This window comes from Mirounga angustirostris, unplaced genomic scaffold (genome assembly GCF_029215605.1).
Source record: "Mirounga angustirostris isolate CCGP_5_RB_7025 unplaced genomic scaffold, mMirAng1.0.hap1 SCAF_1, whole genome shotgun sequence".
NCBI lineage: Eukaryota > Metazoa > Chordata > Mammalia > Carnivora > Phocidae > Mirounga > Mirounga angustirostris.
The window spans coordinates 111,334,314-111,406,402 of NW_026991709.1; the positions used below are offsets into that span (position 1 = coordinate 111,334,314).

The 72,089-nt window shown below is 44.1% G+C and overlaps 1 long non-coding RNA gene across 1 annotated transcript; it reads left to right on the top strand.

Moving 5' to 3' along the window:
• Positions 1 to 43,421: 43,421 nt before the first annotated feature.
• On the top strand, positions 43,422 to 48,842 carry LOC123834636 (uncharacterized). The gene is made up of 4 exons (XR_006788477.3): positions 43,422 to 43,504; positions 47,129 to 47,216; positions 47,307 to 47,363; positions 48,360 to 48,842. It is a non-coding gene; the product is annotated as an uncharacterized LOC123834636 (long non-coding RNA).
• The last annotated feature ends 23,247 nt before the right edge of the window (positions 48,843 to 72,089 follow it).

Below are 72,089 nucleotides of genomic sequence, written 5' to 3' on the forward strand. Positions count from 1 at the left end.
CCCCGATTTCCAACGTGTCCTGTGTAGGGACTAAGATATAATTTTATGAGCCTCTTGGGAATCTCTGGAATTCAGATGGAATCTCATCCGTGTGTGATGGATGAACAAAGCAGAATGGACTCCATCTGCTCTCTGGGGTGGATGGGACTGAACCCAATTACAACTAATTTCTGCATTAATTGAACAAGCATGAATTCAAAATAATGTGTTCCTTCGCCTCACAATACATTAGCTTCTCGGGATCCCAAATGCATTATCAAGATGACCTAATTCCTTCTTGCTCTGCAGGCTGGTTGTTTTGGTTAATAAATGCCCAATTTTATCTGACTGCTTCATTCTATGAGCTAGAGCTTGTTGCTCCTAAAAGAGGGGGCTGGGGATAGGAGGGCGGGGGTTGCTCGCACTCTAGACCAGCTGGCTGCTCTTGTTCCAAGACTCTCTTTGCATCCTGTTCTGCCATCTTCCGTGCTATTCACAGATAGGACCGAGAGGCATTCATGAAGACCGAAATTCACACAGAAGCCCCATGTTTGACTTTCAGAGGATCCGCGACGTCACTTTTTTTTTTTTTCCTTTTTTTGGTCTGCATGAAGGACGGCATCTTGGAATTTTCCAAACTGGGAAACCAACTCTGCAGACAACCTGCTCATTGTCAAATCACCCGCTCAGGCCAAGGAGGCCACAGCACCTGGGCCTCCTGACTCCCAGCATCCCTCTCCAACAAGCCTCGCACACTTCTAAAAAGGTGACATTTGGGGTGCCTGGGTGGCTCAGTTGGTTAAGCGACTGCCTTCGGCTCAGGTCATGATCCTGGAGTCCCGGGATCGAGTCCCGCATCGGGCTCCCTGCTTGGCGGGGAGTCTGCTTCTCCCTCTGACCCTCCCCCCTCTCATGCTCTCTGTCTCTCATTCTCTCTCTGCAAATAAATAAAATCTTAAAAAAAAAAAAAAAATTTAAAAAGGTGACATTTTAGCAGTCTGTTTTTAAAACTGCCAAAGGAACATTTATCACGAGGTGCAAACAATAGAGGCACTGGAGAGGGATGTTTTTCACCAGGCTTTCAAGAACCTGAAACATGCCTCCCAGACCTCCCGACACCTCCTGTTAGCCCGCACGGCCCCTCTGGTATCGGCAGAGAACATTCCAGCAGAACAGGGGCCCCAGAAGGCAGACACGTTCTGAGGGAAACTTGGGCTGGCAGGTCCAGGGTGGCTGATGTCAGAATCCTCCACAACTGTGTCCGAAGGATTATTAAAAGAATATGCCGAGGGGAGATTTTTCTGATGACAGCAGGAGACAAGAGTTCAGGAGGTCAAGGAATTGTTGAGGCAAAATACCCCTGACTGAGTCTAGGTGCCCCCAGCATTATATTAAATTTTGACAGGCTGCCCAAGACTGAAAAACAAATAGACACTTCCTTCAACAAGACGGTGATAAATCAATTGTTCTCCAGGAGCAGTGGCCCCTGAAACACAGACCTAGGAGCACTATGCTGTTTTCTCTGGTGATTTATCCAGCTTGCTCCCGGCCAGCTCTTTGGGGGAAATACCAGAATCAGAAGTTAATGTCCTGAGTAGAAGCTACCATGAGAACATTACTCATTAACTGAGAAAACCTGAAAATAATCAGAGAGATCTGGCTGCAGCATTGATGCCAGACAAATATGGAGCCTGCTGTCTCATTCCTGTGGAGGTCACGAGCCAGGCCATCCATGACACCATGGGAAATAAACCAGTGGATCAACTGGTCTTGGGTTAACGTGTTGAAGCTCAGAACGGTGCAGAGTTACAAGGTATTCTGAGCACCACAGGATGTCCCCCAATACTGGCCTCGGTCAAAAGTTTATGGCCAATGTAGGGACCTGATCCACCTTAGATCCAAGCATCTGTGGGCTACCACGGCCCTAGATACCATGCAGACTCTCTCTATCCTTCTCCCATTCCCTCCCTTCTTCCCTCTCTCTTTTATCTCTCCTCCTCTCCTCTTTCTCCGTCTCTCTGTTCTTGCTCTCTCTCTTTCTCTCAACCAGCAAATGGAAATGGAGACTTAAGGGGGCAGAGATGGGAGTCAGACAAATTCTGGGAAAGGAGAGACAAACACCTTGGCCGCCATCAATGAAAAGCTGCTCGGAGTCGGGGCGCCTGGGTGGCTCAGTGGGTTAAGCAGCCGACTCTTGATTTCGGCTCAGATCATGATCTCAGAGTCCTGGGATCCAGCCCTGCTCAATGGAGAGTCTGCTCCAGGATTTTCCCTCTTCCTCTACCCCACCCCCTGTGTGCCCTCTCCCTCTCTCTCTCTCTCTCTCTCTCTCTCGCTCTCGCTCTCGCTCTCGCTCTCGCTCATTCTCTCAAATAAATAAATAAATCTTAAAAAAAAAAAAGCTGCTTGGAGGCACCACTTTCTGGCTGGGGCAGGCAGCAGGCAAGGGACCCAGCTAAGTCTCACACTGACATATTTATTTATGTGACTGCTCCTTCCTAGGCTGTGAGCATCTTGAAGGCAAGACCTATGTCTTCAAGTCTTTTAAAACAGTACGTATTTTTCTCGGATTATGAAAAAAATACATGCTAATTATAGAAAAAAAATGGAAAATATAAAAAAGATCTTTTTAAATTAGCTTTTAGGACAGTATTTGGAACAAAACAGACACTCAATAAAATTGTGTCGGAGAGAGGAAGAAAGGGAAGGAGAAGTCAAGGATAGGCTAACTGTGACATCATTCTCCTCATTAAAATGCACATAATTCAGCAGTGGCCGCGTGGAGGCCATGAGTCATGAGGCTCAAAGCTGCAGAGCTGTTCCGGGTGGGGCTCTGGTTCAGCATCTGCGTGTAGCTCTGGCCGCCAGCCCTGTTTTGGGTCTCCTGTGTTAGAGTTTATCAGGCCATCTACAGTGAATTCGCCCCATAGGGAGAAACCGGGATTATTTAGCCTGGAGAAGAGAAGCCTTGGGAACAAGTTAGCAATTGCTATGGTGCTATTAATTCCATTACAAAAGGTAATTTATGGGGCGCCTGGGTGGCTCAGTTGGTTAAGCGACTGCCTTCGGCTCAGGTCATGATCCTGGAGTCCCAGGATCGAGTCCCGCATCGGGCTCCCGGCTCAGCAGGGAATCGGCTTCTTCCTCTGACCCTTTTCCCTCTCGTGCTCTCTCTCTCTCATTCTCTCTCTCTCAAATAAATAAATAAAAATCTAAACAAAAAAAAAAAAAAAAAAAAAACGAAAGGTAATTTATGTTTAATAGGAACAAATTGGGGCATATACATGAATCCTCGGAAGTTAGCACAGCTCCCCAAGCATGTTTCCTAGACATACATTTTTGTCATTTGTTGTTTTCCATCAGTGGGGGCATGCTCAATCCAGGCAGGGTCATGAGTTATCAGTGGTGAGGAAACCCATGTAGTGAGCCTAACCTTGAAAAAGACAGGATGGAAGAGCATATAAAATGCCAAAATGCATGGCATGCAGTGTAGGCAAGCATTGTTTCATGCAACCTTCATGTCACTGAGAAAAATACGTCCGTGCGTCCTGGGTCAGGATGTCAAATGAACTGTTTACTGTGGGTTGTGGTGAAAACGTTTGAAAAACACTGTAGAATATTTTTTTCTGTTTGTTCCACTGACCAATTTAACAGAAAAATCGTTATATGCTGTTGCATATTAATGGTACTCTCATTGTAATTAGTCTAATATGCCATCAAGTAAATGTACTGTAATTTACCTAACACTTCGCCTACATTTAGTCACTTCATTATTAGAAATAATATGGAAATAGAACATATTTCTGCATAGTATTTTTTTCTTTTAAGATTAGATTCCCCGAAGTGAAATGATTAAAGGATCTATGCATGGCAGAGATGAACTTTAATCACTACAGAACTCAGAAACGCAGTTTATAAATTTCTTTACTTTCTAGAACTGAACTTAAATAGCCCCCATACCCTTGTGTCTCCTCATAAGTAGAAAACAGAATCCTACTATTTCAAAGTAAGTTAGTCCCTCTAGTTTAAAATTTCACTTGTTCTTAGTAACTGCTCCATCAATTTAGGATTCTTATTCCTCCTGTGGTTTCCACTGAGCCAGGTGAAGCCCCCGAGGAGATGCCGTTCTGGTCCACAGTTATCTGCTGGCCTTGCTGACCTCCGCTGAGGTGTAACTGGTCCCCCCAGCTCTCTGGCATCACTCTGTCCCTGCTGCACCTACTTCCTGTGGCCTGGGGCACTTGGTCCACATACTCTGCCTTCTCCTAGTCTGACCACGAAGTCTCTCCAGTCTTCCCTCCCTATTGGCACGGCTGCCCCCGATCCCGGGATCTCAGGACGGCTCAGCTCTTTCCCCTGGACCAGCCAGGGTGTGCAGGATGCTGTGAAGCTACCCACAGGTTCATCTGCTTCAACACCTCCCCAGACATTACCCACTCCAACACTCAAGGGCCATTGTCCTAGTTATGGACTCTCGGAGGAAGCCAGGCAATGGTGTATCTTCTGCTCTGGGATCCTTCTAAACTTATCGAGGATTTCCATGATCCCATCTTGTCCAGCCACAGAGCTGTGCAGGTTGGATCTCCCTTTAAGAAAGAAACTTGCTATTCAGATGCAAGAATGGCTTTAGCTCCTAGGACCCAGCTCTCTGCCCTGTCGGGCTCTTTCTCACACTTCCGAGGCAGGGCCCTGCCAATAACTGAGCACACAGTGGGATACTTGGGCCTTGCCCTTTCTGCCCAACATGGGATGCCTCCAAGGGGCAATCTCTGCACCAGAGCCCTGCTTGTGCTGGCAGAGACTTTGTCAGATTTGCGTTGTAGGGGCGCCTGGGTGGCTCCGCCAGTTAAGCGACCGGCTCTTGATTTGGGCTCAGGTCATGATCTCAGGGTGGTGAGATCGACCCCTGGATCGGGCTCCACGCTTAGTGTGGAGTCTGCTTGTCCCTCTCCCTCCCTCTGCTTGCTCTCTGTCTCTCCCTCTCTCAAATAAATAAATAAATAAATAAATAAATAAATAAATAAATAAATAAGATTTGCACTCTAGTCTGAGTCCCCCTGCCCCATCTTCCCCCTTTTATCTTTCACAGGCTGCCTCTCCCCAAGGTCTCACCCACTATATGCTCCTAACTCCTTCCCAGAATGTTGGGCCCTAGGAGCCATAAGCACCTAAGCCCTAGTCCCTTCCCTCCAATTCTCCCTTTCTGACCAATGGTCAAACTTAGACTTCCCTTGGATGGGAAGGGTATAAGTTCTAGGGTGTAAGTTCCCTGCTTCTGTGACTCCGGAGCCCTCACCGTATGGAGCGTCACTGCCTGCTGAGCACGAGCCGGCTGCTTTCTCTGTCCTCTGACATGGAATCCTCAGAATCACTGTCTCTATCTTACAGACGCAGAAAGTTAGATTCAAAGTCACTCAGGTACTATGTAGATCATTCCTGAAGAGCAAGTGCAAAAAGAAGTACCGAGGCCCCACCTAGCCGGAAGAGGTTATGGTCTCCTTTCTCTTTTTTATTTGCCTGCATTGACTTAACCTTTAGCTGTCCCTCAGTATGTAACTTACATGACTCTTGACTTTTCTATTAATAAAAAGCTAATTTCTAAAACTTGATAGAGGCAGGAGAGCTCTTGTCTGGTTATTTCTTCAGGACAGCTCAGAAGTTGCTGATTATAAAAGGCCTTAGGGAATTGCTAATCATCATCGTAACTTTGATAAAAAAATCTAGGAGGTATGGCTTAACAATGATGCAAAGGAGTTTAATCTGTGTTTGAGTGGACGAATGAATTGGTATGTAGGATGTAGGCAATGTAACAGCAAGGGAGAAACCCCTGAAGGTGTTCATTGCTCCCGTATCTATGACCTCTACAGCTCTAGGGTGAGAGCACCAGCGATGGGCGGAGATATGCTAGTATTAAGTGAAACCCAAGGATTCAGGGAAACTGTTTCTTTGGTGCAGGTGACCTATCAGTTGCAGAGAAGCTGAAGGGAAACTGAGCAGACAGTCTTCGCTGAGAGTGTGCAGCCGGCATTCCACGGGGGGAAGCGAGTCTCTGTGAATCCAGCCTCGGCAACCATCAGCAGCATGAAGCCAGGCTCAGGATTTACTGTGCACCAATCAAAGGGCATCTGATTAAAATGCATATTCCAATTCATTGTTTTGGGTGGGGCCTGGGACTCTGCATTTTTAACAAGCTCCTAGGTGATGCCGCAGATGCTGCTGGTCCCTGGGCTACACTTTGCGTTCGTCCCGGGGACTTAGGAGATGCTCCGAGAACCCTATGCATAATGCCAGAGGCGCAGACGCTATTTAGGTAACTTATTCTCTCCCCCATTCCCAGCCCACGTTTTCACATTCCTGTGGGAGTTCAAGTGCAGCTGACAATGTGCACTTTGGATTTTCTTATTGAGAAAAGTTATCAAGAAGTCAACATAAGCCAGTCACAGCCACGGCAGCTTTGTTTCTGTCAAGCCAGCCTTTCTCCCAACCTAAGACCAGTCTGTCTCAAGTGAGGCTTGTGTGCCACTAAGGTGATTTTGTCTGATGGATAGCCATGGCATTCAATGACCTTGAATCAAGAAGCATATTCCTCCCCTTCCAGTTCTCTTTCAATCCTCCTGATTATATCAAGAAGAAAGTCTCTGTTGGATGCTAGTATGTTTTTGAACGCTCACTTCTCTCCCTGTACTGGGATGTGATGGGTTGCTAACAACAGAAAACCCAACTCAAAATGTTCTCAGTGACTGCGGTAGCCTAGAGAGGGAGAGGGAGGAGCTCTGGCCGGTGTGCTCGGCTGGCTCTGCAGCCTCTACCGGGCCCCACTCTTGGGCTGACAGCAGCTCTTCCAGGGGCTGGGGCAGCTCCAGGCCTTGCAGTTCGTCCCCACTATTGGCCCCAGTCGACATCCAGAGGAAGAGACGCATTCTTTTCCAGGGGCCCCCAAAAGAGAGAATCTTTTTTTCCCCCAAACCTCCATGAAATTTCCCCCCTCATGTTTCATCAGATTGACTCACAAGGCCTTTTTCTGAATAATCCCAATGTCCAAGAGTAGCCTTGAGCCTTAGGCCTGGTTAGGGGACTGTGTGCTGACCGGTTAAAACAAGACTCTTTCCATTCCCTTGTTAACGGAAAGAGAGCAGGCCTCTGGCTGGTTGCCTTTGGGCAAGCAACAGTGTCTCACTTGATTTGAATAATGTGTGGGGTATTTGTTTTTGCCTTTTTTTTTTTTTTTTCCAGTTGCCTTCTATTAATGGCAAGGGGGACTGATTTCATTATCACAGTTGTAATAAGAATTTTGTTTTTTATTCCTTATGTTTCAGTTTTAAGTGTAATTTAATTTAGAAAAAAATTTAATTAAAGGATGGAACGTGATACATGCATGTGGCAAAAATTATGAAGGTGATAAAATGAGAAGTTTGAGAAATATCACTAAGCTATTACTTCCTGGCTAACAGATATTTGGGCCTTCTAAATAAAGAAGGTTAAGTCTAAGGGACAACATCAGCTGCTCAGTTCCTGTGGTTGTAGTCTGATGGGTTCTCAAGCCAAGCTAGATGTCTTAGTCTGTTCAGGCTGTTGTAACAAAATACCACAGATTGGGTGGCTTATAAACAACAGAAATATATTTCTCACAGTTCTAGAGGCTGGAAGTCCAAGATCAGGGTACAGGCATGGCCGGGTGGGAGCCCCCTTCCAGTCACAGACTTGGCTGTCGTATCCTCACATGGTAGAAAGGGCAAGGGGGCCTCTCATTCATGAGGGCTCCACCTTCATGACCTAATTGCCTCCTGAAGTCCCCACCTCCTTACATTATCACACTGGGCATTAGGATTTCAACACATTTATTTGGGGGGGACACAAACATTCAGACCACAGCACTGAATTAGAATCACATAGGAGTCTTGAGAAAGCAGACGCCTGGGCCCCACCCTCCAAAGATGGTCTCTTATGGGGTCTGGGAATATGTATTTTTTAAAACTTCACAGACTTTTCTAATGGACAGCCAAGGTGAGAACAACTGCTGAGAACTTTGAAGAATCCTTTTGAAACTGGAAATTTAGGGCCAAGAAGAGTTTGGTTTGGCACTGTTGCTGGGCTGTCTCCATTCCAGAAACGTCCTGTCTTATGTTTGTGTCCATTGTCAGTCCAGTCAAGAAGAACATAAAGATGTGCACTGTTGGCCAGAGAGCAAAAGGGGCAAGAGCTTTATTAGGGGTGAACACAACACATTATGAAAATACTCTTTCCCAAGCAGTGTTCTCACGATAACTTTGCAAGGATAGCTACAAATGCAAGAGGTGAATGTTAGATTGTGGTGTCTTGACTGTGTGCTTTGAAAAGAAGTGTACATTGGGGCTTGACGTGTTTGAGAACTATTTTTAAAAATCAGTGTCCAGGGGCGCCTGGGTGGCTCAGTTGGTTAAGCAACTGCCTTCGGCTCAGGTCATGATCCTGGAGTCCCGGGATCGAGTCCCGCATCGGGCTCCCTGCTCGGCGGGGAGTCTGCTTCTCCCTCTGACCTTCCTCTTTCTCATGCTCTCTGTCTCTCATTCTCTCTCTCTCAAATAAATAAATAAAATCTTAAAAAAAAATAAAAATAAAATAAAAATCAGTGTCCATTTTGTAATCATATTCTTGGTGATATAAAATATTAACCTAAAGGTGTTCAGCTTCAAACTTCAGATATCCATCTACTACAGATTTTAGCTTGGTGTTTGAAGATGCGTATAGTCACTGAAAGACCAGAATTATTACGGTTTCAACATGTAATCATTGTCAAGTTCATTTGAAAGGTCATATATTTATACATGAGTGCTTTTCTGTTGCTCATGGCATTTACAATATTAAGTACCTCACTCTTCACTCATCAACAGTAAGATCAATGTCATTTAGGAGGTGGCTCATCTTCTACTTCCACATTTCCTCATGAAATTACACTTGTACCTTTGGTCTTCCTTCTGTGTCATGACAGTTGACATTTTTTTTTTTTTATTTGAGAGTGAGAGAGAATGAGAGACAGAGAGCACGAGAGGGAAGAGGGCAGAGGGGGAAGCAGACCCCCCGCTGAGCAGGGAGCCCGATGCGGGACTCGATCCCGGGACTCCAGGATCATGACCTGAGCCGAAGGCAGTCGCTTAACCGACTGAGCCACCCAGGCGCCCCGACAGTTGACATTTTTAATCCAACTACCTTGTAGCATAAATGAATGTTAACAAAGGTGCTTTGAGTTCACATGTTCCAGCTAAAGGTGAAATGCTGATGAAGGTCCACAACATGGAAGAAACCCAGGCACAGGATTGAATAAATTTCTGCAACCCTGAAAGGTGCCTGCTTTGCTAAAAAGGTTCCTGTAATGGCCCTGGTGCTAGACCAGGAATGAATGATTTGTTGAAGATGGGCCATCAGATGGGAGAGAATGTACCACCACCATTTGCCCCACTTCCCATTCTGCTCATGTTTTCATTTCAACATTCATTTATTCGACAAATATTTATCAAGTACTTATATGTGCCAAGCTCTAGCACTGATGTAAAAAACGCAAATACAGATTCCTCCTTGAAGGTCAAAGTCAGGCCAGAAGGTGAGACCTTGGTCTCCAGCTAGAGTGCTCTTAGGAGAAAGAGGCTGACATTCAGTTCCAGAAGGACTAAACTCCTATTTAGATCATAACAAGCAAGTAAACCTTAGATGGGAAAGATGAAAGTCCTTCAGATGGTGTCAGGGTATTTTTTTTTTTTTTCTGGAGAGCTTTCATATAGCTAGACTGCATCTGACCTAGCGGGCAAGACTGTTTCCTTTCCTTGCCCTCCTGACGACTGCCACTCTTCTAGCCCTCCCCTGGCCCAATTTTTGCCTAGCCTCACTAAACCACCATCCGCACCTGACTGTTCCTTACCTGGACCCCTATTCTAGGAACCTACATCCCTGTTACGGTTCTCAAACATTGTGTCTATATTATAAGCCATTAACCTTGAAACTTGAGTTAATACTCCACAATCATATATGAATTTCCATTTTCCACTTTTCCATTCCACATTGAAAAAAATTTTTACCTGAATTTTTTTCTCGAAGAATTTATAAAGCAGGAGGGTAATTCAGAACCTAAATAATGTGTATTCCTTGATGCAACCGTAAGTCCGTATATGGTCTCATATATAATACACACAAACACTCAGACATTGAAACTAACAAATAATTTGACTGTAGAGCATCAACAATATTCCTATTACAGAGGCCCCAGAGGGATGTATTATATAACATTACTTCAAGTTGTAAAGCAAGTCTCTCAATCTGGCATCATTTGAAGTGTGATAGCACTTAAACAAAATACTTAATTCCAGAGAGCATCCATGCATTACCACCTGCTAACTAGCCAAGTTGTGTTGTATGTGTATTTTTCATAGACTGTTACTTTTACCCAACCTTGCTTTTTGACCAGTGTCCATTCAAATGCATGTTGTAACTAGATTTTTTTAAACAAAATATTTACTTGCTACCAACCAAAGATAATATCCCTTGAAATCTAGTTCAGAAAGTGAATGGGGTTGAAGGGTGAGGACTGACACATTCTCCCTTTAATTTATCAGCACTTAATTATTTTATGGTTATGTTTGTGTGCAGAGGAAAAAAAGGGAGAAAGTCATGCAAAACACATTATTACCTGTACAATTATTTCTTCTTTTCTTTTTAATTTAGCATTAGTGATTGTAGCCCCAACAAAATGGATTTTTTTCCCTTCCTAAATAAAAGCACTCTCTCCTAATTAATGTTTAAACTTACAATCACAAGGGACGCATTTTGTTTGCATCCATGAAAGCTGCCTTCATTTAAAGGGTTCAAGGTTACAGTCCTGGAGGGCAATTAATTTATTTAGTTGCCTTTGGTCAAAATGGTTTCTGGGCACTTTAGAAGAATATTGATCATTCAGCCCACTAAACTATTTGCAGAAAGGCAGCTGAAACCACTTTGTACCTTTCATAAAAATCCTTTCAATTATAGTTGAAAGAGTTTTATTTACACCTGCCAATGCTGCCTTTCATGTCTATGTCTTCCTTTCTCCAGAGTTTATCTTCACTCCATCATATCTTTAAATAGTGCGGGTCACAGTGATTATGGTAAAACTCATGAGGAAATATGGGACTCCCATGGTGGACAGTTGCACTTTTTTTGAGATAGTCATTAGAGCCATTCCCATATAGTCCCACTCTCCTTGCTTCTCTATTCATGGTAGGATTGTACCTCCTTGCCCGTGGGAGGTCAGGAGTGCTCACGAGACTTGCTCTGATGGAGCTGGATGTGGAAATGCCTATGTCACGTCCAGACAGAGATGTAAGAGCTGGTGTGTGCTTTACCACATTCTCTTTCCCCATTGCCATGGCCACCAACCAAGATCCAGAGAGCGGCTTCTTCAGCGGGTCCCAGAGAAAGGACCATAAGGAGGTGGAACAAAACTCCTGCTGACATTTGATGGGCATGTGGCATAATTATAAACCTTTGCTGTTTTAAGCCATCAAGACATGGAGGCTGTTTGTTATTTCAGGATAACCTGTACTCTCTCCTATTATATCTGTTGTTTTAAGTCTCAAGGAGAAACTAACTTCTAAGTGTCAGTTAAAAGGGAATTTTGCTTAGGAGTCACAGTGAGAACATTACCTCTTACCTAAATGGAGTCCGTTAAAGTTCTGTATTTATATAACGATCAACCAGTTCCTTCTCCCTCCCAGCAATACTTTTATTCTTAAGAGGAAAAATCATGGGGATTTTGGGGGCTGTGAACTCTCATTGTCATTTTCATTTTGAGATTTTTTTAAAAAGACTTTATTTATCGAGAGAGAAAGAGCATGAGCGGGGGTAGGGGTGCGGGCAAAGAGAGAAGCCAACTCCTCTGCTGAGCAGGAAGCCCCAGAGGGGTGGGGGTGGTCCTCCATCCCAGGACCCCAGGATCAAGACCTTGAGCCAAAGGAAGACACTTAACCAGCTGAGCTACCCAGGCACCCCTGAGATGTTTTTTTTAATGCCCATTTTATTACTAAAGAACATGTGGCCCTGAGCAAGTCACTTCACTTTTCTAGACTTCAACTTCCCTACTATGGAGAAGGGAGAAATTCAAGTCACTTGATGGTCCCGTGGTTTCTCGCAGCAGTAAGATTCTATGATTAGTTCACAGAAAACAATAGGAAAATTAAGCAGAACCTAGAACTCAAGTCTTTTAGTGCTGCTTCTAGTTTCTGAAAAGTGTTATCAAAGCAGTTTTGTTACAAGGCTATAATCTGAGAGAGATACTTATACTCATGAAAGAATACTACCGTGAAAGAAAGGATTTTCAAAGAAATGAAAGAGTGTTGGATATTTTTGTTTTGGTGTTTCTTTTGTTTTGTTTTTATGTGTTTGTTTTATTTAGTGAATGTCTGATTGAAGTGTAATCTACATGTGAAAAAATGCACAAGCCATAAATGAGGGAGCTGTTGAATTTGCACAAAGTGAACACACTCCTGTAACCAGCATTCAGAAACCCTTGTCACGACTCCCTGACACAGGGTTACCACCATTCTGACGCCACTAGTCTAACTTTTTTTTTTTTAAGATTTTATTTATTTATTTGTCAGAGAGACAGAGAGAGAGAGAGCACAAGCAGGGGGAGCCGCAGGCAGAGGGAGAGACAGGAGCTGAAGGCAGACACTTAACCGACTGAACCACCCAAGCGTCCCACTAGTCTAACTTCTTTTTTTTTTTTTTAAAGATTTTTTATTTATTTGCGAGAGAGAGAATGAGAGAGAGAGAGCACATGAGCGGGGGGAGGGTCAGAGGGAGAAGCAGACCCCCCGCCGAGCAGGGAGCCCGATGCAGGACTCGATCCCGGGACTCCAGGATCATGACCTGAGCCGAAGGCAGTCGCTCAACCGACTGAGCCACCCAGGCGCCCCCACTAGTCTAACTTCTAAAAGCAGAGATTAGTTTTGCTGCTCTTGACTTCATCGAAGAGCACCAAATGTACTTTTTTGTGCTTTCCTCTTTCATTTAACTATGGATTCATCTGTGTTTTTGCACGAAGTTGCCCTTTGTTCATTCTCATTACTGTGTGGTATTCCACTGTATGGATTTACACAATCCATCCATTCCATTGTGATGGATTCTCAGGATGTTTCCAGCTATTATTAATAGTGGGCATTTAAATGCATGTCTTTTGGTTGATGTTATTTCCTTGTATTTTCATGTGTAGGGTTCAGGAGGTAGACATCCTTAGACCTAAGTAAGAGGAGATAGCTCTGTGGCAAAAGATTGTATTTTAGAGCATCTCTCTAGGGACAGAGGGGAAAAAGTTCTATAGTCCCAGGGAGGGAGAAGGAAGAGAGAGACAGAAGGACAGGCGGAGAGAGCCAAAGTTCTTTGGAGCTAGAGGACTGAGTGCTGCTGAGCTCTGCTACTCCTGGCAGGAATGTCATTGTTCCTTAGTTCACTCCTTTGAACCCTCAGGCAAGGATACCCTGTAGAATTTCCTCTGAAGCACCTTCTGGAGCAGCTCTGTTATGTCAAGGTAGGGAGTCAGCAAAAATGGTAGATGCTTAGAAGGAAAGTATTTTTCTAGATTTACTATTTAAAATTGAAGGAATCTTGTAAACAAATACAGTATATCAAATATTAAATAAAAATTGCATTCAAATTCATAAGGGAGATTAAAACTGTGAGCAATTGCTAATTCACCTGATTCCAGTTTTTTTTTTTTTTAAGATTTTATTTATTTATTTGACAGAGAGAGAATGAGAGAGAGAGAGAGCACATGAGATGGGGGAGGGTCAGAGGCAGAAGCAGGCTCCCCGCCGAGCAGAGAGCCCGATGCGGGACTCGATCCTGGGACTCCAGGATCATGACCTGAGCCGAAGGCAGTCGCTTAACCAACTGAGCCACCCAGGCACCCCCTGATTCCAGTTTTGAGCAATCTTGAAACCCGTGCTCCCTGTCCTCCACTCCCATGGGGTGTGCAATCATTTTTAAAAATGGTAACTGATCCTGAGGCATGTCTTTTTCTTTTTTCTTTTCTTCACAAAACCATGAAATAAGGAGGTAATAAATAAGAGGTAGCACACCCATAAGCTTGTCAGTTCAAATGTCATACTTGTTTTCATTCCTGAAATGTGGGGCTTGTTTTGGCCTTTGGAATGCAAAATCCTTTTCTCATCAAACCCATCTCATTTCACCCTGAATTTCCAACTCCTCTCTTTAGTCCTGTTTTTCTCTATGCATGCTTTGGTGAGTTAACCCACTAGTTATTGTTCAAAAGAAAGCAGTTGTTTCATTACATTAATGTAATTTATTGAGTTCTTTATGAACATTCTCTCTAATCCTTCCTACAGTTTCGAGCATTATCATCCCTGTTTTGTAGATAAGAAAGCTGAGGCTCAGTGAGGTTAAGACCTGTGGCTTAAAAGATGCAAGGTTGATATTTAGATGTAAGTCTGCTCTTGCCTTCCATCTTTCCACTTGAACATACCTATGCTGAGACTTATTATTTTTTTTAGTTTATCTGAGAGAGAGGGAGAGGGAGAGCACAGCAGGGGGAAGGGCAAAGGGAGAGGGAGAAACAGGCTCCCCGCCGAGCAGGGAGCCCGATATGGGGCTTGATGTGGGGCTTGATGTGGGTCTCGATCCCAGGACCCTAGGATCATGACCTGAGCTGAAGGCAGATGCTTAACCGATTGAGCCACCCAGGCGCCCCTGTACTGAGACTTATACTCTCAACCCAAAGCTGTAGAGATTTAGCAAAGCATACCTTGTATCCTTAGAGCACTGGTTCTTACTGGAAGGCTATTTTGCCCCCCAGGGGACATTTGACAACGTCTGAAGACAACTGAAAGGAGGAGGATACTACTAAAACTGGTGGGTAGAGGTCAGGGATACTGCTAAACATCTTTCAATGCACAGAACAGCCCCACAACAAAGAATTACGCAGGCCAAAATGTCAATAGTGCTGAGGTTGAAAAACCTTCCTTACAGTGTTTGTACATCATAATGGTGTTTATTAAGCCTAGAAGAGTGATAAATTGCATTTGAAGGGGGCAATGAGGGATAGTTGAAAATGTGTCAGGAGTCAGAAGATCTGTGTTTTGGTCCCAGGTCCACTGTTAACTAGCCTCATAGCTTTATGAAAATAGACTCTCAAAACCTTAGTTACCCCATGAGTAAATGAGTGGTATGAGTATCTGTCTTATCAATTTATTAATTCATCAAATTTCTATCCATTACCTACTAGACACAAGCACTGTATTAGACACTGATTATGCAACAGACAACAAAATAGGCATCATCCCTGTCTTCAAGTAACCTAGTGGGAAGCAGAGATAAGATAAATGGAACAATGTGCTGTGGTAACGTAATCTAGTTCAGGGCAGTCAGAGAAGCACCATCTAAGCTGACAACTGCAGAGCCAGAAGTTGGACAGGAGGAAAAGGAGAGAGAGTAGAGGATACAGCGTCTGCAAAAGCCCAGAAGTAGGACAAAGCGTAGGACAATGAAGGACCTGAGAAGTGTGCAGCAGGACTGAAGTGTACGGTGAGAAGGGAGGAGAAAGGTGTGCCTGGAGAGGGAAGTGGGGGGCAGCTCTTGGAGGGTTTTATGCCCAGGCTAAGGAATAGAAACTTCAGCCTAAGGCAGAGAGGAGAAAATGAAAGGTTTTGAAAGCACAGGGGTGACATGATCCGATTTGAGTTCCAGAAAGATCATTCAGGCTACCGGATGGAAAATGGATTCTAATTACTCTAGGGACTGGGAGACCAGGTGGGAGTTTGTTGCTGCTGACCCAGGAAGAGGTCACTGCGGTTTCATCTGGAGTAGAGGCAATGGAATAGACTGAAGTGAGTGCCTTTAAGAACAGATCAATTCCTACTACTGATGGATTGATGAGATATCCCTGTTTCAGAGCTGCAGAGTTTCCAGAACGAAGTATGACTGCCACTGCTATGTTTAGAAGCTGGAAGTACCTGCAGACACTTCACCAGATTAGATTCTGGTAAGTGCGAAGTCTTTGTGGGTACCTGACTGGCAGGGCCTAGGTCACACGTCTGCACTCAGACTGCAAGGGGTGCTGGGAAAGTGACTATCTGGCTTCTCCCTGGGAAGAACATCCTGAACTTAGGGAGGATGTCTAAGAAAGACAGACTAGTATGTCCTACAGTACCAGTAGAAAGTGATTTGTTAGCGCCTATCATTTATTTTTATTTATTTTAAAGATTTTATTTATTTATTTGAGAGAGAGTGTGCATGAGCACACACACAAATGGGCGTGTGGTGGGGGAGGGGGCAAAGAGAGAGGGAGGAGAACAAGCAGACTCCCTGATGAGCATGGAGCCCAATATCAGGCTGGGCCTCAGTCCCAGGACCCTGAGATCATGACCTGAGCCAAAGGCAGACACCGAACTGACTGAGCCACCCAGGCACCCCTGTTAGCACTTATTTAGAATGTAAACCTGATAATATCTCTCAAATTAAAAATACCCTTTTTCTTTAAAATCCCACTTTTCATAATCTATTCTATACAAGTAAAATTACCCATACATAAGAGCATATATGCTACGGATAGTATGTAGCACTATTCCTTATGGCAAAAATTTGGTAACAAAGTGAATTTCATTTAACTGAGAGGTACTGCATATATGCCATTAAATATGCAGTCAATAAAAATAACTGAATTAGAGTCAAACCAGTTGGGACTGGGACTCTATGAAAGGCTGAGAGGGACATGCTGGGGCCCTTCAAATAGTAATCTCTTCATATTTAACACAGATTTTCATTTATACCATATCCCAGGGAGTGAGAGGGGGAAGACTGCCTTGTTCCTCCTTCTAATTCAACACCCCAATCCAGATCCAAATCCCTGCATATTTAGCTCACAACTGCTGCTTCGCTCAGAAATGAGGTGGCCACTGATAACCGGGAAGGCACCAAACCTTGGTTTACCTATCTTCCTACAGAAATCTGATTCTCGGTCTTGTACCTATCCTGGATCACCTTTGGGCCAACCAGGCTCTATAACTCAACCCCGTTATGCAGTAAGCAAGAGCCTCATAAGGAAAAACCTAAAATAAATCCCTGGGTCTGAGTGGAAGCTTTTCTGCCTACAATTCCCTGACTCCCTGGGTAACAGCTTGGTTGTGACAGCTTAGTGGTCTGTCCTAGTCTCCTTGGGCTGCTATTCTAAAATACTGAAGACTGGCTAGTTTAAATAACAGAAATTTATTTTCTCATGGTTCTGGCAGCTGGGAAGTCCAAAACCAAGGGGCCAGCAGATTCAGTTCCTGGTGATGGCACTCTTACTGGCTTGCAAATGGCTGCCTTCTCACTGTATCCTCACATGGTAAGGAGAGAAAGCTCTAGTCTCTTCTCTTTTTGTAAGGGTAGTTATTCCATCATGGGGCTCCACCCACATGGCCTCATTAAATCGAATTACCTCTCAAAGGTCCCACCTCCAACACTGGGAGTTAGGACTTCCAACATACGAATCTGGGGGTGACACGAACATTCACTCCATAGCATGACCTCTGAGGCATTACAGTGTGGTTATCAAGAACACAGTCTCAGGGGTCAGATCGCCAGACTGAATCTTGGTTCTGCCACCTACCAGCCATGTGACCTCGGGCAAGATACTTAGCTTTTTTGTGTCCCAGTGTCCTCATCTCTAGCATGGGTTAGGAATAGTATCTATCTCATAAGGTTGTTATGAGGATAAATTACCTAACACATGTAATATGTCTACAGAGCAGTGCCTTTGACATACAAAAAGCTCAACGAATGTGATTATCATCATTCCCTTCTGGATCCAGATATGTCTTAATTCAGTCTCTTCCCCAAATATTCAACCTGGTCAAATTACCCTGGCAGCTTTCTTTCTATCCCAGCCTTTGGTTGAAGCTCCCAGTTTAAAAACAAAACAAAGCTGTATTTATTACACAAATAACATTACAGTAATGGGGATTCATGAAGGACAGGACTGAAATTCCTGGGGGTGGGAGAGGGAAGGAGGAATTTCAGAAGTTCTCTACAGTCATCCCAGTTTGGGGATGGTCTGGAGGGTGTTGTAGCCCAGTGCTGTTCTGTACTTGCAATGTTGCTATTTTCTATTTTCAAAAGCTCTATTTAACCATTGTAATTTGTGGCTTTCTTCAAAGCTAAGTATAGAGCAAAACATAATAATGCAAACTGGCTCCTACTGAGCTGAAATGAGTAGTGTTCTCTCACCAAATTCTCTTGCGAGCTTTAATAACTTCTTTAATTTCTCTGTTATTTTCCAATCTTGTATACCTTTTCCAGAAGCACTCATTTTGTCTTTCTTAAACTGGCTTTCCTCTGCTGGGAAAATGACCAAATTATTCTGCTCCCGTCCCGCTGCCACACCTCTATTTTTTGGTTTTCGGCTCCTATTCTGGGTTTATAACCAATTTCGCAGTTGTTGATCATGGTGAGAGGCTATAATTGAGTCAGTACTGGAAGAAGGAATGACTTGTCAGAACATTTTATTAGAAGGAAACCATTTCCAGGACACGAGGAGAGAGAAGGAACAGGAGCATACATACACATTGTCCTTGCTTGGGAACTAATAGTGTGGGTTCCAAAGTAGGGTTAGGTTAGGTCATTTTCTTTGACTCCATGACACACCATTCCTTTTTTTTTAAGTTTAAGATTAGCCTCTAACAGAAGGCAGTAAAGTTCTCTGTCTGGGTTGAGGCACAAACACTGTGTTTAGATGATAAGCTCTCAGAAAGAGCAAAATATTAATGTCACAGGAGCTCAGAAAACGTGAATTAAAATCGACAGACAGAGAAAGAGCCATGCTTGCAAAACACGGTCAGTGGTTACCATATGGCTGCTTTTACAGGTCATGTGTAGCCACGTTTGTTTCTATAGTTGGATATTCCTACCAAAAGGAGAATGTCTGGACATTCCAGAGTACCAGTATAAGAAGGGTGAGTAGCTGGAGCTGAAGTTTTGGATTAAAGGTACAGGAAAGACCTGCTTCCTTGCCGGAATGTGAGAGGGGCTCTGGAGTACTTTCTAGGAAAGTCCAAGATGCTCCTCTACCCACATTCTCTCCAGACTCAATTGCCTACAGTTCCTTGAGCACTCTTTATGCTTCTGCATCTCCGTGCCTTTCTTTTCTCTGCCAGAAGCGGTTTTTCCTACAGGTACACTCACTGCCCCTACGCAGATCCTATTCAAAAGATGCCAAGTCTTCTCCCTGGTAGAATTAATGTTCCCCTCGACTGCATTCCCATAACACTCTGGCCGTGCCTCTGTTACTAATCACTCTAGTCCCCATGTTTCTTCTAAAATCAGACCCTGAGGAAGGGATTTGAATATAAGAATTTATTTGGAAAGAGATCCCAGGAAGCACTGTGAGTGAGTAGGAAGTAAGACCAAGAAAGGGGAAAAGCCAATAAAGGGCGTTTTAATGAACAGGTTACTCCTGTGAACAACTGGGGCTCAACCCCATTAGAGATCTCCTGAGAGTCTGGGTGACACATGCTCAGAAATGTCCTACTGAAGGGCAAGGAACTGCCGCCCTCATTGGTTGTGAGTGGTTCTGGAGATAATCCTCCAGCACTTCCGTCATGCCTCCAAGATGCTGAGCTGCTCCAAGGCTAAACAACACCTTTAAGTGAAGAAATGAGGGAAGCCATAGCCTCTAGGGGAACTATCCAGAGTAGACTGAGGGTCAGGTTGAAGGGGTATGGGCTTCACAAGAACAGCATACAACAAAGATTGACAGTGGTGTAAGCTTTTTGAAGGCAGGGAATGAATCTTACTCATCTTTATATACCCAAAATAATCAACATGCAGCTTTGTGCCTAGGAAGTGCTTAATCACTGTTAAACAAACAAGGTTGGGGCTCCTGGGTGGCTCAGTTGGTTAAGCGACTGCCTTCGGCTCAGGTCATGATGATCCTGGAGTCCCGGGATCGAGTCCCGCATCGGGCTCCCTGCTCGGCGGGGAGTCTGCTTCTCCCTCTGACCCTCCCCCCTCTCATGCTCTCTGTCTCTCATTCTCTCTCTCTCAAATAAATAAATAAAATCTTTAAAAAAAAAAAACAAACAAACAAGGTTGATTATCATTATATCTGACAAACCAATCGATACATTCAACAAATACATATTGAAATACTATGTGCCACAGAGAAATCAAATGGGCCTTGTTGCTACCCTTTGAGGAGCTGTCTCAAAGAAAAGACAGGCAATAAACGAATAATACAATGTGGGAGATGAGTGTATTGACTGACATCATCAATATAGTCATCACCCATTGGTATAATACCTATCACCTGATTCTCAGCAGATTAGATTTTTATCTTCTAAGAAGGGAGAGTTTATTTCTCCTACAGAGGCTAGGGACAGAGAATAACTGATGACAATTTTTTGGTGTGATTTCATATTCTGGGTTGATGGACCTGGATTTGATATAGACATAAAAAGAAATGATATGGAAATGTAGAAATACTACTTGCTGATTCTTTTCCATTTTTTACTTGAAAAATGAGCTGTTAAATTAGCTAAGTAGATTCTTGATTCCAGAAACCAGAGGAAAATGTGTATTTTCTTGTCTTGCTTGATAAATAATTATTCAGGGAATGCTAAAAGAAGCTCAGAAAAGAAAAGAAAAAAATGTACCCCCAAAGTGGGCTTGTCTATACTGATTTCAATTTGAGATGAAGAGGCTGAGCAACATAACCACCGAAACTTGTGACCATAGTACTTTGGTTTTCTAGAACTTTAAAAAATAATGCCTTGAGGAATTCCCATTTCCAACCCAGCATGTAAGGAGCTTGGTATTTACCTAAATGAATTGAAAACTTATGTCACACAAAAACCTGCACACAGATGTTTATAGCGACTTTATTCATAATTGCCGAACCTTGGAAGCAGCCAAAATGTCCTTCAGTAGGTGAATGGATAAGTAAACTGTGGTACATCCAGGTGATGGGATGATATTCTGCACTAAAATGAAATGAACTATCAAGCCATGAAACAACATGGGGGAATCTTAAATGCATATTACTAAGTGAGAGAAGCTGATCTGAAAAGGCTACATGCTGCAGGATTTCAACCATATGACGTTCTGGTAAAGGCAAAACTATGTAGACAGTAAAAAACTAATGGTTACCAGGAGTTGTGGGGGAGGGAGGGATGTAGAGGTGAAGCACAGAGTATTTTTAGGGCAGTGAAACTACTCTGTATGATACTACAATGATGGAAATTGGTATATGTCATTATATATTCACCCAAACCCATAAAATGGGGTCACCTGGGTGGCTCATTCTGTTAAGCATCTGTCTTTGGCTCAGGTCATGATCTCAGGTTCTGGAAGAAGAACCCTTCTTCTTCTGGAAGAATCCCCACATGGGGCTCTCTGCTCAGCTGAGAGTCTGCTTCTCCCTCTCACTCTCCCTCTGTGCTCTCTCTCTCTCTCATAAATAAATAAAACCTTTAAAAAAACCCAAAAACCCCATAGAATGCACAGCACCAAGAGTGAAGCATAATGTAAACTGTGGACTTCGGATGATAATGATGCATCAGTGTAGTTTCCCTGATTGTAACAAATGTGGCACCGTGGTGTGGGATGTTGATCGTGGGGGAGGTTGTGCATGTGTGGGGACAGAGAGTGTTCGGGAACTCACTGTACCTTCTGCTCAGTTTTGCTGTGAACTGAAAACTGCTCTAAAAAATAAAGTTTATCAATTAAAAAATGATTGAATTGTTAGAAACACAAACCAATATTTGCCAAATTAAAAAGAATTCTTTTTCTGAATCATGGTACAATTAATTAGCTTTTGGGTGACATAATTTGACACGAGAATTCATGGAGCCTTTTTACATTTATATTTAGACTAAATATAATTCAATAAAGTACTTATTATGGATTCTACTGCCACTCACTTTGACAAGTACTATTGAGAAATATTAATCTTAAAATACATAGTTCAGAGATGCTAGATCATCTTTATTCATGAAATTATGTTCCCAGAAACAGTCTAGATTTCATTTACACAATTTGTGCTTCCCTGCATTTCATGCCTGCATTTGTATTCTCTGCCTCCCTTCCTAAGTATACTAAGGGCTCCACATAAGGGTGCGTGATTTGCAACATACAGAGAAAGAACAGTCCTAAATTGCTTTGGATTTTAAACTTGAGCCTATATTGATGGGTAATTGTTAAACTATTTATTATTATTCTAACTACGGATAATAACTGTTTTACTAGTCTTATCTGTCAACAAAAGAAATTTTAGCCGCAGGGAGATTAGGCAACTGAATGATCCTCTTGTGCCAGACTCTGTAAGAATACGAGAAGGTAGCGAATTTGGGGGCCAGCTCTCACCTAACGTCTTCAATTCAGAGAACATTCCGTTGATACTGCTGCCTTCTCTGGCAACTTACCCTGAATCACCTGCATGTTTCTTTTTTTTTTTTAAGTCAGATCACCAAGACTTGGTTTTAATTTTGGTTTATCTTTTTTTCTCCCTATTTTGTCTTTAATGAGCAAGCATTACGGATATAATAAAAATCTTTTTAAAGGGGCAGGATGTTTGTTTGTTTGTTTGTTTGTTTGTTTGTTTGAAAAGCTTCTGTGTAAGAGATTTCACTGAGGAATTCTTAACCACTTTTGTCTGTGATCCCCTCTGGCTGTCCGAGGAAGCAGAGGACACTTTCCAGAAGTAAATCTGCTCTAGAAGAAGAAATGCTTGCTGATCTGAGTAAGCCTGGGTTCGCACCCTGATCTGAGTTAGGGCAGTGAATGTAGGAAGGAATACACAAATAAATAAAGAAAAGGAAACTGATAAAGGATTTTCAGGAAACTCCTGAAAAGTGTCCGATGTGATGCCTGCTGCTTTGTTACAACAAATGCCCCATTTAGGTGGCCAAGCCCCACCTTCTTTATTATATGAGCATTCCAATCACGACACTTAAAATATTAAACATCCCCACTTTCCAAAAGGCAGGTTTAATTTGCAGACATTCACAGAGGAGAGGTTAGACCTTGACAGATGACACTGCTCCAAGTGTGTCCCTCCCCACCCCCCCACCCCCCGGGGGGCTGTGCAGGACTCCAGCATCATCAAAGGCCCTGCGGGTGGCTTATGGCTTAAGTCTATCAGAATGACCTGGCCCTAGCATTTGGTGAGGCCCCAGGGCATCTGAGCTCAAGACAGGAATTCACAATGAGGAAGTTACTTGTGGCCTGTGTTGAAGATCTTTTCAATTAAAGCTTTAACATTTTTTACAAGCAACCTCCAGGGATTCCATCATTCTAAACACCAGTTTTGATGGATGGCAGGCTAACACAGCAAGTGACTCGCCCAGCTCACTGCAATCATTATCAAAACTCAGGTACCCTTCTTTCTCCAGAGACCTCCCTGTGCTGCTGACAGGAAAATAGACAAAGAACTTTACGAAACATTGATTTTACTTAAATAAATGCATAAATGCTGTTTTGCAGCAGAAATGGTTCTTGTTTCTTGTTTTCTCGTTTAGTCATTAAAGATGAAGGAACATACAATCAACAAAACTACAAGGCAACCTATAGAATGGGAGAAGATATCTGCAAATGACATATCTGATAAATGGTTAATATCCAAAACATATAAAGAACTTATACAAATCAACACCCAAAAAACAAGTAATCCAATTAAAAAATAGGCAGAAGACATGAACAGACATTTCTTCGAAGAAGATATACAGAAGGCCAACAGACACATGAAAAGATGTTCAACATCACTCATCACAATGAGATATCACTTCATTTCTGTCAGAATGGCTAAAATAAAAACACAAGAAACAACAGGTGTGGGGAGGATGTGGAGAGAGGGGAACCCTCTTGCACTGTTGGTGGGAATGCAAACTGGTGCAGCCACTCTGGAAACAGTATGGAGGTTCCTCAAAATAATCGAAGATAGAACTACCCTATGATCCAGCAATCACACTACTAGGTATTTACCCAAGAATACAAAAATACTAATACAAAGGGATACATGCACCCCAATGTTTATAACAGCATTATGTACAATAGCCAAGATATGGCAGCAGCCCAAGTGTCCACTGATTGATGAATAAATAAAGAAGATGTATATATAATATATACAATGGAATATTATTCGGCCATAAAAAAGAATGAAATCTTGCCATTTGCAGCAACATGGATGGAGCTAGAGAGTATAATGCTAAGGGAAATAAATCAGTCAGAGAAAGACAAATACCATGATTTCACTCATACGTGGAATTTAAGAAACAAATGCACAAAGGGAAAGAAAGAGAGAGACAAACCAAGAAACAGGCCCTTAACTATACAGAACAAACTGATGGTTGCCGGAGGGGAGGGGGGCACGGGGATGAGTGAAATAAGTGATGGGCATCAAGGAGTGCACTTGTCCTGATGAGCACTGGGTGATAGAATTAGAATAAAATCTTAAAATAGTGAATTCAGGATGAGAAAAAAAAAAAGATAAAGGGAACAACATCCTGTGGTCTCCTCATTGACTGGGTGGCAACTTGGTATTAGGGGCAGCATAGTCCTAATTCAAATCCCTGCCGTGTGACTCTAGGCAAATCACTTCACTTCTCCAAGTCCTCTTTCCTTCAAATCTGCAACGGGGGTGGTAATAATACCCAGTTTTCATTTTTAATTGAGGGGATGGACCTATTCAGTACCTAAGGTGTGGTTGCTCCTATTCCTGGCTCTAACTGTAAGGGGCCATACCTATGAATGATGTATGCACGTGGTATGTACGTACGTGTGTATGTATCTATCCATTTATATGTGTCCTATACAGATACATGAGCCAACACTTAAGAACTGAAAAAATTGCATATAAAAACCTCAGATTTCCTGTTTCTTTTGAAAGTAAAATGAGAAGATCTGGAAACATTGGGCTGAGTCTGAGTGGCCCCTGCCCCTTGAGTCATGGCAAGCGTGCACAGTCCCACCCTTCCTGGACCACTTCATTATTCTGGGCTCAGCCTGGCCCCTTTGGTCATCTGACTATGCCACTTTCTCTTGGTACCCCCATCCCACCCACCCACCCCCACCCCAGGTCTCCAGGCAGGAGCTCTTCAGAAAGATAAGAGGCAAACTCCAGTTTATTTTCCATAGACTGGTGTGGGTAAGTGAGTGTTCACTTTCAATGAGAGGCCTCCCTTATCTCTTAACTTGTTGGATAGTTAAACTTTAAAGAGAGGGATTCAGAGGAGATGAATTGAATTAAGTCTTTGTTTTTTTCATTTTTTATTTAAATTCAATTAATTAACATATAATGTATTATTGGTTTCAGAAGTAGAGGTCAGGGATTCATCAGTTGCATAGAACACCCAGTGCTCATTCCTTCACGTGCCCTCTCTAATGTCCATCACACAGTTACCCCATCCCTCACCCCCCTCCCCTCCAGCAGCCCGCAGTTTGTTTCCTAGGATTAAGAGTCTTTTATGGTTTAAAACAAGATGAAATTAGAGAGGGAGACAAATTGTATGGTAAATTAAAATCTTTAAATTAAAATTTGGTTCTGGCCTAACCCTGTTCAAGAAGACCCCCTGTTCTCCAAATCTTAGCTGCCTAGCTAAGCAGATGGGATTGCTGGAAGTAGAGATGAAGCAGTGGGTCCCAGAGCATATTTCACCTATGACTATTTCTCCACGAGGGCAACGCCATACTGAGGGAGTGTGTTGATAACTTGTGAGATTTTTTTTTTCCGGTTGTCATAAAGATTAGAGGGCAACATTGCATTTAGGGAGTAGGGCCAGGATGGTGGATTCCCTGAAATATGCAGGGAATTTCCCTGAAATCCCCTACCCTAAAGGATTTGTTTTATCCCCCACAACTTCTGAATATCCTGCCAGATATTCATATAGGTAAAAAACATATTTATAATAACCTGAACCCAGAATCCGACTCCGTTATACATACAGAATGCTATCAAACAGTTTCAATAAGCACTGAATTTTCTGGGAATTCAGGTACTGTATAAATTAGGGAAGTGTATACTTTCTTTGCTCAGAAATTTACCATTTCAAAAACTACCTGAAGGCATCACTGTTTGATGGACTTGAGGTGACAATTCAACCAACTGAGTTATTCTGCCTGGGTAGATGCCTGATTCAGGGTATTTTTACCTATAGTAGCATATGTCTGATTAATCCATTAAGGATGTGTAGGCAAAAACTTGTACTTCATTGGAAAACTGGGCACTGTCTATAGCATACCCCTCTGGATTATCTGATTCTGATTTCATGGTAGCTATTCTATAACTTATGTAAAGGGTAGATAACTGATAATAATACAAAATGTAGATAATGCAAATTCTGTCCTAATAAAGGTACAATTGGCTTCTCTTCCACTACTGAAGAAACAAGTTTTGCCTCCATGTATACATTCATTTCAATACTTTTGACTTATAAATGTGTTCTGTTCATTCTTTGGTTTCCTCTCTTGAACAGGTTATATTTGCCGGGTTCCTCATTATGACTTAATTAAAATATATGCATATGCTCATTTTTCTATCTGGATAAGAGTCAAGATTTTACTTGTTTGATTTTATAAATTGTCTTTTAACAGTAATCTTGTCTGGGTATTTGCAAATTGAGATAGTATATCTTATTGGACATTACTTTCCTTTTAGTTTTCTCTTTATAATAGGATGTTATATATATTTTTTAATGCGTCATATATAAATTTCATTTCAGGATAGTATAAAGGGTGTTCCTAAATTTATTATGGGGGTGCCTGGCTGGCTCAGTCAGTAGAGCATGCAACTCTTGATCTCAGGGTTGTGAGTTTGAGCCCCACGTTGGGTGTAGAGATTACTTAAAAATAAAATCTTTAAAAAAAATTTTTGTTATAGAGGCGCCTGGGTGGCTCAGTCTGCCTTCAGCTCAGGTCATGATCCCAGGGTTCTGGGATCGAGCCCCATGTCTGGTTTGTTTCTCCTTCTCCCTCTGCCTCTCCCCCAATTTGTGTTCTCTTTCTCTCTCTCTCAAGTAAATAATAAAATCTTTTTAAAATTTGTCAGAGGGGTACCTGGGTGGCTCAGTCGTTAAGCATCTGCCTTCAGCTCAGGCCATGGTCCCAGGGTCCTGGAATCGAGCCCCGCATCGGGTTCCCTGCTCGGCGGGAAGCCTGCTTCTCCCTCTCCCACTCCCCCTGCTTGTGTTCCCTCTCTCACTGTGTCTGTCTCTGTCAAATAAATAAATAAAAATCTTTAAAAAAAAAAAAAAAAAGGAAACATGGGGTCTGAAAATGTTGGAATTACAGATTCCTTTGGAAATTCTCTAAACAAGCCCACATATGTAACTGATCAACTGGGTCATTATTTTTCCGAGTCAGACACAGAGCTCTGAGTTCCAGCCTATTTAGAGCAATCACTAAACTTTGAATTGTTTTGGGAACAACTATCCTTCCTCTCAACTCAGACTTTGTTTAGACTTAGTACTGAGAGTCAGTACTGTTGGCTGGTACTGTTACAAAGTAGCCGTTTATGTGTACCACTGATCACTATCTTCCCTAGATCATCAAAAGCCAAGAGTATTCCAGACAAACTGCATTGTCTGGCCATCAGAGATAATGTCAAAAAAGACTAAACGGAGGCATGTTTTCTTATTTTCTCCTTCCTTGATCTATGTTTTTTCATCCCAGGATGAAAACAGCCCAGAGTGCTCATTCTCCAGGTCCCCTCCAGGGAATCCTGATCCTGACTTGTAGCCCTGCAGTAAGTCTTAGGCCCAACTATTGTAATACAATCATCTGATGCCACATTTTAAAGTCTGGGAAGGGTAGGATCAGAGGCTGAAATTTCTTTTAGACCAGGAAGAAATAGTGAATTGGCTTACCTATCTTGATGCCATAAATTTCACCCCTGGCTGCTGGCTGGGAATGTGTTCAGCTGACAATGACAAATGAAAGGGAAAAAAGATCCAGTCCTGGTTGTTTACTACTAAAATATCCTTATTTTAAGATATTGCTTTTCTTTGTATTAAATAAACACACTTATCCCCCAAAAAGTACAGAGGAGCTTGGCAAACAAAAATAAACTTTAGAAAATTTATGAGCCTGGCTTATATATATTGCTTTATTTAGAGGATAATTCTCACATATTTTTTTCTTCCACCTACCAAAAGGAACATGCATAAAAAATGAACTAAGCTTGGCAGGAAATCCATCAATAAGGTTAATTTAAAGTGTAGGCTGAACAGCAAATCTCCATACGGATATCAAGGGGCTTGTTCTTGTTTCAAAACCAATTAACTTCCAGACATCTGAATATGCCTCTCTGAAGAACCAGACAGAAGGAAATCCCAGCAACTTAAACATCCACCTCCCCATCCTGATGATATGTCTTCTGGGAATTCATTTTTAGGATCACTTACAACATAAGAGCAGAGCTGAGGCTAGATATGGGGCTGTGCCGGGAGCAGGTGCTCAAGACATGGGCTGCGTGGGTTTAAGCTCTGGTGCCATCACTCACGAGCTCTATGATTTTGGGTGAGATACAGAACTCCCCTAAACCTCAGTCTCCTCATCTGTAAAATAATGACAGCACACGATGCTGTATGACATTACAGATCGATACATGGCTGAGGTGACCATATTTGATAATTCATTAAGAAGTCTTATACTGTGTCTGGCATAATTATAATTATGAAATATTGAAGACCTGGGTTTTTTTTTAATACCAGAAATTGGTGAGGGGTGTGTGTGTGCAGATAAATGGGAGCATATCATTTTAAAGATTAATGATTTTAGGGGCCCCTGGGTGGCTCAGTTTGTTAAGTGTCTGACTCTTGATTTTGGCTCAGGTCATGATCTCAGGGTTGTGAGATCGAGCCCTGTGTGGAGCCTGCTGAAGATTTTCTCTCTACCTCTCCTGCTGTCCCTAACCCCCTCTTCTAAAATCAATCAATCAATCAAACAAAGATTAATGATTTTAAAAGAGCAGCTCCTCCAAAGAGGAAAAAAGGAACTAAAATAAGACCTCAGAATATGGCAGAAATTTTTGTCTTTCAGCATAAAAGAACTTGGTTCTCCACAGGGCTTTACTCTTTTCTTGGCCTAAGTCCTCTACCAGAACTCTGAACCATATTGGGGAAAAGATAAATTTCTTTTTGATTCCATGGGGATTACTTAAAAATACTACTATCTGACCTAGCAATCCTACTTCTGGGCATATATCCAAAAGAATTGAAACCAGAGTCTCAAAAAGATATTTGCCCACTCATGTTCGCAGCAGTAGTATTTACAATAGCCAAGAGGTAGAAGCAACTGAAAAATCTATCAATAAATAAACACATAAACAAAATGTGGCATACACATACAATGGAATATTATTCAGCCTTAAAGGAAGGAAATTCTGTCATGGGCTACAACGTGGATGAACATGAAGGACATAATGCTAAGTGAAATAAGCCAGTCACAAAAATACTTATATGCTATATAATCCCACTTGTATGAAATATCTAAAGTAGCCAGACTCATAGAAACAAAGCAGAATGTTGGTTACGAGGACCTGGGGGAAGTGGGGAAGGAGGAGTCATTTAATGGGTACAGAGTTGCAGACTTGTGAGATGCAGACATTCTGGAGATCTGTTTCCTAACAATAAAAAATATATATCTGTTTCACAACAATGAATATACTTCACACTACTCAGCTGTACACTTAAAAATGGTTATGATGGTAGGGCGCCTGGGTGGCTCAGTCGTTAAGCGCCTGCCTTCGGCTCAGGTCATGATCCCGGGGTCCTGGGATCGAGCCCCGCATCGGGCTCCCTGCTCCTCAGGAAGCCTGCTTCTCCCTCTCCCACTCCTCCTGCTTGTGTTCCTGCTCTCTCTCTCTGTCAAATAAATAAATAAAATCTTTTAAAAAAAATGGTTATGATGGTAAATCTTATTTTTTTAGCACAATTTTAAAAATGAAGAGATGCACGGATGCTTGACATGTAACACAGGTACAGTAAATCCTAACTATTGGCTATTAGTAGGGTTATCCAATGCCGGTCCTCGAACATGACTCTTTCCCCAGCACCCCCTCCCCAGCCTTTTCCTCATAGATAACATATCTTCTTTCTCCATCTGCTCTTGCACTCTGTCCTGTTCCATAGCTTTGCTTGCACCTTTGTTCTGTCAAATGCAGGAGCAGTGAAGTGCAGAACACCGTGTTCCCTGCTGAGTCCTACCCCGTGCCATGCATGGAGTGGGTGCACACTCTTTTTAAGTTTTATTTTTTTTATCTTTCCATTACAAGTATAGCAAGTCAATGATACAGAGAATATTGACAATAACGAAGTATGAGGAACAGGGAAAAAAATTATCAAAGTCCGGCCGCTTAAAAGCAATTACGTGTTAATTTGTTGGTGGTGGGTTTTTTTGAGTAACTTTGTGAATTAAGTAGAGTGAAAACAAAATGCTAACTACCTTAAAAAGGAAGGTAAGGACTTAATATTCAAGTAAATTTGGGAATTGTTTTCCTCGAGAATATTCTAGGGTAGTTTGAGGTACCTGGTAGCTAAGACCTTGATGGGTAAGTTGGAGTCAAAGAGACAGTGTAACTATGATAATACAAATATAGCTCTTTTAGTTAATATCATTTTGGTTGCAGTCAAAAGAACCCAGCTCGGGCGCCTGGGTGGCTCAGGTGGTTGGGCGACTGCCTTCGGCTCAGGTCATGATCCTGGAGTCCCGGGATCGAGTCCCGCATCGGGCTCCCTGCTCGACAGGGAGTCTGCTTCGTCCTCTGACCCTATCCCCTCTCATGTGTTCTCTCTCTCTCATTCTTTCTCTCTCAAATAAATAAATAAAATCTTTAAAAAAAAAAAAAAGAACCCAGCTCTCGCAACCAAAGCATAAAGATGAATTAATTGCTGTCGAAGTATAATTTTCAAAAAGCTAAAACATGGGTCTCCTACCAATGATACAGTGTACCTGCGTCAGAGATTTATTTAACTAATTAATGAGGGAACCAGCAGGATGGTAAAGCTGGTTCAGAGGAAGATGCAGGAGATTGATGTATACATGATCAGTGAAAGACAGGATGCTAGAATCAAACTGCTAAATTAAACGCCAAAAAAACCCCAAAGCAATACAACTACAGCCTCTATGGATATCCATTCCACTGAGCAAAAATGATTTGCATTTCTATTAGACAAAAAATCATATGGAACTCAATTAGTTAACATCAAATGTTTAGGAAACAGGGCCCTAATCAATAGTCCACTGTGAGCCAGAGTTCCTTCCTTCCAGGGTCATGTGACCCCCAAAGCAGGCCTGTTGGACAGTTCTCCAATATGACATTGAAAGACACACAGTCATCCTTCCTCTTGCCTGAGTTCCGAAGGTTTGATAATTTTTCTGAACTGGGAGCCTCAAGTCACTGGACAATCATTACTGTCATGAGCTGCTCATGTCCCGTGGGCCAGGCCTGTGCCAAACACTCTCCTTGCCATGCCTCGTTCTCACAACAGCAGAAAAGGGACTATCATTCCTGCATTTTACAGAGAGGCAACCTAAGGTGTAGAAAGTTCCATACTTTCCCCAAGGTGATATGGCTGATACAGTGGCAAAGTCCAGGCAGGGCTCTGTCGGGCCAGCTCTAATTCCAACTGGGAGTCTCCCAGGCACTCCCAGAGGTCACCCAAGAGGAGGCACTGGGGTGGGAAGGGGGGAAAGAGCAGAACTCTCACTGGGAATGACCTAAGCTCTCGTTCTTTATCATTCCTGTCATATGCATACTTTATGGTATCTAGATGAGCATAGTAGCACATATGCAGCTTCTGAATGGATAATTATACATATTTCAGTGGGCCACAATCAGAAAGGTTTGCAGCCTTCTGCTGCAAAGCCTTTCAGTTTGTCAGGAGCATGGTTACGGTGCACGTGCATTTTCATGTTTGCTGCTGGGCATTTCTGACTCACTTCTTCAGTCTTACTCAGCTTGTTTCCTCAAAATGTTTCCGATTCTGGTGTCTAGCCATGAAGACTGAGAGCCTCAAACCTTTTCCTTGCAGTGTGAGAGGTGCAGCATTTTCATCTCTAGGGAGATCAGGAGATGCTTGCAGGCAACGTTGTTGTCCTTTTCTGTGCTTGCTGGGAAGGCACGACGAAGGTCAAATCCACGTTCTCATTTGCTTCCATCTCTAGCTCTGGGCTTTGTGAGAGTGAGGGGAAGGGGGCTAGCCATGAAATGGAGAGTGATTCACACATAATTCTCAAGTTCCTACTCAGGGCTTTCAGAAATCACCTTGGTGGGTGGCTGAGTGACCTGAAGATGAAAGAAAGTAAATTGTCAAGTTCTAGCCTTAGAAAACCAAAGAGCAGTGAAGGCTGGACACAGAGTCTATGTGAATTAAGGAGATTTGCTCCCAGAGCAGTGCCGGCGTTGTCCCCAAAGCCAGACTCCAGGGACTGCTTGGAGCTTTTGGAGCAAAGCATTCCAACTGTTCTATAACATTAGTATTATTGGGCATTCTCTGAAATTACTAGTTACACGCAGTTGAATAAATGCTCCTAAATGCAATTAAGAATGTATTATATGTTGACTTTATGGATGAGCTAAGAAAAATACTCATTATCTTGTCTCTCTGGGAAATACTACATATACTTAGAGGCTTTGTGCTCTTGCACAGTTGTAGGGGACAAACAAGCAGGGGAGAGCCAGGGTTCCCTGGCCCAGCTAGGGGTGCCTCTTCTGTGCCCCCACATCCACACACAGAACTTGGCACCCCCACCACCTTCCCAAACTTGGAAGCCTTCACCGAGAAAGCTGTATGTGGTGAGGCTGGGAAACACAGCTTGCTGCCTCGTCTCAAAAGCAACCCCCAAAGCAGATAGCCTTCAGGGACTTCTGGGTGATGGCTCAACAGGAGAGTGTGGCCCCAGGTAAACAAAGAGGTCTCAGAAAGGGCATGGTGGGGACTCCTGGCGCCCCCCCCCCCCCCCCCCCCCCCCCCCCGCCGCTGGAGTCCTTCTAACCAGTCCTCAGGTGAATGACAGAAGCCCACCAGCCGATTGCCTCTCTGCCTCCCTCTTCACGAGTGTAAAGTGCTTACAGGACAGACTAGGTCCTGGGCTCCAGCTCCTCTCTGCAGAGAAGCTCTGCCATTTGTTTGACAAATAATTGTGCCCGGTGCTGTGCTGGGATGTCCGCACCCCTTGCCCAAGTGGCCCAGAGGAGTTCAAAAGCCTCCTTACTGTAGCAGAGACCCAGCCTCAGCAGCCCAGCATTGCCTGGAGGCCTGTTAGAAACATAGAACCCCAGCCCCAGCCTGAACCTACTGAAACAGAAGCTGCATTTCATCTGAATTCCCCCAGGTAGTTTGGATGTGCCTTAGTTTGAGAAGCACTAATCTAAAGTTTAACTGGCCCAAGATCACATCCCAGCCCCACCATTTGCAGGCAAGTCACTGCAGGCAGGAGGCTTCATTTCCTTGCTGTGTGGATCTCTCCGTAGGGCTGCTCAAGTGTCCTCATGACACAGCAGCTGGCTTCCCCCAGAGGGAGTGATCCAAGAGAGAGCAAAGCGGAAGCTGCGATATCTTTTTGTGACCCACCCCTGGAAGTCACGCTTGTGTACTTTTTCTACAATATCTCATTGGTTATACAGGCCAGCCTTGTTCTTTTTCTTTTCTTTTCTTTTCTTTTCTTTTCTTTTCTTTTCCTTTTCTTTTCCTTTTCTTTTCTTTTTTTAAGATCTTATTTATTTGTTTGAGAGAGCGAGAGAGAGCATGAGCAGGGGGGGAGAGGCAGAGGGAGAGGGAGAAGCAGACTCCCTGATGAGCAGGAAACCCAATGCAGGACTCGATCCCAGGACTCCGGGATCATGACCTGAGCTGAAGGCAGACCCTTAACCGACTGAGCCACCCAGGCGCCCCCAGGTCAGCCTTTTTCAGGTGTGAGCGGGCCCCACAGCTGCATGAAGACTTGGAGGTAGGGATAATTGATTCTGCAATTTCCTACAGGAGCTTAGGGAAGCAGGGCATGTGGGGAGGGCCTGCAGTGGTGCGCATCTTCCGAAGATGCGCAGAGTCTGAAATGTGAGTGTTGGGATCCCTGTGCCACATGCTTAAGCCATGTCCTCCAAACCAGCTTTAACAGTAACAAAGCGCCACTTTGATCTCCATTTGTATGTCTACCTCTTAACGGACCCCAAATTTGGAGGAAGAAGGAAGAGGTGTTATTAGGCCACTAATCCTGAGCAAGAAGCATACATTCGACATAGGTACAAGTTATTCTAAATTAATTTTTCATGATCAGTCAACATTGTCCGAGCTCTCACTTCCCCATGCCACCACCAACAAAAGAAACCTCTGGTACACGCTAATTCCAGTCTCATTCTCAACATAATTGTTTATCTTCCAGCTCCAAGTGCTGCATAGTAGAGGGGGAACCAGGTGCTTGAGGAAGTCAGAGCATCTCATAAAAACAGTGATGACATGTACTATGCACTACTATACTGTTTATGTATCTTTCCTTTAATCCTCACAATAATTCTATGACAGAACTATCACTTATTCCCATTTTATTAAGGAAGAAACTGAGGCTCAAAGGGATGGCACAGATGGGGAGTGTGCGGAACATTCTAGGGTTTGAATGCGGGTCCGGCTGGCTCTGAAGTCTTCGGTTTCTAATACACAGTATTACATTTTGAGCCCTATGTGGGAGTCCAGTCCTTAGTTTAGGAAACATTCTTTTAAAGTTCTTTAAATTTTTGACCTAAAGGGTCATACTCTGATATTTTGTAAGCATTTTGGATTTGGTCTGCTTTGGAAGCTGTCAATTACTGCCACAAAACCCATCTTTCTTAGCTAGAAATAGACTCAGAAACACCATTTCTGACACTTTCAGGAACTTCCTGGCCATTTAACCAAGAACTACCACTTCTTTTGAAAGGAAAACAACTCGCATGCTTTCCTGCTGTAAATCCCCCATTGCCCCAGGAGGAAGCGCAGGCGTATACTGTTCAACTCTGCTTGCACAATGGAAGCCCCTGAGCCACCACAGGCCCAGCCTCAGCCCCGTGGGACACAAGTCAGAAATAATATCACGCACTCTGGGACTTTTTCCTTCGAGTGAAAAGAGCACTGGTTTCAGAGTCACATGGCCCTAGGTTAGGTCTCCTCCATCACACGGGTCTGTGACCTTCGAGATATTTCTTTAACCCTGGTCCTTGATTTCCTCACCTGTGAAACGGGGACAAAATATCTAACATGACAAGTTGTTAGGAGTAAAGGACATAATATTTGTCTAACATCTAACGTAACACTCGGCATGTAGTAGGTATCCATAAATCAGAGTTCCCTGAGAATCACCTGGGGCCCGTTTTTAAAATATCCATGCTCAAGACCTATGACCCAGGGATTTGACTTAATTGTAAATTTTTAAAAGCTCCAATGTGAGTCTAAGCTACACCCAATCCCTCTCCCTTGCTTTTGCCCAATCCTTCTAGAGACAGAGTTCTGTTCCTAAACTGACTCCACGCCTGGCGTGTGACTCAGACACGCTACCTCAGGTCCAAAAAGGTTGCAATGTATTCAAGTTATCTCCTGGTACATGTTTACTGTAATTGCCACATATTTAATTCCTTTCATTGTGCCAGAACTTTTGAAATATGTTTTCTCAATTAATATGTTTTCTCAATTAATATTAATTATCCCTATGAAGTAAATTATATTCTTGTTCCCATCATACAGAGTAAGAAACTGAGACTCATAAATGTACCTTCATTCTTTCAACAAATATTTATTGCATGCCATTAATACGCCAGCCACTGCTCTAGGAGAACGACTTGTCCAAGTCACAGAATTTTAAGTAAGGAAGGGAGCCTGGATTCAGTCTCAGACTGTCTGACTCACAGTGCGCTTTCTCCCACAGCTCACCACCTCACAGCAGAACCATTGAGCCCAGCAGTAGGCACCAGGAGAAGGGGGTTTCTACTTAATCATTCATTCAGCCCTCACCCTTCAGGGAGCGCTACTCACATGGTGTTCTGGCTGAGTAATGCTCCCTAGAACCGTGCAACCAAGCAGCCCTGCCATTTCTATTTGTGGGGGAACCATTTTACAGGGGGGGAGCCAAGGCACAGAGAGGTTCCTAGGGTCACAGAGCTGCTAAGTGCTTCCCAAGCCTCAGGCTGGTTTGCAAGCTTCCAGAGGACAAGGTGTTCATCTGCTGTGTGGCCCTGGAAGGCAGCAGCCTTCGATGTAGTGGGTATTCGAGCCACGTGAAACAATGGTGGAGCAAAGCCTGACGGAGCCCTCCTGAGGGAGTCAGTGCCCTAAGGGATCAGGGCAGTCTCGAGTCTCATAGTTGTGGGTTCCAAGCAGATGCCAACCTGAAGCATGTGGTGACTATGAGTCTTCATGATTATATTTAGCTTGCATTGCATCACATACTCAACCAAACATATTAAAACACAGTATCTGTGTCCAAAGGACTAAATATACACAAAAAGACAGAGAGAAAGGGGGATGTGTCTGGAGGAAGCGAGTGAGCCTCTCCCTTCTTTGCTCTTTCAGGATTCTGATCTGCACTGAGAGCTGACATCAGATACTGCATCAATACGTACTGCGTTTTGTTTTTCTGACCGGTAGGTACAGTGGAAAGACGTGGACATGAAAGCCTCACCATGTTCTCTCTGCACCTGTCCCTGAGCTACACTGACATGTGAGCAGCTGGTGCCTTGATCAGGTGGGGTCCCGGCCTCATTCTGGAACTCTGGTTCGTGAACTCTGGTGTGTGTCAAATGATCCAGAGAGCTTGTTAGGACACACATTTCTGGAGGGACGACTGGGTGGCTCAGTGGGTTGAGTGGCTGCCTTCGGCTCATGTCATGATCGCAGGGTCCTGGGCTCGAGTCCCGCGTCAGGCTCCTCGTGCTTCTCCCTCTACCTGCCGTACCCCTGCTTGTGCTCTCGCTCTCTCTCTGACAAATAAATAAAATCTTAAAAAAAGACACACATTTCTGGGCCTCATTCCCAGGGTTTCTAACTTATTTGCATTTCTAACAAGTTCCCAGGTGATGCAGATGCTGCCTGTCTAGGGACCACACTTTTAGAACCTCTGGTCTCCAATAACAAGGTAGTTCTGTAAATGCTAGAAGGGGCCAAATCCAAGATACACTGTTGAATGTCTAAAACACAAGGGCAAAGGTGTGGAGGAGGCAGGGGAAGAGTTTACCACTATTTGCATAGAAAATAGGTTGACATATACACTTGCAGCTTGTATATGCATTGACTATTTCTGGATGGTTACCCGAAAAAATGCTAATAATTGTTGCCGCAGGGGACTGAGTGTCTGGGGTGCTACGCTGACTGTTCCCTGGGTCTCTCCCCAACTCCAACACCACCCCAGATCATTTTCCTTTCTCTGCTCCATTCCCTGCAGAGAGTCTGTCCTCCAGGGTCTCCATCACCCCGTTTCTCTCGAGGGTTGACTTCCTCCTGGGTTTGGCTAGTGGGAGGCAGCAGTAGGAGATCCGAGGGTGGGCGGAGAGGAAGAAGGACATTTCTGCTGCACCTCTCCCCGCTTTGTCCACAGCTAGCTCCAGCTCTCCCTGGTTTCCGCTTGCACTCTTTTCTTCTTCAGCTGTTGCTAGCTCCTCGGGCCTCCCTGTCCCTTGTTTATCCCCTGAACCCTGCCCTCACCTCGGTAAGTGGTCCCTTCCTTAAGGTCCCTGAATTTGGGATACTCTGGAGGTGCATTTTGCTTTCTGCCAGGATCCTGACTGAGAACAGGAGGAAACTTACTATTCACTGTGCGTCCTTTTGCGTCATTTAAATATTTTGCTATGTGCCTATAATATGTGGTCAAAAATGCAAATATTAAAAAATACATTATAGGGGGGCGCCTGGGTGGCTCAGTCATTAAGCGTCTGCCTTCGGCTCAGGTCATGATCCCAGGGTCCTGGGATCAAGCCCCGCATCGGGCTCCCTGCTCAGCAGGAAGCCGGCTTCTCCCTCTCCCACTCCTGCTGCTTGTGTTCCCTCTCTCACTGTATCTCTCTGTCAAATAAATAAAATCTTTAAAAAAAAATACATTATAGGAATAGAAATTCAATCTTAAATCATCTCACACAGTAAGTTTCCAAAGAGAATTACTGGACAATGGGTCTACTTCAGCACCTAATGTCCCTTCATCACGTTTGGCTTTAATCTGATGCTAACAAGGAATTGATACTTATCTTCTATTCCAGCCCTGGCAGTGCAGTCAAGGTGAACGTTCCCGGAGGACAAGGACCAGAGCTGATGCCTCTTTGCAGTGCACATGGTATCTGGGTTGTCAGGGTAGGAAATGACGGAAAGGAATTTTCACCTTTGGAGTCACACACACTAAACTCGAATCACATCTATACCACTTTCTTTCTCTGATTCCATGAATCTCCTGTTCCGCCTGGTTCCCTTAAGGGGACTCATCACATCCCACGGTGGGTTTGCACTATTTGGACATGGTCTCTTGGACGCCATGAACATTAATACTTTTACATTCTGCCGTGAGCCTAAGAAGTAAGCCGTTAAACTCTTAGCTGTTTTTATTCCAATGTGTGCCCAACGTACCCTCACCCTGTGCCTGAGCCACACCCCCTCCCAGGCAGGAGTAAAGATGGCCCAGGGGTCAAGCATGGGAAAGGGGCTGGACCTAAGGCACTGAGATTTAGAGGACCCGAAAATTGTAAATAATGATTTTGAAAGCTTAACATCTATTTAGCAAGAGTAATGGTTTAAAGTGGGAAACCGCCAGATGGTATGCACTGTTAATAATGCCCATCTGTGAGCCATATCATGAATTATAAAATTGATTTGGAGGAGAACATCTCCTGCTGTTTGCCCCAGGTGCCAAAATGTCTCCTTATAGCTCTGGGGGTCAGGTACAGGGTAAGCAGACTGAGGTGCATATTGCTTAAAAATAATACTGTGTAATATTTTTACCTAATAACAAGACAAAACCTGACTGCTAATTTTTTTTAAGGTTGAGAAGTATTTGCAGCATTCAGAGGACCACGTCGGAACTTCTTGCTTTACACACAAGCCGGGAGCATGGGGATGCTATAGGCAGAGCCCCTCTCTCCAATGATCTGATCAACTTTTGACCTTCTGCCCTGGTTCTGGGGATCCTGGTTTCTGAACCCCTGGACCCTCACCTGGGCTCCTGACAAGGGCCTCAGATTCTCTTGCATTAAACACCAGTTTGCTCTTGCTTCTCCCCCTGGACCCTGCAAACTCTCCCCATCTGACGTCACAGCTGCAGATAACAGGTGTTCCCATTTCTCTCCTTGGTCCTCCTTAGTCACCTGGATGCATGCCTAGCTTGAATGATTCTATTTCCCAACCCCTTGAGCACATTCTTTCCCCTACTTTCTGTCTCACCTGGAGTAAATGTCCTCCGCTGCTCCCCACAAAGCTCTAACTCTACACTTTCCCTGTGAAGACTCTTGACTATCTCTAGCCACGAAGGTCTTCCTAGAATCCCTGTAGGTAGAGCACCCACCTGATTATATTTTGCCTTATGCTGCCCTCAGTTATCTTCACTTGTGCTTATCTTGTCTCTCAAATAGGTCGGAAAATCTCCTGACACCCATGCCTCCTGTCTTTGCACCTTCTCCCAAGGTGCATCTGAGCCATAGCTGGGAAGACAGAGAAGCTTAATTACCCCTATTCCCTGTTTAATGCATCTTGTCCCATGATGTAAGTTTTCCTTCACCTTCACAGCGCATTGGAATCACCTGGGGAACTTTAAAATATGTAGATTCCCAGGCCCTACGCCCAGAGATTCCGTTTCAGTTGGTCTAGAATGGAGCCCACTTTGGGGTGTTTGAAATCTCCGCCAGTGATTCTAACGTACAGCTGAGAGTGGGCACCACAGCACTGTATGAACTGGGATGATGGTCCTCAGCTGTATTGAGTTCCCTAGGCCGCTCAGTTTGTCTTCTGGCTGCACTTTCTCCATATTTCAAATTATATCTTACAAGTTAAATTGCCACCCTCAGCTCCCTTCCGATAGAACCTACAAGGAATAGTCTTTAGGCAAGTGAAAACTTTCTGCCATTACCTCACTGGGCAGAAAGTCAAGCTGTAAAAAACCAGCCAAGTAGTTGCCTTCAGAATGAGCCACTCATTAATCAATGAGCTGTCCTCCAAGCACCTGCGTGAAGCCAGCGGTCACCATTTGTGACATCCTACTTCCTTCCCCCAAGTAAATCAGACGGGGGAGCTAGCAAACAAAAAAGACTAAAGGTGCTTCTACGTATTGAGGTCACCAATAAGTAATGATAAGAGAACAGAAAAGGGGGGAAAAACAGGGATGATGAATTAATGAGGCTATTATGACAAAATGATTTAATGGCAAATACGTGCAACTGAATTAATGAGGCTTTGATGGCATTTCCAAGTTTCATTTCCCTTGAGTATCTCGGTGAATCCAGTATCTCCCAGAAAACTTGTAAGAATATTCTGTTTTGAAGACTTTCTGCTAACAAGACAAGAAAAGCAACCTTGAGGAATATTTTTCTAATTCACCTCTTTCCGGCTTACTGCAGTTTTAATTACTGGTGAAATAAAACCATGGGGTGAAAAGGGAAAAAACCAACAACCCACAGAACTCTTGAGCAGCCTAGGTGCTTTTAAATGTAAATTTCGTAAGACGGTTAAAACAAAGAAGAAAAGGAAACCCTGAGGATGTAGACACTATATTAAGAGATATTCTCTAAATTATGTTTTTCAAAATTATCCATCAAGCACCAGTAAGTTTTTAAACACTCATCAGATTCATTTTCTAAGTAATTGCTTTAGAAGGAGCTCTCTTCACCTATCTAGAACCAGGAGCGCTCTTGTACTTTGTTATAAGCTATGGAGCTGCTTTACTGAGCATCTATTACTTCAGCTTTCTCTCTGCAATACAGTTGAACTGGACTCTAGAATTTAATAATCTCCTTCTGCATCTACCCAATCACTCTACGGAAGCACAATTTTCTTTACATGAATCTCTGGTATTGAATGGGTTCCTTTTTTTCCTTGGAAATCATTTGCAACATTATTTCTATCAAAATTTGCCTTTTTTCTTTTACAGGGGAGCCCACTAGGTGACACACACTCTGCTCACACACCCAGAGTTTTCACACCTCTTAATTCCTCCCTCTAAAATATGAACAGAAGCCAAGGATCACCAAAATTGAGAAAACCTCCAATATGAAAGAAAGTGACACAAAAACAAATACACAGAGTGAAAGAATGTAGCTCAATGAAAGGTAATGAAGAGAGCAGGAAAAAAACAAAACAAAACACTGAAACAATTAGAATTCATATCCCTCAGGAGGAAAGAAAAGCTACTGCATCCACTAAAACAAATCAAACCCAGGGAAAAGGATACAATCAAATCGCAAGAAAGAGCTCATAGAAATAAAATACATGATAGCCCAAGTGAAAAATTCCAGTGAAGGATGGGATGATAAAGTCACAGAAACCTACTACAAGTAGAACAGAAAGAAACAAATAAAAATGAAAGAGAAAAAAATAAGAAATGACCCTGGAGGTCCAACAGCCACCTCTAATCCAGAAAGGGAAAACAAGGGGCGCATGGTGGGGAAAAGGAGGAAATTATACAAAAATTATTCAGAACTGATGGATATGAGTTTTAGATGAAAAGGGATGGGGGCGCCTGGGTGGTTCAGTAGGTTAAGCGTCTGCCTTCTGCTCAGGTCACAGTTCCAGGGTCTTGGGATCGAGCCCACATTGGGCTCCTTGCTCCACGGGGAGCCTGTTTCTCCTCCTTCTCCCTCTGCTTGCTGCTCCCCCCGCTTGTGCACGCACTTGCACTCTCTCTCTCTGTCAAATAAATAAATAAAATCTTCTAAAAAATTTTTAAAAAAAGAAAGAAAGAAAAGGGATGGACCCCAGCAAGTCAATCATAGTGATAGGGGTTGGAGACAAACCAAGGCAAATCATTTAAAAATTCTAGAACACCAGGGTTAAGAAAACATCTTAAAGCTTCTGGTGATTATTTCTCTCAAGTTCACATTCAGTGGAACAGGAATGAAAATGGCTCCAGGTTTATCAACAGCAGTGTTAGATACTGGGAGACAATGGAGAAATGCCATCAACATTCTAAGAAGACTCAAAAATTTAACTCTTATCCACACTTCCTTAGGAAAGTACCAAAAAAAAAAAAAATACATATACCAGCAGAAATAGGAAATGAACTAAGAAATAAGAAGTCACTGAATCAAAGAAGCAAGGGACCATAAGAGAATGGTAATAGGAAGTCCCAGAAAGAGGAAGAAGGGAAGTCCAAGGCCAATATCAGTGGCCAGATTGGAGTGGTCAGAGGTCCTGGAAGTTCTCCAGAAAACAAACATAAAAAAGAATTTCTAAAATGGAGGTTCCAATTGACATTCCCCTTAGTAATGATTGAGAGTTCTAGTTGTTCCATATCCCTGCTAACACTCGATACTACCAGTTTTGGGGTTTTTTGTTGTTGTTGTTGTTTGTTTGTTTGTTTGTTTTAGCCAACTGAGGGATGTGTACTGGTATCTCATTATGGCTTTTATTATAATTTCTCTGATGACCGATGATATTTGGCACCTTTTCATTTGGTTATCAATCATTTAGGTATCTTTTTTTTTGCCTGTGTAAGCATTTTGTCTATCTTTTAAATGATGTTGTCTTCTTCTTTTTTTTTAATCTATAGGATTTCTCTTATGTATTTTGGATATGAGTCCTCTGTCAGGTTTGTCTTTATACTCTGTTCAAGGTATCTTTTGATGAATAGAAGCTATTTATAAAGTGCAACTTATCAGTCTTTTCCTTTAGGATTAGTATTTTTCAATATCCTGTTAGTTTTGGAGTTTTCATCCCAAACTGGGATTATTCTGTACATACTTTTTATAGAATTTTTAAAATTTACTAATATATTACAAAGCATTTGACCTCATAATATTTCTTCAAGAGCACTATTTAAAATGGGTGCATAATATTCCATGGTATGGGTATATCATTCCTTATGGAACTCAACATTTACTCTTGTATATTTAGATTGATTTAGAGCATTATTTAAATAAAATTATAAAGTTAATGAGCGCATTACAAATTAGAAACTAGAGATTTCAAATACAAGTTTGACTAATTCCGATCTTCATTACCCAATGAGTACATATGGAGACCTAATGTTTCCTCAACATTATTCTGGAGGATACAAAAGAAAACCTGAGAGGAGACCTGTCCCTAAGGAGCTGACAATATATTTGGTGGCCAGACACTTCACCTGTTTAGCACTTAAGGAATAATTGATAGCTCAACTGTTACTAACTATATATGGAATAGGAAGGAGGTTGGGGTGGAGGGAAAGCAACAAGAGGATAGGCTAGAATACTTGGCTTCAGGGAAGAAATGGGTCTTAAATCTTCTTCCCGTGTGGGGGGCTGAGCATTCCACAGTGCAGGCAGGGAGCGCATAGGCGAAGGTGTGGAATCAGGAACAAGCAGTGCGTGGCTGAGTGACAGAGGCATTACTCCAGATTGAAAGTAAGAGTAAGTGTTGATTCGTTGTAAGAAATAAGAACGGATCATTAGGATGAAACCGCGTTGGTGAGGGCTTCGAGATGTGGATTTTGGATTTCATTCCATTGGCAATAGATCCACAGTAGGGGGGAGGGGGGTGAGGAGATGGGATGGGTATGCAGTTGGGAGCCAGGCCAACAAATCGCAGTTTCATTAAGCTTCTTTAGTTTAGTGGTGGGGTGGGGAGAGTGGAGTCAGAAGGACAGATTTAAGTCTATAGGAATAATCCAAGGGCCAGGTGATATTATCTTAAAAATTTACAGCTAATACAAGTTGTAAAAGAAACAGAAAACTGGATATTTGCCTCCATGGTCTCTTGTCTGATTCTAACTATTAACCTGAGTTAGTTTTTTAAATGTCATTTCAAAAAGAAACAAAGTATCTTCACAATAATTATTGAGACATCACCAACGAGTGTCCTCTCTAATAAACTTCTCTATACACAAGAATAGTTATGATTCTATCTCTTCCTGGAAAATGAGAAAATAAGATTTATTGAACAGTGCTTTTATGCTTCACTTCCATAGAGAAGCATTAGAACATAATGGTCTGGGTTCAAATTTCAGCAATGCCATGTGAGAGAAGTCACCGAACCTCTCTAAAGTTGTTTCCTCATCTGTAAAATAGGGCTAATAATAATTAGAAAAATATGTACCACATAATAAATGTTTGTTCTTATCCTGGTCTGTGAAGTAGATGTTACTATCTTTATAGATTCATTAATTAAAATATCGGCTGCATAGAGCCAATTTATAGTGGAAAGAATCCTGCTATTTATTATAGTGGCAAATAAGGAGTTAAGGGATACTGTAAGTAAAAATTAAGTAATGGACATTGGGAAATTTAATCAAAGATGCTAAGGACAAAGCACCCACTCCTTGGCTTTGCATCTATTATAACTATAGCATTATTAATAGTAATTAAGTGCTTGGTTTCTACAGAGCCTAGGACTTAGGAACAAAGCCAAGTGACATATGTATATATTTATTTAATGGTGGGAGAGCCGGCACATTTGGCGACAGGCGCGGTGTTCCACTCAGTGGGATGGAATGCATGCCTCATGCCAGCCTCTTTAGAGGGACTGTTATTCATCACAGCTGTAACGTTCCCTTCAGAGAGCTCCCACCGGAATGGAAAAGGCGCACTGGCAATTTATATACAAAAGCCAACCCACGTTTGGCTTTGAAAATTCACTGGGAAAACTGTATGCAGTCTGTTAGTTATTCATGGACATGCTCTGGTTTCTGATGGAAGCGCTGTGGTTCCATTTATTATCATCACAGTAAAATTAGAAAGCAGCAAAGAAAAATTCAAGGACCGGCACGTAGACATCTTCTAGCCAACAAATCATTATGGGTGCAAGGTATCACGGTTCAATTGCTGTGCAAAAATAATCATAATTCACACAGCCCCGTGTTTGGAGTGCGTACCCGGCCTTTGCCCTGACTGTCCAGCCCTGCCCCCACCTTTCTTTGGTGAAATTACATCCTCTCCCCTGGGAACACGCAACACGCCCTGTAAAGACTATGGATTTGGCATGCACTAACACCCTGCCTCCCAAAGCAGTGCCATTTATGAAAACTATATCGAAAGTCTTTTAATATCTAATGAAGTGGTATAACCGAAAATATAGATGTTCAAATTACCTTACAGTTGAATCTTGATGCAAAAGGAATATTGCTGGGGCACCTGACTGACTCCGTCAGTAGAGCATGTGACACTTAGTCTCAGAGTCTTGAGTTCGAGCCCCACGTTGGGTGTGGAGCCTACTTAAAATAAAATTAAATTAAAAATTTTTTAAAAAGGAATATTGTCTCCAGTTAAGCTTACGGCCAGAATAGTTTCCCACCCCTTAGTTGGATAGGTGCCTCAATTTAGACATCAAGATTTCTCCCCAAATTACATATTATCTCACATCTACAGAGGGATGATACGCTATTCTAAAAGTGCATTCACGGGTACTATCACATCTGATCTTCACAAGAAAGGAGAGAGGCAAGTGTTACAATGCCTTTTATCGGTGCAGGCTCTGAAGTCCAGGAAGATGAACTAATTTAGCCCAAAGCTCACAACCAGGAGGCACAGAGGAGGGGTTCCAAACCCAGTGCCCAGTACCTTCTGCTATTTTCCTGAACTATGTTTTGCAAGGGAAAAAAGGCTTGGTCTCCTACAAAGATGAGTTAAATCTTTAAATGATAAGTAATAAAAATAAGTTTCGTTTAGTCTCATCCAGGAAAGCAAGCATGATCCCGGATTGCTTATGTACAGAATATATAAGAAATACGATGCTGCCATGTTATAGGTTGATTTTTCCCCATGGGATCAGTTCTGTACTCATTTTAGTTCAACCAATTTTGAACTGAATAACCACTATGTACCAAGCAATGTGCTAGACACCAAAGACATAAAGGATCAAGTTCCAGCCCTCGTCCTGACAGTCCTCATGGAGATAGACAAGCAAACAGATAACAACCCACAGTATTTTAAATGCTGTGATAAAAAGGGATGCACAGGTTGCCAGGGAAGCCCAGAGGAGGAGCTGGGTGTGCCAATTCAGGAAGATTTTCTGCAGAAAGAAACATCTAAGATTAGTTTTGAAGGATGTACAAGAGTTCTCCAAGCAAAGAAGAGGGGACGGGAATTCTGGTAACGTTCAGAGACATCGAGATACAAGGCAACAAACAGGAATAAATACAGTTTCTGCTGAGGGACACAGGAAAAAGAGAAGAGATCATTTTAAAAGGGAACGGCACCTAATCATAATGATAGCTAATGCGCTCCTGGAGCTTGCCAGGCGAGGCTCGAAGGACTTCACGCATGCATACAAACGCATTTAAGCCTCATAACCTACCCTGGGAGGTAGGCGCACTTATCTTCCCTAATTTTACAAACGGGCAACTGAGGTAAAAAATATTAAGCAACTTGGCCAGTATTCCATGGCCCATAGAATTTCTAATGGCTTTTGACACTTTCTGTACTGGCTTTCAAAACTGTTTGCGGGGGAGGAAGAAGAAGAGGAGGATGAGGACGGAGAGGAAGTGGGAGGAGGAGGGGGAGGAGACCTAGAAAGTTTCTAGAGAGAGAAACAGAGATGAGCAAAATTGGGGGAAACATGTAAATTTTAGAAAAAAATTAAACCAATTGAGGGGTTTATTCTGGAGAAATGGGTTGAGAAGGCAGGCAGTATGAAGGAAATGATCCTCAACATTATCAAGGAGCCTCTAAATTAAACTCAAGTAAGAATTTTCTACTGATCAGAAGTAAGCCATGTTAGACCTGCATCAGCCAGGGCCTTGTCAACCATCCTTCATGCAGGCTGTGCTCCTCGTAAACATTTTGACTGGTCAGGACCCTGCCAGGTTACCAGGGCAGCATGAGAAAGGCACTGTGAGTCTGCTGGAATGCATAAGCCCTTTGAATGCACATGTTCAATAAATATTGACTGATAACAACTCCTATTTACCGCTAAAACTAAGATTAGTAAACTTAATTGGAAACACATTTAATGTTAGCATGGTTGTTATGATTCATGGCTAACAGGTAAAAAGTAAAGTAAAAGTCAAGTTTTACGCATTCTCGCTTCTCTTTCTTAAGGACTTTGGTGTAGATAAGCTGTCACTTGCTATTAAAAGTTCAAAGTCACATTTGCAGTCACTTCTGGCAAGGAAGAAAGAACTCTGTGGTATGTATTTTAATTGCTAATCTTGCTCTCTCATGTTATCTTATTTTTTCAATGCTTATTTCCTCTCCATATCCACTCTTTCCTTTTTAGAAATTTTATTGCACTATATGTATCTTTGAAAATGACGGCACATTCTTTTGCAATGAGGTAAGGTACAATTAAATACATACATAAACCAGATGTTGCTTGAAGACCCCTTAGAGACTTAGTTAAAATCAGTTCATCCCCAATCCAAGAACCTCAAAGTATCCCCAGGATTTCTACGCTCCTGTGGGCCATGTCAGTTCAGGTCCATCTATTCATTTTTTTTTACTCATGCTTTCAACAAGTATTTATTGACCACCTACTACCTCCTAGGCATTATTACAAGTGATAGCAACACACTAAGGACTTTAGTTTGGTGAAAACCAAAGGCAAGACAAGTTCCTGTCCTGGTGGCACTTATGTTCTAGTAGTTGGGATGCAGACACACAAGCAAACAAAAGTAAGAGAACAATGTGTGTGAAAAGATGGTTTCAGACAGCAAAAATTTGATGAAGAAAATGAAACAGGGTAGTGTGAGGTCTTGTGATATGGGGGTGAGGGGGTACTTAATTTCCCGGGGGGGGGGTGGGCAGGGAAGGCCTCCCTGAAAAGGTGACCACTGACTGGGACCTGAATGGCCGGTTGGTAGCCTGAAGATCTGAGGGAGGGGTTCTGGGCCAAGGGAGCCACCAGGGCCATGTCTGAGGCTGAGCTTGAGCTTGACCTGTGGCAGGAGACCCGGAGGCCATGCAGCAGGGTCAGCTACACTCGGGAGAGAAGGTCTGCGATGAGGGGGGAGCAAGGGCCAGATCATAAGGGCTGCATGGAAACCAAAAGAGAGAGATGAGTGTTTATTCTTTGTGGGGGTGTGAAGGGATTTGCTTTATGATTGTAAACCACCAGTGTTTCTGTGTTATGGAGAGAAGATGGTACGGAAGCCGGAGACCCTTTAGGGAGGCTCTTACAGTTGTCCAGGCCACTAGAACTGGGATGGGGAGTTAGACATGCAGGTGGGAGTAGGTGGGGGCAGGGTTGGTTTTGGTGATGCTGAGAGAGAAGCCAGCTGCCCGCCACAGTCCCCCACCTGCTCCCCTCTGATTTCTTTTTTTTTTTTTTAAGATTTTATTTATTTATTCATGAGAGACAGAGACAGAGAGAGAGTCAGAGGGAGAAGCAGGCTCCCAAGGAGCAGGAAGCCCGATGCGGGACTCGATCCCAGGACCCTGAGATCATGACCTGAGCCGAAGGCAGACGCTTAACCATCTGAGCCACCCAGGCGCCCCCCCCTCACTGATTTCTGCAAGAAATCCAATTGCACCAAGATTGTGAGTTTTGGAATATTACTTCAATCTGTGGGGCCAGAAGAAGGAGTTCACTCTGAGGAGCATGCAGCCATCTTTGATAGGGCCCTCCCACCCGCACCCCCCCACCCTCTGTCTCACTGCCCTTTTAAGGGTCCATGGTGCCCACCTGTGACCCTCCTCTTTATGCAGTCCCTCTAACATGTGCAATCCTGTCCCCACGGCCAGCTTCCTCAGAAGCAGCAAGTGCCTGGGCCTCCGTACCGGCTGAAGATTGTGGCGGACATATTAAATCACATGGAAACCCACCCGCATTCTACAGTCAATATTATTTACATGTGAGCTGACTTGTGGCTGGCTAGGTGATGGGCTGTTATGGTTTGCAGGCTTTTAACTAGATGCTCAGTTTTATTTTATGATTTACTTTTCCGTCGCCTGACGTGTTTTTTGGCAGGCCTCTAGCATTTGGTAGACCACTGCAAAGCTCGCATCCTCAGTGCCTGTGGTACTTGATGATTCACACGGCCGTGATCAGGCCTAGGGGTGCGGCTCAGGCTCACCAGCATTCTAACCAGTGACATGGTCTGTGTGTCACTACGTGCGCACATGGAAGTGCTGCCTGCTAGTGCGGCCGTGGGCAGGTTTCCCTGACATGCGCATGAGGGAAACACGTGTCTCCCCACACTCCCTCCTGCTCCCAGAGCCCTGAGCCGCTGTATACAGAAGTTAGGCCCCAAGAGTGCAGACAGGCCTTCCTCCCCCGCTTGCAGGTTCCTTTCCATCCCACACTTCTCCACTCCCTGCACCTTGGGCCCTGAAGGGTCAAGCCACAGCTCTAGGCAGCAGAAACTCTGGGCCCTGGGTTTCCCGTGGCTGACTCGGGGACCTGACATGCCCTCTACTGAGGATGCCGAGGCCAGAGACTGGAGCTGGGGGCAGGGGGTGTAGACCAGAAGGAGAACACCACTGGAAAGGATTCAGGACCACCGCATGCAGGCATACTGGGGCAGAGAGATGGGGATGAAGCTGGGAACAAGAGGGAGACAGTGGTGCGGGGAAAGAACACAATGGGGAAGCTGCTGGGAAGGTTGGGCCTGGGCTGGGCAGATCCCACCAAGGCGGCCTCATCTGCCTCTGCCCGGCAACCATACAGGTCGTCCTGCTTTATCCTCTCTGGCGTCGTCCCACGCCTGTCCTCCCACCTTCTTTTCCATTGCTATAGGTCCAGCACATCTTGGAGACGCAAGGCATCCTCCCTACGTGGGAGACTTTCGAAACTGAGACAGCGGATTGGGAAATTGAACACATTAGCTCCGAAGCCGCCCTGCTTGGGCTCAAGTCCCAGCTCTGTGTGTAATCACCTGTACACCCTGGGCGTATTTCTGAATGTGCCTGTGCCTCAGTTTCCTCACATGTAAAATGGGGTGGTAGTAGTTACTCCTTCACCAGATTGTTGGAAAGTTTCCCGCTAAATACCCAGCGTGTGATAAGGACTCCATAAGTGCTCAGCTGTTATTATTTGAAAGATGGTCGAAACAGGATCCCCAAATTGTGGTATATTTTAATGTTTACATTAACAACTTCTAATTCAAAACACACAGTAGCATATAACTGTGCTATTCACAGGTAATTAGAAGAGTTTGTTTGCTTGTTTTGTAATTAATTCATAGCACCTGAGCGGTAGTATTTGGTCTGATCACGGGACGTGGGTTTCGAGTTGAATGAGAAGCATCTGCATCCATGACTGTATATACGACCTCTTTGCAAACAATGCCAAAATTCTAAAGTGGAGCTCCTCCATGAATGTTTGTCTCTGGGCCAAATGCTTTCCGTGTCCTTTCCTAACCCCCATGCCCTCCCACGTTCATATCTGAAGATGACCAGAGCAGATCAAAGTGGGGAGTTGGAATAAAGTCCACTTCCTATCTCTCTGATTTCACAATTAAATTAACAGGGTCCTAGGCCTTTGACTCCATAATTGGGTGATTTATACATGTTTACATATATCAGATATATGTATGTAGCTTAAGATGCAATTGTACAAGGAGAAATAATGCCTCGCTAAAGCTCATTTGTCTTGGAAACAACTGAGGTCAGACCAGCGTTTAGGAGATGAAGGCCGGGAGGTCCTGGCCAAAGGCGAAGTGTGGGGAGGGCAGGCAAGCTCCCTGTCCCGCGCAGTTTTGTTTTAACTCATTTTGTTTGTACGCTCAGTAGAAGCTATGTGTAACACCAGCAAGGAGTGGGTGATTTTCAACCAAATGACACTTCATGGCTACAAACATGACCCTAAATTACGGCAGCCCATAATGCAGGAGCCTGAAGAGGGTAGCGAAGTTAATACTGCAGCATGATTTCCCCCTGGAAATACCAACGCTGTGCATGAAGGCTTTGTGGCTGCTACCCAGGGAATGTACCTTGCAGAACTTTAAAAACAGGAGCCTTGGCAGCTCTCCGGGAAGCTGAGATGAAAGTCTACCTAGAGTAGAGCAGACTGGCTGACCTTTCAAAGGCCCTTTTATCCTTGAGAGTCTATGGTTTTGATGTAGTGCTGAGTATTTTTCAACTTCCTATCAAGAAGAGGCAGTGAGTATATGAAAAGTAAAGTCTGGTTCTGCATTAATTCCCTCATGCATTTTTAAAAGGTTAAAAAATGGATAAACATTGTAGTCACTCAATAAATAATAATTCTAAGAAGATGGGAAATTTACATTTTTCTACGTTGCAAATCTAAGAGTTAAAAATTCCACGGGGCGCCCGGGTGTCTCAGTCGGTTAAGCGGCCGACTCTTGATTTCAGCTCAGGTCATGATCTCGGGGTCCTGCGATTGTCGGGTTCTGCACTCTGTGGGGAGTCTGCTTGAAGATTCTCTCTCTTCCTCTCCTTCCCCCACTCATACTCATTCACTCTCTCTCTCTCTCTCAAAATAAATAAATAATCTTTTTTAAAAAGCCTTAAAATTAAAAAAAAAGAAAAGTCTTATGAAGGCATGCTTGAGGGGCAGTGGGAGCAGGATACCATTTTTTAAAAATGGGAGACAAATCCTTGTGGCTTTGCCCATGAGAGGGACACAGCACATTTTTGTTGAGTGAATGAGTTATTGAGGAACACAGCTTTCCCTGTCTTAATATTAATTATTTTGGAGGAAATAAAGTCAATCAATAAGGACGACCACTTGAAAAAGTAGATGACATTTATTGAATGCACTTTACCTCAGTTACCCATTGCTACATAGCAAACCACGACAAAATGTAGTGGCTTAAAACAATATTTTATTGTTTCTTAGGGTTTTATGGGTTGACCAGGCTCTGTTGGGTGGTTCTTCTGGTCCACATGACATCTGCTGGGACTGGAATGTCCAAGATGGCTATCTGGAGCCTCAGTTGGAACAGCTAAGGTTTGACGGGGCTCCTGTCTCTCTCTCTCTCTTTTTCCAGGGGTTCTCTGCAATTGAATAGGCTAACTTCTTTATATGATGGCTCAGGGCTCCAAGAGCAAATGTCTCAACAGGACAAACCCCTATGTGCAAGCACTTGTTAGGACTCTGCTTCTTGCAAGTATCTCATTGGCCAAAGCAAGGCCAGAGTCAGTGTGGAAGGGCACTACATACAGGCTAAATCCCGGGGGGGGGGGGGGCGGGCATGGTTCATTTGGGGCTACCAGTGTGACAATCAACTGTACAACCCATGTGTCACTCCTGTGTTAGACATTTTACATAAATCTTTCCTCTTTAAAAGTTAAAACAACCCTGGAAAGTGGATACTACTTATAATTTTTATTCTAAGATGAGAAAACCAAGGCACAAAGAGGTTGTTGACTTTAGTGCCCACAGTCACACTGGTAAGAAGTAACAGAGGCGGCACTGAATTCAAGCCATCTAACCCTCGAGCCTGAACTCACAAGTCTGAAGGCACAAGCACAAGGATAGAAAATGATCGACTTCGAAAGTAAATAATATCTCAGAAATATTTAGGTAATCTTTGATTTAAAAGTTTACACACTCAAAAGCATTTATAAGAATTGTATCCTCCTCTTTCTATCAGAGGTCATATACATCTTACCTCCTAAAAGAATTGTGAACCAAGCAAAGCAAGAACACTAGCTTGATGAGTTCCGCTGACCTAAGTTAGAATTTTTTTCTTATTTATTGAGTCACTTGCTGACTTGATTTCCTCAATTATAAAATGGGAATGGGAATAGGTAGGGCTGTGGTGAGGATAAAATGAAGTAATATAGTGAGCATAGAGTGTCTGGAATGTTCTTAATGCATAGAAGGTGCTCATGCCCATGTGTGTAAGTTGGCATACTGGACAGAGCTGAATTTGGTAGGACATGTGGGGAGCAGATTTGGGGGGATTCCTGGTCTACATGAGCTCACTGGAAAATGATTAGAGCAGTGAATTTTAACCATAGCATAAGCTGTTATGCCTGCCCACAGCTGGGAAGCATGGACCAGAACAGGGTGGGAGAAATTATGGGGCTGAAACACTCCACCCTAGGAACAAGAGAAAAATAGACACCGCAATCCCTGCAAGACTCATGGCTGGTATCCTCACAGAACTAGTTGAAGTAACCCAACCCAACTTGACCAGGGTCTATTTAATCCGTGCAAATGTAATCCAGGTCTACGAATCTTTTAGGGCATCCCCCAAATTTGGAGAGTTATGTACTAGCCCAATAAAGATCAATTATCTAGTCCTGGTCACTTTCCAGTACAGAAAACTATTTTGACTCTCGTGAAGTTGTGAAAAAGAGAGAAAAGAAAAAACAATCCATCGTGGGTAACTTTCCAAACCTTAGTTTCCATTGTCTGGTTATGCCAACAGCTGTCTGCTGGTTTGGAGGCAATTTACAGCTGGAAGAAACAAGACTCCACATTTCTTCCTCTGGGGTTTGAATGATGGCTTTTTCCATGGTATTATGGTCACAGTTCTATACATGAGTTATGGCAGCTTTAAATTACAGCCACAGTGTTATGGGAAAAAGGATAAATCCCTCACTGCTTTCTTTTATCTCCAAAGCAGTTGGGAAATGGGGAGGAGGCCCCTTACCCCAGAGGAATAAATCGGTGGTGGGGGTATGTCTGTGTCAGACAAGGCAGATGGTAGCAGGCTTTGCTGAAATGCTCTCAAATGCTAACGTGTTATTATACAAATCTCTCTTCCCCAGATGCAGGCGGAAGGACAAAGTGAAAGAGGATGAGTGAGAGGAGAACAGGGCAAAGCCTTTTACAGTCTGCTCCTTTCCCTTAGGTCACCAGGAGCACATGGCCCAGACGGGGCTCTCCAAGCCCTCGAGGACGCTCTTGCCAAGGCACAGTTTTTGGTTTTCTTAAGGTAGTTTTCCACAACTCATTAAATGTGTTTCTCGCTATCTCACAGGCCTGAGTAATCCCCGAGCGCTGTGCCTCTGCAACGTGATTCGGTTTTTATCTTACTAGCTGTGTAAACTCACGTAAGTGATTTAACCGCATTGAGCTGGGTTTTGGTATCTGTGAAATGGACACGGTGACCCCTACATTGCAGGATTCTTGGAGTAGCTAAATGAGGTGGTTTGCACCTTCCTTCCTGTCCCCTTTCTTCCAGGCTCTATCAATTCTGTATCCGGCGTGTCTCTGAAGTGGATTCTCCTCTCGCCATTGTCTTGCCGGTGCTTCGATGCATCATCTCTCACATGAACCGTGGCGGGAGCCTCCAACAGGTTTCCCTCCCTCCGATACTAGAGGGGTCTCCAGAATGCACACCGCCAGGCCTCCGCCTGGAGCCCTTGCTCAGCGCCACTGACTACGGCATGAGGTCCAAACCCCAGAGCTGAGGACCCAAGGCGCCCGTGTACCGCCCCTCTCCCCCCTCCTCCCCCCACCTCACTGTCCACACACAGGTGCCAGCTTGGTGAGCCGGTAGGCCAATAGCGTGGCCTTTGAGGGGATCAACAGCTGTTTGTCAGTTGGCAGAACCGAGAATCCGAGAGAGGCTTACAACAGGGTGGTCAAATGAGCAATGGCTAAAGCTGAAGGTTTGGTATGGAGTTTGTGTTTGGGCTCCCTATCTTTGTCCTTGGGAGACCTTTAGCAACCTAGGCGTACTTTTGGACAAATGCCTTCACTTGTATTCTTTCCCCAGCTCAAGAATAGTCTGTTGATTATAATTTTAAAAAAGAAGAAGCAGAAAGGCAAGAGGTACTCTCTTGCTTTGATTAGAAGAATCCCAGGAATTCCAGTCCTGGGAAGAGATGGAGGGAGGGACTTGGAAGCTCCAGAAGCCAGCTTGGGGAGTGAGAACTCTGACACAGCAGCGTGGCATGGGGGGGGGGGCACTCCCGGGGTCAGAAAACCCTGCTCCACCTGTGCTCCTTCGGTGGTGTTACCAAGGGCTTCAATCTCAGTATTGTAAATATGAAAGAAAATTATTTGAATGGGGGACTTTAACTTCTATGCAGAAAAGAATCAGAAGCTGAAGGACAACTTCGAAAACCACAGAAGAACAACAGACTTCTCAGCAACGAAAAGCAACAAATCACTGATAGGTACAAAATCACGGATGACTTTCAGAAGCATTAGGTTAAGGGGAAGAAGCCAGACACAAAATGTTGCATACTGCATGATTCCATTTCTACATATGACATTCTGGAAAAGCAAAATTTCGGGAACAGAAATCAGATCAGTAGCTTCAGGGAATGGTGTTGGGGAGGGTGAACTACAAAGAGGCATGAGGGAATGTGGGGGGTGATGGAGCTCTTCTGTGTCTTGATCATGGTGTTACTATGAGACTGTGTCAACACTCGTCTAACTATATACCTAAAAAGGCTGAATTTTACTGTATGCAAATTATACCTCCATAAGCCTCACTTACACACACCTGCACTCAGGATGCTCCCACTGGAACTGGTGAGAATCAGGGTCTGCACAGAGGTATCCAGAAAATGGCCACTTGGGTTTTGCCTGTGTTATACGTGAAGATTCTGTGGCAGATTTTGTTTTAGAAAGAGTTCTGCTGCTAAAAATATTTGGAAACCACTGAATAAGACTAATGCCAGTGGGGGGCAGCTGAGGTTTCTGAAGAGAATGCTTACTTTATAGTGTGTGTGTGTGTGTGTGTGTTTTCCCCCAGATGCACCTTACTAGGAGACAGAAACCAAAAGAGAGGGGGAAAAAAAAAAGATCATATATTTACTTTCCCTGAATAACCCCCACAGTGTTTTCTTTCCCTAGAATTTCATCTTAATAAGAAGTCTGCTCTCTAAACTTAGGAGCAAAGGTTTGGGAGCCATCTGTCTCTGCCAACCTGCGCGGGCCTGCTGATGGACAGTCCTCAGCCCGAACGAGCACCCGATCGCTTTGGCGGCCCCCACACAGCCACGGGAGCACGGCAGTACAAGGACTTCGGGAAGGTTTGCCGGCAGGCCAGCCGACTGAACGCATCGCCCCTGCAGCTGTGGTTTGGCTCAGGTAGCGGACAGCTCTCCTGAATTCAGGTCGTGCGACCCTTCCACTGGAAGGCCCTTCTGTGGGGCGTGGCACTGGCCTTTTACCACAGTCCCCCCTGCTGTGTCTGCTGTGGCCTGGTCTCCTGGCTGAGCCCTGAAGCTGTGAACGCTTATGAAAACGCTTAGGGTTTGCCGACAAGTACTGGAGCTGAGGGCAGTCCCTGGAGAATGAAATGCCTTCTTTCCAGTGTCTCTGCTTCACATCAGATGTGCTCAGTGGTCCTCGGGAGTCCCCACCTCCTGTGTTGTCCATGTGCACGGGGACCCTTAGCTCAGACCGCCCAGGACCTGCTAGACTCCCAACTTCGTCTCTGCCCCCCACACCCTCATAGAGGCCTCCAGAAGCCATCTGACACAGCTCCTGTTGGTGACCCCTCTTGTATGGCTCCTTGTCTTCCCAGATGCTGGCGACAGCTCCCTCCTCTTGTCCCCTCCAGGTGTGGGGGTGGAAAGAGCGTCCCTCCGTTGTGGGCACCTGCCTGCTGGACCACCCTTCTTCCCGGCTTTTCCACCCTGCTCATGCCTATGCCAAAAGTCCTTCCATTGCATTTTCTTCAGTTAAACTCTCTCACTGTTGCATCTGATTTCTATCAGGACGGCGACCATCACAACTCCCTGCCCCCACGACTTCTCAGAGCCCTTAGCATAAAATCCAAACCCCCTTCTTTTTCTTTTTTTCTTTTTTTTTTTTAAAGATTTTATTTATTTATTTGACAGAGAAAGAGAGAGAGAGTACAGGCAGGGGGAGAGGCAGAGTAAGAGGGAGAAGCAGACTCCCCGCTGAGCAGGGAGTCTGATGCGGGGCTCATTCCCAGGACCCTGGGATCATGACCTGAGCCGAAGGCAGCCGCTTAACCGACAGAGCCACCCAGGCGCCCCCCAAACCCCCTTCTGCCCCACCTCCCTGACCTCTCCTGCTACCCTCCTCTGGTCCCGGGGTTCCATTCTGTTCCAACCCTTTTGGGGCCCTTTGCATCTGCCGTTCTGGTCAGGAATGTTCTTTCTCCGGATGTTGGGGCAGCGGCCTTGTTCTCATCATTTTGGCGGTGAGGTCAGAGGTCATCTCTTCAGAAAGGCCTTTCCAGGCCACTCTCCCTAGGTAAGTAGCTCTCCTCCTCTAGACCGTGACCAACCTATTACCGTGTTTACTTTTTTGTAGTTGTTTAGCCCTTATCACTTTCTAAAATTATATAAATTACATTTGACAATTGTCTGACTCTCCTCCCCAGTAATGTAAGTTCTGTCTTCGGGAGGGGTCGCCCCCACTCTGCAACGATCCCAAGAGGAGGAATCCCAGAGAATTGACAGCGTTCCCACAAGAAAGCAACGACGGCACACTCAAACGGAGTCAAATTAAGAGTTTAATGAGGGAACCGCTTAGAAAGATGAGGGCAACCAAGGAGAGCACAAGAGCCTGGGCCCAGTCACCCCAGGGCCATCCGTGTTTGCCAGAACTCGGAGAAGGCTGCCGAATGGAGGGCTGCCTGACAGGAGCCAGGGCCCTTAGTGGCAAACCACAGCCTCCTGGCAGGGAAGCAAGTTTGCTGGCCACTCTTCTCCATTCCCCCCTTCCAGTCTCCTGCCAGTGCTTCCCATTGTCCAACAGGAAGTTGGAGGGCGGGGTGCCTGGGTGGCTCAGGTTGAGCATCTGCCTTCTGCTCAGGTCATGATCCCAGGGTCCTGGGATCGAGCCCCGCGTCAGGCTCCCTGCTCAGCGGGGAGTCTGCTTCTCCCTCTCCCTCTGCTGCTCCCCCTGCTTGTGTTCTCTCTGTGTCTGTCTCTCCCTCTGTCAAATAAATAAATAAAATCTTTTTTTAAAAAAAGGAAGTAGGAGGGCAAAAGAGTTGCAATCCATACAGGTCTGCTTCCTGGGACACTGAGCAGGGTGCAGAAGATCAAAGAATGCATCCAGAGGCGCAAAGATGCACGAACAGCATAGCCACTGGATTCGCGGGGCTCAAGACAATGCTTGGCACCAGGCCCACCACATTTGACGGCCCCAGGGAGCACCATTTGCCTAGAGCTGTGCAACATGGCAGCCCAGCCTGGCAATAGGATCTCAGAGAAGGAGACATAGAATGAATCCATAAATTCCTGTGGCTTTGACTCCAGGTTCCGCACACTGATGGAGGAACATGTACTCCTTCCTTAACACAGGACAATCAGGACGGATAGAGCCACTCCATGGCGGGCCTCCTGCGTAAGGCCACCGAGATTACCTCCACGCCCCTGCAAGATGGGGAGAGCGAGAAATCCTTTGGCTGGTAGGCTTGTACATTCTGTGCCAAGGACATTTCTGAAGTTGAAGAGCAATCTCTATTTATGTGCAGTGTGGCAACAGGAGCTTGTTTTGCATTGTGTTTGGAGGCAGAGAGGAATCAGGTAGCAAGCGGGCAATGCCGCTGGTTTGTCACGGAGGGCAGAGATCTCCAGGCCTTGTGGGGGCAGGAATAAAATCATCCACCGACAGGATCAGAGGCTGAGTGGGGGAGAAGCCAAGTCACCACACACGGCTGCTGCCAACTTTTAGCCAGGTGTAGTTACTATGGAGACATGTATGGAGCAGGGAGAACTAAGTGGATCATTAATCAGAAACTCTCCTTGAGTGAGTACGAGGTATGGGAGGGAGTGAGAATTCACAACAAAGTGAAGACGGAAGGTTACTTTTAACAAGAGACAGTGAGAGGAGCTGTAGATGCAGGATTGAGAACCAGTTACAAGGGGACATATTACATCACTAAGGGTGGAATGGGAGATACTTGTCAAAAGGGTTTGAACATCAGGCTAGAGAATAATTAGAAGGTGATGGAAACTGCTGCCGGAACAATTTCCCCCATTTCCTCAGGGTAGGACAGGTTGAGAGAGGAAGTGACCTGGGATGGCTATGAAAGTGGAGAAGCAGGGGCGTACAGGACACAGGGCTGGGGTCTGCAACTCGGTCATCCTGTCTACGTCTGATGGCTGCCCTGTGTCATTCCATAGACACAGCAGAGTTGCAAGCTGCTGTGAGTTCTGTGCTGCCACATTGACCTGCTAAATTTAATTTCCCAACGCACTTTTCTGTTGGATCCACCCGATATAATTTGCAGGAAATAATGTTGTCATTGCTTTCAGTTGTTAATGCTTTAGCTTTGCTGCGAAAGAAAAAGGAATGGCAGACACTTGTTAATTTCTGGTAGGAATTCTGCTTCCCCGTAGGGACAGCTGCTGCATGTTTCGTTGACTGATGACACCCTGATCCACCAAAAAAAGAATAAAACCAGGAAGTACATGTTCCTCAGGGGACATTAACTTCCAACTTATCATGCTGAAACTTGTTCTTTCTTGCCATAAACCACCCCAAGACACCAGCTGATAACAGATTCAGAAATTTATTTTCTATGTGCAATTTGCATTTGAGACCTTTATTAAGTGAGATCCTTATGCATTCAACATTTATGGAGCCCTCCCTATGTGCCAGGCTCTGTGCTAGGTGTGGAAGATACACAGATGGACAAGACGGTGCAGATACCTTTCCAAGAAGCTTGCAGTCTAGAGTGTGGGGGTGAGTGTGGGAGACAGAGCAATGTTGTGATGGTGAGAATCACGGGGTCCCTAATAGGAGAGACTGCTGACCGAGCTGGGATCTGGGAAAGTGTCGTGGGTCTCTCAGGTCCTCTCTCCAGCCTGCTTTGTGCCATGGGGCTGGCTGGTAGGCAATGCCTCATGGGCTCCAGTACCTGCTCTTGTGGTTACATCTGGTCGGTGGGGAGCCCTAGCAAAAGATAAGTGGGAGGGAAGAGGGTAAGGCTGGGTACTAATTCTCTGGGATTCCTCCTCTAGGATCATTGCAGAATTCTGCAGAATGCAGAGTCCTCTCTTGAAGGATGCAGCTCCTGTCGGGTAGCCCACGACATACATCTCTATCCTCTGGCATCCTTGTAACCTTCTCTCCCCCGGTCCTTTCTGATCTCGGGGATGGTAATAGTACTGCTAGCTGTGGTTTTTTAGAAGATCTAAAACCACATTTTGGTTTCCTTAAACCTGCTCACATCTTTATAACTAATCCCATTACTAATTCTCCCCAGTTACTCAGGATAATGTGCCACCTCCCTCCTATTGGATCCTGACAGCTATGGAAGATCCCCAGAGAGAAGAGACTCCGGAGCTGAGTGCAGAACGGCAAGCAGTTATTTGGGTGGAAAGGGGGAAAGGGTCCAGTCAGAAGCAACAAGCACCCTGTGCAAAGACATGGAAAGAAGAGCGATCACCATGTGTTCCAGAAACAAGGGCATGATACCTGACCCGTCTCCTTCCCCCCAACATCCACCTGGACACCAGGCCCTGCACATTCTACCTCCTCACCCTCTCTCCAAGCTGCCCACTTCTCTCCACCTCCACCACCCTCGTCATTTCTTACCTCAGTTACTACACCAGCTGTGCAACCATTCTCATTATCTCTGCTGACAGCCCTTTGCTGAATGCTCCCAACCGCAGGATAAATAAAACTCCTGGGCCCTCAGCTCCAGAGCATCTGGGCCCGGCCTTCTTATCTCCTGCCTGAGCCAGACCGAACTTGCTGCCTCGGAGACAGGGTCTCCCCTCCTGAGCGGCCCACACTGTGTTCGCCCTGCTGCGCCACTCAGCCTCTCTCCATCTGTTCTCTAGGCTCACTCCACATCCCACAGGAAGCCTCTGGCTTCATCCATCTGCCTTCAGGGACCAGCCTCCTGTACCCCTTGGAGTGAGACATTGTTGCCTGTCCATCCACAAGACACAGAGCTGCTTATGGAATCAGAGGATGAAACTTCGTAAGAGCAGGGACTTGGCTGCGCTCACTGCTGTTTCCCAGGGCCCTAGACCGTGCCTGGCACACAGCAGATGGCCCAGAAATATGTGTGCAATGAATGGTATCCCAATCCCACCATTTATTAACCATATGACTTGAGCCTTAATTTCAGCCCTGTATGCCTTCGTTACTTCTGTAAAATAGAGAAATAATAGTCGTAATTAACACAGAGGACTGGTGTGTTGATTCCCTGAGACTAGTACACATAAACCACTGTGGGAACTATAGCAAGCTGTCAAAGAATATTGCAAAAGTCAAAAGCCCTGGCTAATCCCGGAATAATTTCCCTCTAGAACTGCATTTCTTTGTCCTTAGCTTTCAACACACAGATGGGCACCTTCTCCATTAGACTCATTGCCTATGGACATGTTTTTATTTCTTTTAAAGTAAGAAGAAAAAGGAATAAAATAATAATGAATATGTAATAATAAATCCAGTCTGGATTCTATTTGCCCTTCTCTCAATGCCATTATACAATATGATTTTAAATCTTCATTTTTTAAAGTGGAAGGAGGGCCCCGAGAAGGCACAAGTGTCTCTGTTTCTCTCACTTTCCTACTGTTGTAATTCTAATAGATAATTGGATTCCAAGCTTGATTACGTAAGCAGCTACTATAAGCCACTGCATTATGCAGAGGGAAGTCTGAAAAAGAGTGAGGGGGCTCCCCAAACTCAGGGTGCTCACCAGATGTGTCCTGGGTAATGGCAAGGCAATGAAGGAGGACAATATAAAGATGGAATAATCCAGACAGAAGTCCTGTTTCCTCAAAAAGCGATGATGTGGGTGGATGGGAACTTCCTAACACATGATCCCAGCATGATGAACTCTGTGTCTGGAGGAAGGTGACACAGCATTGTGGCATCATATCATTTTCCAAGTCAGGAGCCTGAAGCTAAAAAAAAAAAAAAAAATTTTTTTAACTATATGGATGATAAGACACGGATCAGTACAGGCATGATTTTCCATCTTGACATTTGTAATGTATCCTGTCAGAATTAACCTTGATTTTGCGGAAATACCTCATTATAAGCTCTAAGAAAAATAGTAATAATGTGCAGAATGTGAAGACATCAGTGGGGTTTACAACATGCGTAATCAGATAAACTTTTGACCACTTAGTTAAATGGGAAAATAGAAGGAAATGATCAGAACACTGCAGGAAGTATTCTGCCAACTCCGGGATGCAGCACTATCAAGACCTCGGTAGAGTTGATCACTGGGGGGATGGAATTGTGGGTTATTTTATCCTCTTTTTCTTACCTATTTTCTTCTGTTTACAGTGAACACCTGCAAATTTTGTCTCTAAAAATCAATACAGGGGCACCTGGGTGGCTCAGTTGGTTAAGTGCCTGCCTTCGGCTCCGGTCATGATCTCAGGGTCCTGGGATCCAGCCCCACATCAGGCTCCCTGCTCAGTGGGGAGTCTGCTTCTCCCTCTCTCTCTGCCCCCCCCACTCATTCTCTCTCTCTCAAATAAATAAATAAAATCTTTTTAAAAATCAAAAAAAAAATCAATACAATTTTCCAGACCCAACTATACAAATTATAATGTCACACATTGAGAATTTCTTTCAAGAAAATAATTGGAGATACATGATCAGGTTGTTTACAAAACTGGAACATTGAAATAAGCTAAGTATTCATCAGGACAGGATTGATTAAATACATTTTATTCTACCCCTAAGTGGTCATTAAAAATTGTTATTGGGATCTATATTTATTGATAGAGAGACATTCTCAATGTATTGTTGAATATGATGTATAAAATGGTATACATGACATAATTCCTTTTTAAAAAAATTTAAAATGCCCTTTGTGAAGCCAGAAAGGAAATACAGGTAGTTGTTACTTCTCTATATCTTTCTTTCTAGTCTTCGTCTTTTAAAAATTTTTATCCTTTTATTCTTTTCTAACTAGAAAAAAAAACTAAATTATTTCCACTTTTTAAAATTAGATTTCAAGATTATCAGATGGCCATCAGAGAAGTTTTTAAAGAACATTTCCCCTGAATAACATTTCTTTCATTGAAATCCCATGTGATCTTGAACGGAGAAACCAACCAACAAAAAAATGCTACCACATTTACCAAATCATCTCCCCATCAAACCTGCTTCTCCTCTGCTTCACTTATTGTGACCGTTCTTGAGCTCAGAAACTCAGGTACTTGTTTCCCAAGCTAAAGCATTGCAATGGCTACAAGGTTCTCATGGCAAAAATGAGGTTATGTGTAGGATGAGCTGCAGGGAAAGGCATGCCTGGCAGGAGGAATCCCATAGACAATGGCTGGGAGTTGAGAAAAATGCACATTCCTTGGAAAATAGTGCTGAGATCCTAGCAGATAAGTATAGAGTTTGTGGGGGGTAGGGGGGGGATGAGTGGGCAGTGCAATAAAGTGGGCCAGAGTAGAGGGTCTTGAATATCAGACTGTGGGATCCTTGCCCTATCTAGGTGATGGGGCCATTGGGTGTTTGAGTAGCAAAAGGACAAAAGGTAATCGAAATTTTAGAAAGACTCATCTGAGGGCTGAAAGCAAAAAGATTCATTTTCTGCTGCTGTTCATACCTGGGATGAGAAGAGTCTGGATTAAGACAGCAGTGAGAGAGGAAAGAGTGACAAATGAGAGGCCTTCTGTATTAGTCAGAGAAATAGAATACATCTACAAGAGATTTATTATAAGGAATTGGTTCATGCAGTTATGGAAGCTGACAAGTCCAAGATCTGCATGCCGGAGACTCTGGAGAGCTGATGGGGTAAGTTTCAGTCTGAACGTGAGTGGGATCAAGACACAGGAAGAGATGATGTTTTAGTTCAAGTCCAAAAGCAGGAAAAGACCAAAGTCCCAGTGCGGAGGCGATCAGGCAGGAGGGGTTTCCTCTTATTCCTGGGATGGTTAGCCTTTTGCTGCTATTCGGGCCTTTGACATATTTGACAGGGCCCACCACACTGAGCAAGGCACTGCTTTACTCAGTCTCCTGAGTCAATGTTAATCTCATCTAGAAACACCCTCACAGAGGCACCTAGAATAATGTTTGGCCAGATGTCTGGGCACCCTATAGCCCAGTTAAGTTGATACATAATAATTAGCCATCACACTTCCCAAAGGAAGAGAAAAATGACTATTTGCATTCAGGATGTCCACCTGCCAGGAATATGTTGACTGGGTTTTCCCACCTCACAGAAGACACCCCACCCCCCACCCCCCCGCCACCGACATCTCAGACACAAGCCTGACACTCTTCCATCCCACAGGGGCAATGGCTATGAAGTTGACTGCTGAGCCGCTGGGCAGGCCTCAAGTAGTGGCCATCACCCATAGCTGCAGACACATCTGTGCAGACACACCTCAGGACATCCCAGTGAGCAGGCGTTATTGTGTTCTCCTCCTACCCAATTTAAAGATAAGGAAAACCGAGGCCAGGAACATTTTCATGACTTGTTAAAAGTCTCACAGCTATTAAGTGGCAAAGTCAGGACCAGAGAGGAAAATAAACTCCTGAGCACCCACTATGGATTAAGCAATGGGCTGGGTACTTACTATACTTTACTGTGGTCAACCCTCACAGTAACCTAAATGCTATTATTATCCCCATTTTACAGATGAAGAAGCTGAGCCTTAAGAGCTTAGGAATCTTGCCCAAAGTAAGCAGGGAGACTCAGGACTAGAACTCATGTCTGTTTGATTTTAAGCTCTGTATTACAGTTCCTGGTATAAAACAGGTCACAGAACAGAAGAAAAAGACTGCCAAGGGCAATCAACCAACCCAGCCCCAAAGCCTGGAGTAAATGAGCCAAGAAATTCTGATCCACTCTTTGGTGTCTGTAGGAATATAGTCCATTCTCCCACTACTCAGTCCTGCAGTTTACCCCAGACCTGATCTCCCAGCAAGTTTCCTCTTCCATCCCACACACAGGCCTGTGTTCAAATATTCAGTGCTGCTTGGAACCACAGAAGGGCTGGACTTTTTTGATCACAACAGAGAGGAACTCAGTGTTAGCAAACTGAAAGCAGAAATCCCAACTGTCAGAGATACTTACACTTGGTGCCTATTCCCTTAAAAACCAAGCAGCCCCAACTCACCGGCTGTCTGACTAATTAGCAGAATGTTCTTTCGACAGACAGAGCTCAGAAGCCTCCAACAAAAAAGTAAGATCAACTCTTTGGAACTGCTTTATTCTCCCTTCCAGAAAAAATCTGTACAGAATGCTTTGTGGCCAAGTCTCACCAGGGTCTTAAATACAGTTTCTTCAAGGTAGAGAAATCAGTGGATGAAGAAAAACAAAAGAGCAGGAAGCTCCCTTGGGAGTTCTGTTCCTCTTTTCTGTTGGTATCATTCTAGTGTTACCTCGCAGGGAAGGGATGAGAAACTGAAAATGAATAGGATTCGTTGGGACCATATTGTTCAGGTTTACACTGAAATAAGACATTTGTTCCATCCCTCATCTGCATTTACCTAGATTCCTAGAGAGGCCTGTTATGATCCTAGAGACTAACTACCAAAAAAAAAAATCTTTAAATTCTAAAAAAAAAAAAAAAAAACCCCACACAGCTAACATTTATATGGCGTAAAAACAAGTCTAATGACCTTAGTGAAAGATATACCATCCCCGTGTATGAGCGTTTTCTATTCCCTATACACCCAGCCGTGTATACATTATCCACATTTGTCTACACTTTTCCCAAAAATGCAACAGATGACTCTTTATCACCCCCAAGAAGAAATGTTTAATTTTCTCACATTGTACCTCTGCCTTGGCACTGATATCCAACAGACACATGGAGAGGGCCTCTCCAGGAGACTAGAGAACGTGGGATTACATGCTATTAAGAGAGTGTTGTTCTGTGTGCACATTCCTCTCTCCCCAGCTCGTCCGCGAGGGTAGGGCCCATGCCCTGTGCATCTTAGAGCCCCCACAGAGAGTCTAGTTTGTGGTCGGCATTCAACGGATAGGTTAGAAGTTACAGCCCAAGAGGGCAGATCAGAGAGATGACCTGCAAGGATGGCGGCTGCAGAAAGAAACGCCAAATGCTGCCGAGCATCTAAAACCTGAGAACAGGCTGCCCGGCAGTACCCGTGATAACGCTCACTTGGATCTGATTTTGCCACAGAGTTCCAGGGGTGCAGGAACAAAGCCCAAGCGGTGTCAGGTGGCCACGGCGGGGAGAGGAGGCTGCAGCCCGTTGGCAGCTAATGAACTGGCCTGAGCGAAAGGAGAGAAGGTTCGAAGAAAGCAATGAGTAGCACCTGCAGCTCTCTGCCAGTGTCTGATACGCCCTGGAGACAATCGGTAAAGTTTCAACAATTACCCAAAGTTCTCGGCCCCTTGACTGTGGGCGGCACTGCTCTGTGACACAGTCTCTAAGTGCTGGCAGGCTTTGAGAGGGCAGAACAGACACTTGCCTTCGCACAGGGATTTCCATATTTAAGGTGGTTGCCTCATCTGCTATTCTGGAAACAGTCAGGACTAAGCTAGGAGGGCTTCTCTGCAGTGCTGTTCCTTTGTAGTTAACATTCTCTGTTGTGAAAGGTACTTGTTTGTTCTTTTTTTCAAGAGGAGACCTATTTAAATATTACTCCATGTTTGTGATAATGATTACAAAGCAGGATTATCTCATTTATATTTAAGCAAGAAGCCAGAGTCACTGATCTTCGTTTTTTGATTTCTTTTTAAAGATTATTTAGTTATTTATTTGACAGAGAGAGACACAGCAAGAGAGGGAACACAAGCAGGGGGAGTGGGAGAGGAAGAAGCAGGCTTCCCGCCGAGCAGGGAGCCCGATGCGGGGCTCGATCCCAGGACCCTGGGATCACCACCTGAGCCGCAGGCAGATGCTTAACGACTGAGCCACCCAGGTGACCCGATCTTTGTTTTGAAGAGTACCATGCTTGTTGCAAAAACCATGCATTTTATAGAATGCTTAGTGGTAAGGGTGGCTCTAGAATCTTTTTTTAATTTAATTTTACTTAAATTCAATTAATTAACATATAGTATATTATTAGTTTCAGAGGTAGAGTTCATCAGTGATTCATCAGTTACATATAACACCCAGGGCTCATCACATCACGTGCCCTCCTCAATGTCCATCACCCAGTTACCCCTTACCCCACACTCCTTCCCTCCAGCAACTTTTGCTGTGCAAAAGCTTTTTATCCCGATGAAGTCCCAATAGTTCATTTTCGCTCTTGCTTCCCTTGCCTTCGGCAATGTTTCTAGGAAGAAGTTGCTGCGGTCAAGGTCAAAGAGGTTGCTGCCTGTGTTCTCCTCTAGGATTTTGATGGACTCCTGTCTCACATTGAGGTCTTTCATCTATTTTGAGTCTATTTTTGTGTGTGGTGTAAGGAAATGGTCTAGTTTCATTCTTCTGCATGTGGTTCTCCAATTTTCCCAACACCATTTGTTGAAGAGACTGTCTTTTTTTCCATTGGACATTCTTTCCTGCTTTGTCGAAGATGAGTTGACCATAGAGTTGAGGGTCCATTTCTGGGCTCTCTATTCTGTTCCATTGATCTATGTGTCTGTTTTTGTGCCAGTTCCATACTGTCTCCTTGATGACAGCTTTGTAATATAGCCTGAAGTCCGGAATTGTTATGCTACTAGCTTTGGTTTTTCTTGTTCAACATCCCTCTAGTTATTCAGGGTCTTTAATGTTTCCATACAAATTTTAGGATTATTTGTTCCAGCTCTGTGAAAAATGTTGATGGTATTTTGATAGGGATTGCACTGAATGTGTAGAATTTCTGTACAGGAAGGGCTCAGTGTGCTGATATGCCTGGAAATAGAGGAGGAGGCTGGAAGCTTCATTTGCTCACACCTTTCATAATATTGAGCAAACTTCAGGTGTCCAGAGCAAATAGTGAGTGGGGACTAAAGCCTGCTGACTATAGTCCCCATCCTTCTCACTCTGAGCTTTTGCTGCTCAGCTTAATCCTGCATTTCAGCATGATCCACAATCTTTTTCCACTCCTCCCAAGAAAAGCCTTGTTTGCCTTTAGCATTTTCCTCACAAATCCAGTTCGCTGATTTTCAGCCTACAATTTAAATAGCAGTATGAGTTATCCCTGATGCCTCTCTTTTTCATCCCCCGGGCCCCCCACCCCAGTCACAGCCTAAAATCAGGCCCCCATCATCTCTCTCCTGGACTATTCCAAAACCCTCCTGCCTTCCTCACACTCATCCAGTGGCCCAAAGGAGCTCTTTAAATGCATGTTGGGGCAAGCCACTCCTCTTCTTTAACAGTTCCCTGCAGTATCCAGTCTGGCATCCTTAGCATGCCGTCTCTAGGCTTTTATGATATGACCCCTGCCTACCATTCTTAGAATAATGAAAATAGTCCTTTCTGTCATTGTGGAGGTTAACAATACAATGGAGGGCTCTGCAAAGGGCCTCCATGATTAGGGCTTGCTGGACACGCTTCTGCATTTTGCAGCTGCACCCAGGTGACTTCTAGGGAGCAATCAATCTTCACCCAAGAAATAATGGCCATCATTTGATTCTATTCAAAAATGAAAATGAACCCTCTTAAGCTCGTCCCAAGGTCTGTCCTACCAGGAAATATGGCTTCAGGTCAGGGCAGGGTACATACGTTTCCTCTTCCAGGTAAGTGCCTGAACCTTGGCAGCAAGCAAAGGTTCATGAGTACTTTTCAGCATTCTGAAAGCTCTGAAGAACTACAATTGAAATAGCCAATCCAATAACTAGCATATTCAGATGCCCTTGACTCAAGGACCAGCTTATTAAACAATAAGAGAAAGAACTCCAGGTGGGCCCGATTGAGCCAAGAGCTGTAGGGGTGTTGGTTTGTCCTAAAAGATCTCTTGTGTATTTTGCTCTGTGCTTGGCAACTGGGGCCTATGGGAGATACTTTCTCTTTGGGCCGCAACGTCCATACTGAAGGCTTATTAAAAACGGGTGGAGGGGATGGTGGGCACACTCGAAGCTGAGGGAGAGACCCGCTTGGCCTCGGAACCAGCTAAGCTGGAAGGGACCAGCTCTTGGCAAAATGCCCAAGGGGATGAGGTTTGTCTCCTCTGTTGCAGCATCCCTTGATGGCGTCCTCCGTGACACCTCCTCAGAGTGATATGGGGACAGGTTGGCATTGTGGGGTCATCAGATCCAGCTTCAATCCCCTTAGATATATGGTCTAGTGCGGGGCTTGTCAAAGTACATATAGTCTGCAGGCCAAATCCAGCCCACTACCTGATTCTGTAAATAAAGTTTTTTGTTTTGGTTTGGTTTTTTTAGAACGTTCAGCTAATTCATTGATGCATTATCTACAGTGCTTCCGCCTTACAACAGCGGAGGTGAGTAACCACAACAGAGACCAAATGGCTTTCAAAGATTAATTGAATATTTAAAATATTTATTATCTGACCCTTTACAGAGTTTGCAGACCCCTGGCCTAGAGCAAATTCATTATCTCTGGAATGCCATTAAGAACACTATTCCAAAAAGTTTTTATGGTAATGCTAACAAGTGTTAAATAAAAAATAAGTAAGTACTTTTGGAAAACGCTTAGGTTTAACAGGGATGTGTTTCTTTACTGCGGGCCCTCACAGAGCCTTGAAGAAGCCAGTAAGGAAATCTGGTTGTATTTCCCTGGAACCCTGTTGTCATGAAATGTCCTTGATGCTGGGATGCAGGTACCTGAAGGGCACACGAAGACTTCCCAAGGGATACAGATCATTTAAAAGGAATCAGTTTCTTTTATCAAGCTGATCCACCTGAGAACAAGACTGCCTTCCTAATACTGTGGGCTTTTCCCCTTCGTCAGAGAGAAGCTGGCCCCTCCCTCCCCCCAGATCTTACCATGAGGGCCTGCACTGAGATCCAAGTCCTCCGGATTGCCTGCTTCTTGAATGTTAAATCATGAAACACTTAGGGTCCTATCTTACCCAGAGCTTTGTTGCACCTGCAGCCATGCATGAATGGAGTGTTTGGGACATGCTCCGAATTCAGAATAACTGAAATGATACCGATTTGTGATGGAGATTCTTTAGCCTATAATTGGAATGTTTTCTGAGACCACCAAATGTTTTGAGATACATGAAAGAAAACTCACGAGTAAAAATTTTCCTTTTTTTTTTCTTTCAGATTTGATTCTCTATTTAGTAAGTAGTTAAAATTTGTTTCAGCAAGACTTATTGATGTAATTTTGGGATGTTGGTGAGGTGTGGAGCCGATGGCCAAGAAAGAATTCTTGAGACATCTTTGGCGCAAAAAGGGGATTTTATTAAAGCACGGGGACAGGACCCGTGGGCAGAAGGAGCTGCTGTTCTGAGGTTGTGCGGGGTGACTGCTTATATACTTGGGAGTTGGGGGAGGTAAGGAAAAAGGGAGGTGTCCAAAATGACTTCATATGCTAAAGAAGATTTACAGGGTACTGGAGGCCTGGCTATTGCCGAGGTATGGTTGTTTTTCTTCTAGTAAGGCATTAACATTAAGACAGTTGGGAGCTTTCTGAAGGAATGTTATACTCTTCCTATTACAAGTCCTTGTCAATAGGCTGCAGATCATAAAGAAACTTACCTTTGTTTACATTTCCTTATGCCTTTGTTTCCTACACCACTCATGGAAGGGAGGGTGATGTTAGGGCTCCAGAAAATTGAGTTATGGGTCTCTGAAAGTTAGGTTATTGATGAGAATGCTTTTTCCTTGTAAATCACTAAGACATTGGTAAACTGATGGCGACTCCTGTCTTGCGGGACTGTGATCTCTACTAGTTAACCATTTGTTTTTCCTTCCCTTCCTTTAGGGCAGCTGGGAGTGCCTGAGGAATGTCACATAGATCCCACCCAGGAGTTGGGGGGAGGGCATTGTGGGGTGTCAGCTTGTACTTTGCCCTCAGCTTGCCTTCTGCTCCGTCATCAATATTATAAAACATTTATGCCAATTGTGATTGATCCTCACCTGAATTCATGTGATCAAATGTTTTATATTTTCTACTATTCATTTAAAAAAGTCTTTAAACTAAGGATGAACAACTTAGATGTTCACCTAAAAACGTATAAAAGTGTGCAAGATTTTTCAGAATTCTCTTAAGAAGTAGGAGAGCAGTGAAGTGTAGAGACCTGTCTCTTGCAGGACTAGCTTTCCCCGCACTCTTGGAAAAACACTGAATTAGGGCGACGTGTATGAAGAGCCATCCAGAGTCCCAGCATGCAGCAGCTACTCAAGAACCATCAGTTCTCTCCTCCCGGATCCTTCCACAGCCTTTTGAATCAGTGCATTCCTGCTGTCTCTCCTCTCCAGAAGCCCGAACTTGTTCTCAGGACCAGTCAGCAGAGTTAGTTCAAAAGGAGGGATGACTGGTATCATTCATGGTGCATGCTCAAAACGTTGCTCAGCGTTTGCATTTGAACACTGGAGAGAATACAAGTCAGTGGGAGAGGAACAGCAGTACTGGGGAGCTTTCCTGGCTCCCTGACGTCAGGCCATTGAAAGGAACTGCCTATTCCTGCAACTTTCCTTCGCAGGTGACTTCCTACTGGAAGGAGTCGGCAGTGCCTCTCAGCCCCAACCAAAGAATGCTTCGGCATAGAGCCTCAGGACGTGGATCTGGTCCCTGTGGCCCGGGGAGGCTGAGGCTGCGGGGTGGAATCTGGTCTCAGGAACACATTCCCACTGGAAGGATCACGTGGGGTGGCGGGGAGGGCTTCAACCAGGAACACTTCTGCGCCGTCTCCTGGCACCACCCACACTCAGCCAGCTTGTGGTATTTGGGGCTGTCTTACTTTCTCGGAAGTTAGAGAACAATCTGAAAGGGCCAGTGTTTCTCCAACCTCACAGATGAATTCAGCAAAACGTTTAGCAGAGTGCGAGAAATTCTGACCTACCTCCCACCAATTTAGGAAAGCCCCAAAAGCAAATCAAACACAAAGTGATGACATTCTCGCTATTCACCTGCTGAACGTCGTTACTGGCCTCACACGGCCTGTGTTCAGTTTTGGGTAGGGACTGCTGCTTCCTAAGGGAAGCCCCCACCAGGGGGGATTGCTCTCATATTCCAAATCACCATCCCAAGAGAAACCAGGAGGATTTATTTTCTAAAAGACTTGATTCCTGAAATGAGAGGACTTTGTAGCCCATCATAACTCCTCCTATTGGATTTGCTCCCTTCACGCATCGTTAATGCATCAGTTAAGACTATGTTGAAAAATGAAAACAGAAAATCCCATTCAAATTGGCTCAAATAATAATAAGTGTATTCACTCATGTATCTGAAATCCAGTGAGAAT